Source organism: Mirounga leonina, unplaced genomic scaffold (assembly GCF_011800145.1).
Source record: "Mirounga leonina isolate KUSES-001 unplaced genomic scaffold, KU_Mleo_1.0 Mir_200, whole genome shotgun sequence".
Taxonomy (NCBI): Eukaryota; Metazoa; Chordata; class Mammalia; order Carnivora; family Phocidae; genus Mirounga; species Mirounga leonina.
The window spans coordinates 22829320-22897386 of record NW_023270503.1 but is presented as its reverse complement, the minus strand read 5'-3'; the positions used below and the strand labels follow the sequence as shown (position 1 = coordinate 22897386).

The following is a 68067-nucleotide window of genomic DNA, read 5'->3' as shown; positions in this document are numbered from 1 at the left end:
TCCCAGGATCCTGGGGTCATGACCTGAGCTGAAGGCAGACACTTAACCGACTGAGCCACCCAGATGCCCCAGTGTTTCCACTTTTTTATAAAAGAAAAGGAGAATGGGGTGCCTGGCTGGCTCAGTTGGTGAAGCGTGAGACTCTATCTCGGGGTTGTGAGTTCAATCCCCACGTTGGGCATAAAGCTTACTTTAAAAAAAAGAAGGAAAAAAAAGGAGTATGCATATTCATGTATATTTATGTAAGAATAAAATATCTCTAGAAGGAGAGCATCAGAAGTTGCCTCTGAGAGCAGAAAATTATAGTCAAGAAGTTTTATTTGTCTGTGCATTTCCTTTTATACCTTGTGAATTTTGTATTGTGCTCATGTATTACCCTTGTAAATATTTTAAACGTTTTAAGGAAAGAAGAAACAAGGTTTTTAAGTCACATGTCATTATTATGTTAAGCACAAAAGCAGAACATACAATTATACAGTGAAGACTATGTAAAAATGCAGTTTAAAACAGGAAGTGGAAAAAATCAAATGTCAAAGATGCTTGTTGGGGAGCACTTGTCTGGCTCAGTCAGAAGAGCATGGGACTCTTGATCTCAGGGTCGTGGGTTTGAGCCCCATGTTGGGTGGAGAGATTACTAAAGAAAATAAACTTTTTAGGGTGCCTGGGTGGCTCAGTTGGTTAAGCGACTGCCTTCGGCTCAGGTCGAGATCCTGGAGTCCCGGGATCGAGTCCGCATTGGGCTCCCTGCTCGGCGGGGAGTCTGCTTCTCCCCTCTGACCCTCCCCCCTCTCATGCTCTATCTCATTCTCTCTCTCAAATAAATAAAATCTTAAAAAGAAAATAAACTTTTTTAAAAAGTGCGTGTTGGAATTGTAGTTATTTAAAAATCTTTCTACTTCACTGCATTTTCTACATTTTCCATAATAAATGCTTCACCTTTAAAACCTGAAAAGATAACAATTATTTTAAAAGGAGAAAGTGAAAAACCTTCAAGAAAAGGATAAAATGTGGATGCTGCTTTGTTTAAAGAAAGTAAGCAGCCAGATTTCCCCATCAGAGCCTCTGGAATGCCAGGTCCAGAGCAGGGGGCTGGGCAGCAGGCTCAGAGACTCAGGGCCTCACATGTCACCTGGCACAAGGTGGGGCTTATGGCTTGTCTGGCATAGCTGGGGCTCCCAAGGCAAAGTAGGGGATTTGTGGCACATGTCACCTGTCCTGGGTGGCAAGGACACAGAGCAAGGCTGATTCTATCGCAGCTAGTTGTGAGCAGCGTTGGCATGGATAAAGGAAACTGACTTGGACTTGACAGTGAACATGAATTCTTTCCACTTCACTCAAAACATTACTGTACCCATTGTTCCATTCGCTAGCCATTTGTAGGCTCACAAGAAACTTGGGAGAATACCTTAACAGTCCCTAATCCGGACTTTGGCTGTCTTTTCTTAACCTCTGACCTCATTAAACTTTCTGGGGTACCCTCTGCCTCAGTTCAGCCCTCAATCCCAGGTGCCACCGCTGAAGCCAGGCTAACCCCGCCTCCCACAGAGCCCAGACTTCCCTGCGCTTGAGGAGCCACCTTGTGGAGGTTGAGAGTCTGTGCTCAAAGCCGATGCCATCCCCGGGGTGTCATGCATTACGGATTTAATGTTAAAAGAAACTAGTGATGCGGGGCAGGGGGATTACATATTGTCTCTCTTTTCTCTGTTGTCTCAAAATTAACGAATGTGATGTTAAAGAGAATGTTCTTTCTCCCTCCTGAGTTCTCCTGCGCCCTCTGAGGGGGTTCAATGAGTGTGTTTGATATGGCACTAGCCATATTTAAAAATCAGCCAGTCCTGAGCCTTGTCCCCAGAAGAATTCACAGTCCAACCAAGGGGACATGGGGGAGGGACGATGGGAGAGACTGAGCCACAGAACACAATTACCTATAATTCCAGCAAGTAATGACAAAAGCTGTCAGGGAGATGCTCCTTTTATGTCACTTGAGGAATTCACGAGTGGGGATTTCAGTGAGGGTCTCATTTGGGCTGGTAAGATGTTTCCAGCTGAGAAGTGGAGGGTATTGGAAAGGAAGAACTAGGGAGTGGGAGGAGGGTGAAGTCCTCCTACTGGACAGAAGGAACTATCTCTTGTACACTTTCAAAGGGCATAATCGCAACTCTTTAGGATTTCTACGTAGCTTCTGAAAATTTAATTTCAATACACTTTCACGGGTACAGAGCACTTGTAAGAAGGAAACAGATGGGAAACCAGAGAGACTAAAGCCATTTGATATCAAGTCAATTCGATATTGTTACTCCAGCCTAATAAAGAGACACCCTTATCTCACCATAGGAACTCAGTGTGAGTTTGGTTCACTCCTCAAAACGGAAAAACTGTAATGTTTCTTCTGACAATATACAAGAGTTATAAAAATCTTTTTTAAGCAATACAGTAAATCATAAACTGTGAGAATGTATTCCCCAGGGATATCTGTCCACAGCAGACCTTTTTGGATTGGAGCTAAGCAGGTTTTTGACCAAAGGCAAGAGAAACAGATTCTAGGTTAATTTAAACAGGAACAGGACTCCTTGGAAGGAAGTCGGATAGCTCATGGCATCAGAGGGAAAGCAACTCAAGAAAATGAACAAGAACGAGGGGGAACTAGACAAGCAGGAACCCAGCCAAGGTCAGGATCTGGGGCATTCTGGTTAGGATCCGACCTCGGCTGCCAGTGGACATGGCATGGCTGCTGTCAGTGTCCCTGAGACACTGGGTGTCACAGCTACCACCACCAGCAGAACAAGTTCTAAAACGTCCCTGTTTCTGGGCATCAGTCGCTTTGGATTCTAAGTCCAGTTGGCCAGGCTAAGGGACACACGGTCACTCTGGAGAGAGAGTGTATCTGTCTTGGAGCATAGCCCTGCTGTCACCCAGACCTACACCATGCTGGATGCCTCAAGAAAGGCAGCCGGTCCCAAGTCACAGGGCAAATAAATGGCAAATGTCTGTTACACATCCTTACAGTTTTTCTGTTTGTAGATAAGTGGGATTTTATTATACATACTAACTGGTAAGTAGATTTTTGGTGTTGGTTTGGTTTGGTTAGGCCTGTCGCTCTTTTCATGTTAATACAATAAATCAGCGTAATACATAATACCTCAAAAGTATGTCAATACAATAAAAACTCGTCCCCTGCACAGTATTAATCGTTCAGATATTGTCAATATTTACTAAATCGATTTTCGCCTTTATGTTCTATTCTTCACCGTTGTGAACATCGCAGCCGAGAACATCCTTGAACACTTGGCACTGGCCCTCGTAGTCCTTTAGGATAAAGTTACAAAAGTGAAACTGCTGAGTCAAATGTTACAAAAGGTTATTAAAAAGCTGACCTGGAAAAGCCCAAGAGGGAGTCTGTCTCCCGCTGATCAAAAACCCGGAGGTTGAAACGCAACCCCCCCCCCCGCCCCAGTCCCATTAAGTCTCCCGTAAAGCGGGACGCGGAAGCGGAACGTTCTGGGTCTCGGTAGAGAGGCGGCTGTCAAGTCCACGCCCCGACCGCTCGCGCTTGGGGCGCCCGGGCCTTGAACCGCCGTCCCCCCACGTGCCAGCGCGCTTCCCTCCCCGCTTGGCCACAGTGGCCGCGCAGGGAGCGGCTCGTGGAAATAAATAAATAAACAAGCCCGGAGCCCGGGATGCGCGCGCCGCGCCTTCCGCTCGCGGCAGCGGCCGCAGCCCGCCGTCCTCCCGGCTTCCCCGGCGCAGGGCAGGACCCCGGGAGGAGAGCAGGAAGAGCGGCGACAGGAGATGACACCCGGCACTGGCAACGTCGGGGCCGCCGAAGCGCTTTGCGGCTCCCCGCTTCCGCCCGCCCGGGCGGCCCCGGGCCCGGAGCGCAGAGCCCGGGCGGGAGAACCGGGCCTCCGCCGCCGCTCTGGGAAGGCGGCTCCGCGCGCCATGTGGCTTGAGAAGCCTCCCGGCCGCCTGAAGCAGCCAGCGGGTCCCATGGTGTAATGGTTAGCACTCTGGACTTTGAATCCAGCGATCCGAGTTCAAATCTCGGTGGGACCTCTCCAGACCTTTTGGTTCTACAATTCCTGTTTTGAGGACTGCTGGCGGCGGCGGCCACTTTGGGCTGTGCCGTTACCCCCGTGACCCAGGGGATCGCGGTTTAGGGTCCCTCCCCCTCTCTCCTTTCAGGGCCGGCCTGAGAGTCGCAGTGCGCATGCGTGAGAGGCCGGGCGGAAAAGTGTTGGTGGAGACCGAGAGTGACTTTACCTTGGGAAGGAGGGCGAAGGAGCCCGAGGGACCCCAGGGAGCCTGCTTCCGACCGCAGCCTTCGGGACTAGGACACCCCCACCCCACCCCCTGCCGCTGGGAATCCTTCTCCCTATTGGCGGGTGTGCGGAGTGCGATCGATTGCTGCTTCGTCAACCGGGAATGAAATGCTGGGCGGAGCCAAGGAGCGCGGGAAACAGTAACGGGCTGGGGAGAAGGGAGTGTGTTTGGATCCGTTCCGTCTGTGAGTCGGTCAGATAGCGAAGTGGGTCTGATTGGTTGTCCGGCACTCAGGCAGTAGGCGGTGAGGTTGTCCGTGTCTGTTCTTCGGGCGGGGCCCGCCGGTCAGGGGAGCTCCACTCGCCGTTTCTCACCCTCTGGGTGGGATGTTTCTCCCTTAGGGGGTATAGGAATCTCTATGGGGTTCACCAACAGGGTTGATTGAGCACGTCTATTGGCGAATCTGTCCAGGACTGGTGGTGTTTTGGGTGGCGGCCAGGCGCGCGTGATTTGCAGGAAAGGGTGTGTCTCTGGGATAGAGGGGAAGAGGTGCGCCTGGAGTGTTGTCCTCTTTGAATTGTATCTGGGTTTTGAGAGGTGTCTGGCCCCCGGGGGTGAGTGACGAGGGAGCGCATTGACGCATTTGTGATCTCCCTACAGGGTGATTGGCACTGTGGCTCTATGTGCCTGCCCCTTGGGAGGATGCCATGGAAACAGGATCCTTGCTCTTATTTCCCCTGAGCACCCCTCCTCCCCACCGCCCCACCCCCACACACTGCAAATACGTTTGAATGAATTTGTGTGTATGAAAGATCCCACCCTCAAAAATACGTAGGCATGAGAGGTGGGAGGGCTTGCTCTACCAGACACTAAAGCTTATTATCAACTATAAACTATAGGAATTAAGATAGTGTGGTCCTGGTGCAAGAGAGACAAACATGCCAATGGAACATAAGGGGGGCGGGGGGCCCAGATACAGCCCCACACATATGTGGAGAAGTGATTCATGACAAAGGTAGCACAACAGAGCAGGAGGGAAAATAATCTACTTTTTAATAAATTATTCTGGAGGATTGGATGTCCAAATGGAAAAACATGAAATCATATTCCTCCCAACTTACACTAAACACAGCAATACATTCCATGTGAATCATAGACCTTAACGGGAAGGGAAAAGCAATAAAGCTTTTGGAAGAAAACATAAGAGAATATCTTCATGACCTCAGGGTAGGGAAAGTCCTCTTAAACAAGACACAAAAAGTTCTAAAAGCTTAGTCTTTGTCACCATATTAGTATGATACTCTTATGTTCTTCTTATCAAAAAACCCCAAAAAGAAAGTGAAAAAGTAAGCCTCAGAATTAGAAAAGATATTTGTAATGTATAACTGGTAAAGAAATGGTCTCTAGATTATTTAAAGAACTTGTAATAATCAGTAAGAATTTAAAATAAAAAAGTCAGTAAGAATAAAGACAACCTAATAGAAAAATAGCAAACTATTTGAACTAGCACTGCACAAAAAAAGGAAATCCAAAATAACTGATATAGGCACACCTGGCTGGCTCAGTGGGTAGAGCATGCAGCTCTTGACCTCGAGGTTGTGGGTTCAAGCCCCAAGTTGGGTGTAGAGATTACTTAAAAATAAAATCTTAAGGGGCACCCTGGTGGCTCAGTGGGTAAAGGCTCAGACTCTTGATTTTGGCTCAGTTGGTGATCTCAGGGTTTTGAGATCGAGTCTCCTGTAGGGCTCTGCACTCAGCAGAGGTGGGTCTGCTTAAGTTTCTCTCTGCCCACCCTGTGCTTGCTCTCTCTCAAATAAATAAATAAATAAATCTTTAAAAAAAAAACTGATATACATATGAAAATATGCAAAGCATCATTAATCATAGCAAAATGCAAATTAAAGGCTCAATGAGATAACACTATACACCCACCAGAATGATGTGCTGACTCTTTAAAAACAGAGAATAATGTGAACTCTCACAGGAATGTAAACTAGTAGAAACTAATTTGACATTACTGAAGCTGAAGATACTCACACCCTATGATCTAGCAATTTCGCTCTGGTACATATATCCACAGAAATGTGGGCATTTGAGCACTTAGAGACATGTACAAGAGTGTTTTTGGCAACATGATAGTCAAAAATTGGAAAGAACTCAAATGTCCAACAGTAGAATGGATAAATAATTTACAGTAAGGCCATACAATAGGATATTATACACCAACAAAATGGATGAGTCTTTTTTTAAAAAAGTATTAGCAAAAGAAGGCAGATACAAAAGAGCAAATAATATATGACTCCATTTATATAAAGTTGCTAAACAGGCAAAAATAACTACTGTATATTGTTTAGAGCTGTAAACTTAGATGGTAAAACTATCAAGTAAAGCAAAAATTCCCATGTAAGTAAGGATATCCAGTACCCCTGGGAAAGAGAGAGGGCCATGTTTGGAAAAGCAACAGTCTTCTGGGGGTGGTGGTATTATTATTATTATTTTTAAAAGTAATCTCTATACCCAATGTAGAGCTTGAACTCACAATCCCAAGATTAAAAGTCACATGCTCTTTTGTCTGAGCCAGCCAGATACCCTGCTACTGGTATTATTCCGTTTCTTGTCCTGGGTGGACATTACATGGCTTGTTCACGACAAAAATTTGTTAAAATGCACATTATGTTGTATTCATTATTCTGAATGTGTATTTTTCAATGTAAGAAGTAAAAAAAAAAAGTACCTATCTAGAGACATGTTTCTGTCCTGGTCACGGATGAGAAATCTGAGATCAAGAGTTTGTCCTCAGATTGGGGAGTCAGGATAGAGATCCTCTACTCTGAGCCAGCCCAAGGGCATTGGAAGAATCAGGTTCAATCCTAGGCATTACAGGAGAACATTGATGAATATCACCCTGCCACTAACTGGGTGCATTTGGGTAAGCAATTCGAATGTTCTGAAATTGTAACTATGTGACATGATGGATGTGCTAACTAAACTTATTGTCGTCTTTAAAAAAACAAAACAGGGGTGCCTGGGTGGCTCAGATGGTTAAGCATCTGCCTTCAGCTCAGGTCATGATCCCAGGGTCCTGGGATCGAGCCCCACATCAGGCTCCTTGCTCAGCTGAGAGCCTGCTTCTCCCTCTCCCTGCTTCTCTGCCTACTTGTGCTCTTTCTCTCTCTGCCAAATAAATAAATAAAATCTTTAAAAAAAATAAAATAAAAAAACAAAACAAAACCAACTTATTGTGGTAATCATTTCACAATTCACATGTAAAACAAATCATGTTGTACGCCTTAAACTTACACAATCATACATGTCAATTACATCTCCATAAATCTGGGAAAAAATATTAGGAGCCTCATTTGTAAAGGAAAAGAGACAACAACAGTGCCTTTTGCATAGCGGTGTGGCAAGAACTAGTAAAATAGTAAGCAGAAGTCCTTTTCTCTGCACCGGAGCCAAGGTAGGCTCTATATGGTAACTGCTAGAAAGAATCAGAATAGTGAGGACTACGGAAGCTCAGACTCTTGAGAAAAGAACACATGCCTATGTGGGGAGGAAAACAAAGCTTGAAGGGTAGCAACAGGCAGAGAATGAGAACCTGTGGGTGGAAGTTAAAGGGGCAATAGGAAGAACTTTCTAACAATTCTCGCTGCCCATCCACAGAACAGGCTTGAGAAATTCTGGAGACCCCCTGGAAGTCTCCTGGGGGTGCTCGAAGGTCTTTGTCACTGGAGTTGTGGGAAGATTTCTAAAGGTTGGTCCCGATCTACTAATTGATTTCATAACTCACTAATGACTCAACCCACAGTTAGTAAAATATTTACAAGCTCGCCACCCCCACCCCACCCCACTCCGTCCTTCCCCTCCCAGCTCCCGATTTTCTGAGAGCCTCTCCACATTTCTATCTCTTTCTATCCCTCCTAGCTCAGGAAAAAAACCTCTCTCTCCTCCAAGAGTCTGAGGGGCCCCTGCCAAGGACTTTATTCCCAAGAAGGTCCCGCCAAAGGCAGCAGTTTTCAGAAGGTAGTGACTGTCATATGTTGTCCTTGACCAGAGTCACCAGGAGAGGGCAAAGTGCCAGAGGGCAGCATCTGCGCCTCCCCCAGCCTCTCTCTCCCTGTCGGTTTATTATCTTCTTTGTCTATTGTGCCTGGGATGTTGTGTATACAACACTTATCACAATGCTGGGCACATAGAAAGTCTATAAATTACGGTACACACACAGTCATTTAACACCCACTTGTTGGGCACCTACCATGTTCCAGGTGCTGGAAATACAAAAATCAAAGACTGGACTTCTGCCCTCAGGGTGCTTGAAATCTGGGCTGATAAACTGAGGACTAAAGTAGGGTGTACACCGGGGGGCGTGTCCAAGAAGAAATAAATCTGTAGGCCTTGTCTGTTAATAGTTTATACACCTAAAAATAATAATAATAAAATAAAGTAGGGTGTAAAATGAAAAGCAATAGGCGGGGGAGTATAGGTGGACACACTAGGGAATTCCGAAGCCAGAGGGGCCAGGGGGATGTTGAGAAACTACTTCAGAGTCGCTTCCCCCACCTCAGCTTCTAACCCTCAGAGATCACGGAGGAGGGCAGGGAGTAGGTGGTTAGGGTGTTATTTTATTTTATTTTTTTTTATTCATGAAAGTCAGAGAGAGAGAGAGAGAGAGAGGCAGAGGCAGAGGGAGAGAAGCAGGCTCCCCGCCTAGCAGGGAGCCCGATGCGGGACTCGATCCCAGGACCCTGGGATCATGACCTGAGCCGAAGGCAGACGCTTAACCATCTGAGCCACCCAGGCGCCCCTAGGGTGTTATTTTGAACCCCCCTTAAACTCTGCTCTTGGGTAAGCATCCTGCCTTCTCCACGGGCTGGAGCCTCTGCCTCCCTACACAGGACCAGATACAGAATATGTGGGGCCCCGTGCAAAATGAGAATGTGGGGCTCCTGTTCAAAAATTATTAAGAATTTCAAGCAGAGTGTTAAACCAAGCACAGGGCCCTTCTCAGTAGGATGCCCTATGTGGCATCACAGTCAAAAGCACCTATAAAGCTGGTCTTGTTCTGAGCCGTCCAGCTCAGGTAGGGAATTGGGGTAGGGGCAGGCCAGGGGGCTCTGACTGATTTTCCTAGAGGCCCTAAGATCATGGCTGGGTAATCATCCTCTGCCTAAGGCACCAAGATGCCAAGCAGACAAGAGCCTATTCCCCTCCTCACCCCCAACTCCTCCAGGTTGCAAGGGTAAAATCCAGGAGACCGGGGGTGGGGTAGGGGTGCTGGGCTGCCGGATCCACTAGGAAGGATTTCTAGCTGCAGCCAGCCCCCAGCCCCAGGTGTTGAGCCCCCAATTAACGAGTCACCTGTTCCCCTCTTCCCCTCCCCTCTTTCTAAGGCCCGGGGATCCCACCCTGGGACTCTGGTGAATGTGGAGTGTGGAAGGGAGGTGACAGAGAATTTAAGAATGTTTCGGCTTGGGCGCCTGGGTGGCCCAGTTGGTTAAGCGACTGCCTTCGGCTCAGGTCATGATCCTGGAGTCCTGGGACTGAGTCCCGCATCGGGCTCCCTGCTCTGCAGGGAGTCTGCTTCTCCCTCTGACCCTACCCCCTCTTGTGCTCTCTCTCTCTCAAATAAATAAATAAATAAAATCTTAAAAAAAAAAAAAAAAAAAGAATGATTCGGCTTGATGTTAGTTGACCAGGAGATCAGGAGCTCTTTTCCTGACTTGGCATCATTTTATTGTTAGGATCATCAGAATTTCAATGGTCCGCGCTCTGCTTGGCCTTCTCACTCTATGACCCTCCCCACTTGGTCCTTTCCATGGCTCTTTCTCCTCCACCTAATCCTGAGTCGCTGATGTTCTCCAAGCTCCATCGTTGGCCTCTTCCTGTCCTGCCCCACGAAGTCATCCTGCATGGACTCACCTCCTTCCATATTATCAGCTGTCACCTCCAGTGGTTTTCGGCAGGGCAAAAGGGGAGGGAGGAGAAGCCACGGGGAATCACGTAGAATCACCTGATGAGAAGAGCCTTCTGACTGGTGACACTACCATTCCTTCAGTCATCCCAGAAAGAAACTTGAAGTCATGTGTGATGTTTCCTTCCCATCCTGCCAACATTCAAGCAATCTCTAAGCCCTGAAAATATTACCTCTTAATTATCTCTCCAATTCATCACCTCCTCTCCGTTCTTACTCCACTTCCCCAATTCAGGCCCTGATCACGTCCGAACGTCTGCATCCCAGTGATTCCCCTTTCTCTGGGAACTGTGCTTCTTGGGGTGACCCAAAAGTCAGCAGGGAAGGGAATTCCTTCCTCTCTGATTCTAGGAAGCAATTCAGGTTCTGGTCAGATGATCAAGGTCTTAGAGCCCAACCGAAGGACTGGAAACGAGGATATCTGGGGCAAACTATGTGGCTGGTCCACTTAGGGTGAGTTCAGAGACTGAAAATATTCAAGTGTCATGAACAGGTTTACCAGAAGGCCGCCCCTGTAGAAGAGGCTCTTTATCACCCCCTAGACAGGGTGACCCCTGGGCTGACTGGCACTCACGAAACAAAGCAGCAGAGAGGCAGGAACAGAGGTTATGCATGAGCGGAACAGTCAGGGCTTTCTTTCATCAAGCCTGGCACAGGTCTGTTAATGAGCCAGTGACGGTGACTACCCTGAGCCCCTCATACAATACCAGACCTCAAGGACAACCAGCCAGTTCTCTGGTGGCAGGTCAATGGAGGGGACAGAGTCACGAGAATAGGCACTTACTTGGGAATCGGATTTGTATTCCCTGCCTGTCATGTCTCTGTCAATGCTACCACCTATGGACCCATGAAATGTCTTCTAGGTGTGCCATTGTGTCCTAGACCACAGTATCTCCACATAGAAGCCCTTCCCTGGGGACGCCTGGTGGGGGTGGGTTCAGTCAGTTGAGCGTCTGACTTTGGCTCAGGTCATGATCTCAGGGTCCTGGGATTGGGCCCCGTGTGGTGCTCCCCTCTGAGCATGGGACTCCCCACTCAGCTTGTGCCTCTGCTCCTCCCCCTTCTTGTTCTCTCTCTCTTAAATAAATAAAATCTTTTTTTTTTTTTAAGATTGTATTTATCTGAGAGAGAGACAGAGATAGCACAAGCAGAGCAGAGGGAGAAGGACAAGCCGACTCCCTGCTGAGCAGGGAGCCCTATGTAGGACTCCATCCCAGGACCCTGGGATCATGACCTGAGCCAAAGGCAGATGCTTAACTGACTGATCCACCCAGGCACCCAGATAAAATCTTTAAAAAAAAGAAGAAGAAGAAGCCCTTCCCTGAAAAATAAGTAAAACACTAAGTGGAATGTGGGTCCTGGAACAGAACAAAGACGCTAGTGAAAAAGTTAGGGAAATCCAAATCTGGAGTTTAGTCCATAGTATTGTCCCAATGTTAATTTCTTAGCTTTACTACAAGTACGTGGTTAATGAAATGTTAACATCCAGGGAAGCTGGGTGAGGGGGATAAGGGAACCCTCTGTACTAGCTTTGCAACTCCTCTCTGAATCTAAGGCAAGGGGTAAATGCTGACAGGATTTGCTGACCTCACCAAGAGTCCCTCATCTGGAAGCTGCTGGCTTTACAGAGCGAAGGACTGGCCCGGTCAAGCCCTAGTGGGGAGCTAGCTGGGAGACACTTTGCAAAGATGAGGTGCTGTCGTCAAAGGTGAGGCTGCTGCCCGTGCTCTGAACCCCTAACAACACATGGTGCTTTTGTTCATGGGTATGAACGCCCAGGATCTATGGGACAGGGCTGGGGCCGGGCGGCTTAGATTACACCCGTGACCTGCTCTCGGCATCATCATGCTCAGTCTCTGAACTGGCTAAGGCGCAGGTGTGGGCATGCAAGGAAGGAATGGGGCCACCAGGGCACACAATAATTCCTTTGGGGTGGCCCCTGAGATTGCCCTCTGCCATTTGAGGCTTTTTCAGGCACTAGGAAAACAGACAGAAGAGGGGTTCAGAGCATTGGGCTGATGACTGACTTTGAGGCTTAGGGGTCCTGTGATCGTTACCACACCTTGGAGTGGACAAGAAGGGTGTAGGAGGAGCCAACAGAAGCCCTGGAGCATCTGGGTGCTGTTTGCTGGGAAAAGGTGAGCAGCAGAGCCTGGTCCAGGGTCCAAACGCCTCAGGAATAAGGGTTAGAGTCCCCGCCGGGCCAGACAGCCCAAGCAGCATGATACCGCCTGGAGGGAGCAGAACGAGGACTGGGTGGGAGGAAGAAGGAAGCCGTAGCCCTGTGGCCTGTAGCTGTAGGGCTGTGGCCCACACCTGCTTTTCCTTTCTTTTTTTAAGATTTTATTTATTTGTCAGAAGATACAGAGAGAGCACAGGCAGGGGGAGGGGTAGGTAGAGGGAGAAGCAGGCTCCCTGCTGAGCAGGGAGCCTCACGCAGGGCTCGATCCCAGGCCCCTGGAATCATGACCCAAGCCAAAGGCAGACACTTAACCGACCGAGCCACCCAGGCGTCCCTACCCTTCCTTATTAAAAAAATATGAGAATTATTGTATTTAAATATTCTCTTTCTCATTCCTCTTCTTTTCCTTCTCAAGTATAATGAGATTGGCTGAACTTATTCAAGGTTGCAGAATGGTAAGTTGGGGGTCAGGATGGAATTCTCAGGAAGGAGTTGGGAAAGCAGTGGACACTTCCCCGGAGATCCTAGATTCTGACCAGGGGCCCATGACCTCCCCAGTAGGCCCAGGGCATGCCCTGGAGGTGGGGCCCACTGAGCGGGGCTGAGTTTGCAGCTCTAGCGGGATCACTGTATTATTTTAGGTTTATTTTCACCTACTTTGCCGTCTTTCTAGTCATCTCCCAAGCCAGAAGCCCATCATCCCTGACAACTCCCTCTCCATCACCCATCACTCCGCGAGATGTCAAGATCGGAAAACTTCATTTCCCAAAGAACTCCTCACCCCACCTCCCACTCTAGACTTAAGACGGCAACTCCCCCAATCTAAGGACCATCTCCTTAACTGTCTCTCCGCCTCCATTCTTTCTCCTTTCAATCTTGTCAAAAGCCAGTTTCCTTCTAAATGCAAACATTGCCAACTCACACCCCAGATGAAGGTGGGTGACGCGAAGACCCTTCTGCTCATCTCCAAGCCCACCTCTCTAGCAGTGAATTCCAAAGATCTAGGCCTCTCCTTGGACAGTCCCACTCCAACCCGGTTGGTGTTTGTATTCAAACCCTGGTTCCTACATTTTTCCCTTCTCATATCTATGCGTCTGTTTATACGGCCACTTCAGCCAGATTTGCCATGCATCTGCCCATTTACAACTTCAGTGTTTAGGATTCAGCTCCGGATATCACCTCCTTCTAGAGGCTTTTACGGATTTTCCCTCCCAGGACGCAACTCACCCATTTGGCTGGATTAGGCTGCCCTCCTATGGGTCCCCCTGACGCCCCCCACCACACACACAGACTTTGCACTGAACGCATTGTATCATGTGAGTCCTTCTGATGTAGTTTTTGAATGTAGGTGAGGTTTGGTGGGGTGAGGTCCGGAGTCGACAGCCAAGAAAGAATTCTTGAGACGTCTTTGGTGCAAAATGGTGGTTTTAATAAAGCACGGGGACAGGACCCGTGGCAGAAAGAACTGCTGCATCGGGGTTGTGAGGGGTGACTTGATTATATACTTGGGAGTTGGGGGTAAGGAAAAAGCGAGGTTTTCAAAAAGAATTTTTGTATGCTAAAGAGGACCTACAAGATACTGGAGGCCTTGCCATTGTCAAGTTAAGGTGGTTTTTCCCTCTTTACTAGATTACTGTCTTAACAGTAAGACAGTTGGGAGTTTCCTTCTGGAAGTTAGGTTATTGATAAGAATGTTTTTTTTTTTTTCTTGGTAAATCACTAAGACCTTTGTAAAATGAGGGAGACTCCTGTCTTGCAGGACTGGGATCTCTATGAGTTAACCATTTGTTTTTCCTTCCCTTAGCTTTAGGGCAGCGGGGAGTGCCTGAGGAATGTCACACGGATCCCACGGGGGGGGGGGGCAGGGCTGCAGGGTGTCCCCTTGTGCTCTGTCCTCCGCTTGCCTTCTGCGCCCTCATCACTTCTGTGGTTCCATAAGACTATAATCTCCTTGCTAACAAGGCCCAGGAATCCGCATCCTCCTTAGCAGGAACCAGCCTCCCTCCTGCTAATCAAATCCTGTCGCTCGGCTGGCTGCGTCCTGCCTGTTGCAGCCGGTGGGGAACACAGTTCTTTTTTTTTTTTTTTAAAGATTTCATTTAGTTATTTGACAGAGAGAGACACAGCGAGAGAGGGAACACAAGCAGGGGGAGTGGGAGAGGGAGAAGCAGGCTTCCCGCCGAGCAGGGAGCCCGATGCGGGGCTCGATCCCAGGACCCTGGGGTCATGACCAGAGCCGAAGGCAGCCGCTTAACCGACTGAGCCATCCAGGCGCCCTGGGAACACAGTTCTTAACTGGGCTCACAGGGAGGTCCTTCAAGGCTTCACGCATCTCCCTCTTGGGCCTCTGTCTGCCCCGTCCCCCCGCACGGCCCACTGGCCTGCAACAGTTCACGCGGACCTTGCCCGTGGCCCTGAGCGTCTGTCTGTCTGCTGAGTGCCCCACACCACTGTTGGTCCTTTCGCGGAGTAGCGCTTCCTGACTTCATTGCAAACTCAGTTCCCGCCACGTTCGCGCTGCTACTCTTCTCTCCCTAGGACCCAGCACGGAACAGACGTTCCGGAACATTACATAAATCATGACATCATGACTTTACAAACTCTTTTTGTCGTCAGGCCCTCTGGAGTGACTAGGAGGAGGCCCACAGGGTCAGACGTGAGATGGGGAAGAAGGGCCCCCCCAACTCTGGCCCTCAACCCAAACTACTCTGAGTAGGAATGCTGGCTCCTAGGAAGAGAGTGGAGGGAAAGACGGGACGGCTCCAGGGAGGGGTAGACGTCCCTAAGGGTGCTGTCCGGGGTCTCAGGGCGTGGCCAGCTCTTGGGACCCCACCACAGAAGGTGCCAGTTGCTGAGCCCAAGAAGCTGTCCTCGAGGGCCTCCAAGTGGCCCAGCAGGTGGAGGAGAGGAGAACTGAAGGTGGGAGTGGGGCATAGCTCCCCAGTGCACGGGCCAGGTGTCTACTCCTACTGTGGCCGAGAGAGGGTGGAGAGTCCCCTGGTCCCTGGGAGTCCCCGGACACTGGGTTCCCGGTGAAGAGCAGGGCTGAGGAGGGACAGATGGGCAGGGGGGCGGGGCCCCAGGGCCCTCAGTTTATCGCACACCCGCCCTTCTCCTTGAAGGGATTCTTGTCCTCAGGGATACCTTTGAGGAGAAGGTCGTTTCCTGCTTCAGCCTCCACATAATCCTTGATTTCCTTTCCTGTCGTGGAAATCTGTGAGAAAACAAAGGGTGGTTCCAGCCCTCTTTTGTCTGTGGGCATCCATGATTTGCTCGGTGCAGGAAAACAGGGCCTGGACAGGGGGCTGGGGAGGAGAAAGAGAAAGGGGCAGGCGGGGGTGGGGGGTGAGTGCTTAGCTCCGAGGGGCGCTGGGCCAGGCCCGCTGCGGCCTCCAGGCTGCGGGGTTCGCTCCTGGCCCCTCTGTGGGGCTAAACCCCAGCCTCCCTCTGCAGCCTCGCTTGGCCCAGAGGCACCTCCCACTCCTGCCCCTTCTGCTGTTCTGCGGAGGCCTCACCAGCCCGCCGCCTGTCGCTTCCCCTGGGGGCCAGGCTCTGTGAGGACCAGGACACCATGGCAAACAGAGTCAGGGAAGGGAAGAGGGGACTCACCAGGGTTCGTGGGGTCTTGACTTCCTTCTTCAACTGTTCCACCTCCATCTTCAATAGCTCCTTCTCGCTGAGCTCCTGGGCCATCCTGCTCCAGAGAGACCTGCTCCTGGCAAGGGTTCCGCGGCTGGGATTGCAAACCCCCTGGGCTCCCCACAGAAGCTCCCTCCTGCACTTTCCACACCTCAACTTCCACCCTCTTTCCTGTCCATCCCCTCACTTCACACGGCAGATTAATTCCCACCCCGCCCCATCACGAGTCCAGGCTCTGGAGGAGAGGGTGGTACCCCCAGTCTGATGGGGGAGGCACAGCCCCCAGTCTGATGGGGGAGGCACAGGCTCTGCCCTTGGAGTAGGATCTGTCTATGGACGGAACAGGAATCAGAGCATGGAGAAGGGAGAGAAAAGGAGTATCTTTCAGTGAATAGAATTTGGGAAGCCAGGTTATTGTTTCACATAATGGCACAGGTAGACGTTTTCGGGAAACAGCAGGTCCTGCCAGGGGAGACTGTACCCTAGTGGTTAAGTGAAAGGCTCTGGAGCCTGCCAGACTCCAGTTCTGATCCTGGTTCTGCCATTTCCAAGCTGTGAGGCTTAGGCAAGTCACTCAACCTCCTTGAGTCTTAGTGTCCCTGTCTGCAAAATGGGTATAATAACGGTACCTACCTTGTAGGATTTTTGTGAATCCTAAGAAAATAATGCATGTAAAATATTTTAATCCTCTGTATGGCACATCATGACTATTATTATTATTGTTATAGTTACTGATATCATCATCATCAGGACAGGGTTATCAGGAAGGCCTGGCGGGGGCCCAACTTTAATAATTCTAAGACTAGGGCGCCTGGGTGGCTCAGTTGGTTAAGCGACTGCCTTCGGCTCAGGTCATGATCCTGGAGTCCCTGGATCGAGTCCCGCATTGGGCTCCCTGCTCGGCAGGGAGTCTGCTTTGCCCTCTGACCCTATCCCCTCTCATGTGTTCTCTCTCTCTCATTCTCTCTCTCTCAAATAAATAAAATCTTTAATAAAAAAAAATAATAATTCTAAGACTAAATCCCAGCCCAGTGCAACCTCAGCCCCTCTCACCTGCCAAGAAAGAGCGTGCACTTCAAGTCACTGGTCTTCGACTCAGACAAGATGGTGTTTGAGCTTCCCGGCTCCTCAGCTTCTGAAAGTCTTCAGATAAAGCAGATGGTCTGAAAGCCAAAATCTCTAATGCCTAAGCTGATCATGGGCTCAAGGTCCTAAGCCCACCCGCTGGCTTGAGCCTCCAAGCCCTCACTGCCACTGGAGCGGACACCCTGCCCCCTACGTCCGCCTTGCTCCTTTCGAGACCCGTCTGGCTTATAGCCAGTTCTCACCCTCAGCCCGACACACTCCCCTCCCCGTGCCTTGTCTGCCAAGCCCTCCCATCCGCTACCTCTGAGCCTGCTCTGAGACTATTCTTCTCAGTGAAGCAAGTCCTAGACCAGCTCCTAACGTCCCTCACCCAAGAAGCCTTTGTGTCTCCCATTGGAGCCCCGTGATTATACCTTACAAGCTTCTCTTAGCTCAATCTTCCTTCACGCATTCAATAAAAATGGGCTCCTTACTTAGGATGCTGTTCTTGTCAACACTTGGGGCCATCGCCACCTCCAGTGCCTGTGTCCATGCTTCTTGGCCTCCATGCCTTCTCTGAGCCTTGAGCGTGGGTCTCCCTCACCAATCGCTGAACACAGGGCCCATATCCTGATATTTCTCTCGGTCTCCTTCCAGGACCACCCAAGGGCTATGCTGTTTAATAGACACTAAGCTCGGGCGCCTGGGTGGCTCAGTTGGTTAAGCGACTGCCTTCAGCTCAGGTCATGATCCTGGAGTCCTGGGATCGAGTCCCGCATCTAGTCCCGCATCGGGCTTCCTGCTCGGCGGGGAGTCTGCTTCTCCCTCTGACCCTCCTCCCTCTCTCAGTGTCTGTCTCTCATTCCCTCTCTCAAATAAATAAATAAAATCTTAAAAAAAAAAAAAAAGACACTGAGCTCCTGCTCAGGCTGACACCTGTCCCATGGCAAGGGGACCCTCCCAAGAAGCAGATGCTTAAGAGATCAATACGGTCAGTTAGGGATCCTCTTTTTGTCCTGTCTCTAGGTTGACAGGAGGGGCTCTGGAAGTGGCTGGGAGGAGGCCTGGAGCCCATCCTGACTCCCCCGCTCCAGGGTCTGAGTCCCACTCACAGCTGGGCGCGCGAAGAATTTAGGATCAGGACAGGAGCCTGGAGGTTTCTAGTCCAACTGTGCTGGAAATACAGGATGGAGAGCACAGGCCTCTAGAGGCCAGCTCGGTGCTCGGTCCACCGCTGCTTCCTAAGACCGACCAGTTAACCTGCAACTTGCACCTGGTGCTTCTCGAAGCCAGTTCCTTGCTGTTGTCTAATCCGAATCCCTGGCGCTATAGCTGGGCTTACCTCCATCAGGCACAGAGCATGTGCACCAGGGCTTCTTCACACACAGCCCTTCCGAGGTTTGCTCACGCTTCTCAGGGGACCTCTGGATGTGTCTTTCTGCTGTCTGAGCTGATTCCTCTGGCTGCTGCCTTGGCTGGTTTCCATGGTTGCTGGGCCACCCTACAGCGCCCGGCACGACTGGTCTCCATATCCTACCCACCCTCCACTCCCCGGGCCCTTGGTGACTCATCCCTGAGCTTCCCAAGGAAGCCCCCACCCTCTGCCCTTTCCTCCCCTTCCATGAGTGGAAAATCCGCCTCCACCGCCCACCCAGAGCAGGCCAACCCCCTTCCTCCTCAGTCCCCCACTCCGTTCCCCACCCCCCCAAACAGTTTCCTCTCCAGGCCCAGGGAGCAATCACAGCCCCCCGACCTTGGCTTCCTCTGCTGGGAGGGATTGGGGGACTGGGCCCCCACAGGGGCCCCTGGCTTCCCCCTTCCTCTGGGCAGGGGGCAGAGAGGCGCGGGCCCAGGGAGCGGAGACTGACTTCCTCTTGTCCCGGAATGAGCCTGCCTGCCCTTTGCAAGCAGGTTTGGGTCTCTCACTGAGAGGAAACCAAAAGCGGCGAGAGGGGGAAGACAGAGCGACCAATCAAGAGCAGGGTGAGGCACAAAACCAGCGGGCTCCCTGGGGAGCCGGCCAGAGGCGGGGGGCCATGTCGGAGCTTCAGCAGCTGCAGGAGTTCGAGATCCCCACGGGCCGGGAGGCTCTGCGGGGCAACCACAGCTCCCTGTTGCGGGTCGCGGACTACTGCGTGGACAACTACGTGCAGGTAGGCAGCATGGGCACCCGCCCCGACACCCTGGCCCCCCCGCCCCCGGAACCCACCTTCAAGGCAGGACCGTGAGAGGCATCCTGACAGGTGCTCGTCCTGGGCCCACCTGGGAAAGCCTCCACCCCAGGCCTCAGCTCCATTCCAGTCCCCCCCAGACTTCAGCCCTGACCCCATGTTACCCAGCCCCACCGTGCCCCTTCCCTCTCCCGGAGCCCCAGAGACCCCCCGGGCAGGCCACACTGTTCCGCCTGTCAGCAAGCCTCACCCGACATTCGTCTCCTTCCTGGGTCCCGTGCAGATGCAGGGGCCCAGACTTGTCCTCACACAAATGCCAGCATTATCACGTGCACGCTGACTCTGGGTGAGACCTGAGAACCTCCCGAAGAGTGTCGTGAACCTGAGAGGCACCAGGGGGAGAATCCTTTCCCTGATATTTGAGCGAGAGTGGAGAGACATCAGGCTAGGCTGGGTCTGGCGCAGAGACAGAGGCATGGACAGCATGATGGCTGGGAGCAGTCCACCAGCACAAGATTTTAGAGCAGTCTCCTAAACTGTGTAGTTGTTCCAGGACCATGAACGTGGATTCTCGGATCACGGGAAGAGGATCGAGGGAAACTTAGCAATGATTGAGCACCTCTGTTTTTTCCATTAATCCTCATAACCTCATGAGACAAGTATTATTATTCCTCTTTCATAGATGAAGAACCAGCAGTGCAGGGAGGCAAGGTGACTTGTCCAAGGTCATACAGCTTGGACTTGGCAGAGTTGAGCATCAGCCTCCTGACTTCTGAAGCCGGGCTCTCTCCTCTCCACATTTCCCCTCCCCTGCCAGGCCCTAGGACTTAAAGACAGTTTCTTTGCACTGGCAGGCCTGGGAAGCTCCTGGCTCAGTAGGAGCGTTGAAAAAAATAATGGAAGTAGCAAGTGCTTATGGGAAAATGGCAGATTCAAGAGAGTCAGTGGTGATACCAGGGAGAACGCTCTGCACCCTTCCTTTGGGCAGGCATGTTATCCTCACTTGGCCTCTTTTAGTCCTCCTCCCAGTCCTGAGAGGAGAAAACCACTCCTACTCCACAGCCAGGAGGCCAAGGTTCAGAAAGATCGGGTCACTTAACGACTGGGTGGCTCAGTCGTTAAGCGTCTGCCTTTGGCTCAGGTCATGATCCCAGGGTCCTGGGATCGAGCCCCGCATCAGGCTCCCTGCTCCGTGGGAAGCCTGCTTCTCCCTCTCCCACTCCCCCTGCTTGTGTTCCTGCTCTCGCTATGTCTCTCTCTGTCAAAAAAATAAATAAAATCTTAAAAAAAAAAAAAAAAGGAAAGATCAGGTCACTTTCCCAGGTCTCTAAGCTGGTGGCAGAACCTGGATTCGAACCCAGAACTCTGACTCCCAGCCCACCCCCAAACCTCTAGTTGAATAACTGCCGTTCATGTAGATGTTAAGTGACCCACTTGTAGATGAGATGGACTGTGGTTTGTAAACCAGCCCGGTCTCAGGATGCTGGAAGGCAGGCTCCTCTTATGGACAAGGAGAGAAGCGGTTCTGCGCATTCCTTCAGTAACCTCTGCACACCTTCAGATTCTTCCAGATGGTTCTCGTTTGTCGGATGCACAGTGTGCACATAGGATTTGGGGTCCCAAAGACCTGAGTCCAGTTTCCAACTCTGCCACCTAGCAACTACAGGACCCATGGCAAGGTGACCCTCTGATTCTTACACCTTTCCTCACGGGGGTCCCATGGGTTAAATGTGAGAATGTGTTAAAGCACTTAGCCCAGTGCCTGTCCCTTAGGAGGGGCAGGATGCATGGAAACTATTACCATGACTGTCATCATCATCATCATCATCATCATCATCATCTTCCGCCGGAAGGATGAAAGGCACATAGAGATAATGAAAGTCAATTCTAGCAAGGCGAGGCAGCCCTTGCAAAAACACCCAGGTCAGAGTCCCTGGGTTCCTGCTTCCTTCATGCAGAACACTAACTAATTGACCTTAGTTACCTTTCCTGGCCTCTCTGAGGATCTCGGTCTGGGGAGCAAATGCCTGCAAAGGATTTGGATGACTTCTCAGAACTGCCCTTAAACAAGGCCTGGTTCCCATGCCCTCTGTCCCTCCCCCAACCCCTCCCAGCACCCCAACCAGGTGTCAGGAAACCCATGGGGAATTGGGGGAGAGCAGGCTGGGGTCAGACTGCAGAGTTCTCCGTCAGAGTCCATTGAGTTTACAGACAAGGTAATTTGCATGATGAATAAGCAGTCAGCCATGACAATGGATCTCATACCTTTATACCTCTGGACATAACTTTGGGCCAAGCCCCAAACCAAAGGTCAGCAGCCTCCTGGAGCTGGACCCAAGCAGACATTTTCCTGTCTGGGCTGACAGTTCCAGGTGGCAGGCCAAACAGGGGACAGTGCCGGCGAGGTGAGCTAGGAAATCTGGGTGCAGACCAAAGGAGGAGTAGTAACCGCTTTGTTCTGGGCCTTCGTTTCCTAGTCTATTAAAGAAAGATCTTGAGCTAGAACAAGACTTGCTCTCCTTTCTGGTTTCAACATCCTCAGTTGATTTCTTTGCCTTTTCAAGGCTCTTGGTTACATAGGCTGATGAGATGTAAACTGCACGCAAATGAGCATCTAGCTGTTGGAACAAAGACAAGGAGGGGCTGCCCAGAAGGTTCTGGGCCTGCCCTTTGACTCTAGCCTGGCTCAGGCTCCACTGGAGGCACCCTGTTCTGAGAGGTTCCAGGTGTGCTCTCCATTGACAGACCTCGGGGAGCACCCAGGGGCCTTTAGCAAGGAGACTGCGTGCTGCAGCCTTGTCTGTCCATGCACGGGGCCTGGCCCAGATTTGTCCCGGACTCACCCCTACCCTCTAGAGAAAGCTACAGGCTAAATGGCAGTGGCTCCATGATCGGAACCGGCAGCAGCTCCTCATCCAAGATGAGGAAGCTGCCTGGGGAACCAAATGACCGGAGTTTTGCTTTAGCCCCATGGTCTCATCTGGAACTGGAAAAAAAAAAAAAAAAAAAAAACAAACCCAAAAAACCCTCTTCTGTCTTCAGCCATTCCCTGCCCACCCTTCCATCCCTGACTGCCGGTGTGACTCTGGCTAGCACCTGGCACAGTGCCTGGCATGCAGTAAGGAAATACCCAGCAAGTGTTTGGGTTCACATTAAATTCATTAATTAACTCACAAATGCATATGTATTAAATATTGTCTGTATGTTGGGCACTATTCCAGGGTAGGATACAGAGTAAAACAGAGAAGCTCTCTGCCCTCACAGCGCTTACATTTTAGTATGTGGGGGGAAATAGATAATGAAGTAAATAGATAAATAATTTCTGATAGATAGTGCTAAGTGCTATGAGGAAAAGAGAACAGGGTAAATATGGTAGAGAGTCAATATAGAAGTAAGCTAGGAGAATCTTAAGGTGGTGATGAAATGTGTCTCTGAGGAGCTGAGACTTAATAAGAAGGATTCTAGAAAGAAGTATGGCAAGTGCAAAGGTCCTGAGGTAGAAACAATCTTAGCTTGATCTGGGAAAAGGAACCTTATGGCCAATGTGCTTGAGGGGAGTGAGAGGGAGTGGTAGAGGAGAGCCGGGAGAGAAAAGCAGAGCCAGCCTTGTGGGGCCCTATATAGGCCACGGTTGGAAGTCTGGATTTTATTCTCAGTGTATTGGGAAGCTACTGGAGGGAATGAATGAAGTCACTCTTCTCTGGGCTTCAATTTCCTGATCTATAAAATGGACTAGATCATTGGTTCCTAAACACTACTCTGCAGACTGGAGAAAAACAGGAGAACAAGGGTCCCCTGGGGAGCTTTTAAAGGCACAGGTTCATCGACCTTACTCCTTACTCCCACGTCCTTCCTCTCCCATCCTACCAGAGTTCTGATTAGAAGGTCTGGGATAGGGGGTCTGGCGTCGATTTGTTCTTTTTTTTAAGTTTGAAAGTATTGCCTTCCTCTTCCCTTTCTGCTATTCACCCTTTATTCCCAAAGGTCCTCTGGAGGTGGTCAGGTCAATCCTCAGCTTGAGTCTTTGAGGAGGAAGATCTTTCCCTCCCCTTGCACCCCCATTCCTCAGGGTAACAGATTTGCTCTCCTAATGTTCCCAAGTCCCTCTTACTACAACTTCATTCTCACAGAAACCACGTCAAACATCTAGAGTTACTGCTTTCTCCCAGTTCAGCCCCCATCCTCCCTCTCCCATCTTACCCACCCAGCCAAGGATCCAGCGGAAGGGGCTGGCCTCCGACCAGAGCTGTGTGTATTTCAGGCCACAGACAAGAGGAAGGCGCTGGAGGAGACCATGGCCTTTACCACCCAGGCACTGGCCAGTGTGGCCTACCAAGTTGGCAGTCTGGCCGGACACACTCTGCGTCTGCTAGACCTGCAGGCCGCCTCCCTGCGGCAGGTGGAAGCCCGTGTGAACACGCTGGGCCAGGTAAGGGCTGTGGGAGGGCTTCTTGCATTGGCTCCCTGTTCTTTGGCCCCACTCGGACATGTTCTCCAGCAATAAGTTCTTTCCCGCCTTCCTCCAAACGCCTGACTCCGCCACAGGAGCTTGGCATTTCCCGAGGGTATTGAGCCTCCTTATCTCTGTGGTTATGTCTCCATACTGGGCCTTTCTGCCCTACCAGACTAGGAACTCCTTGAAGGCAGTCCTTTTCCTTTCTGACTTCTTTCTGAATTCTATCCTGCATGGTAGGAAGCAGGATTTACCAGTAGCGGTGGGTGCCTAGTACAGGAAAGAGGCAAGTGGATCTTGTTTCCAGCTAAACACAGGCAGTGACCTAATAAGTGTCCTCATCCCGGAGTGTTTGCCTGGCAAGGTCATCTTCAGCCCCGAAAGCACGGCCACCACCACGCCGTGCCCCCGCCCAGCTAGGACACATGCCCTCCTCCTCCCTTTCTGGATCCTTGGCTGAGGAATTGCCCCATCAGCCACGTGCACACAGCCACTGACCCATCAGCCCGCCCATCACCCGCATGTTCACTGCGCACTGTGCCTTTTCCTCTCACCCCAGTAGACCGGGCTTCCCACCCTCCCAGTGTTGTGAGTTTCCCCACAGAACATTCCAAGAGGGAGTGAACTCACTTCTTTGTCCCCCCAAGAGAGACAGTCACTCCAGCCACGATGCTCCACCACCTCTGCGTTCTCCACCTCTGCTGCCCAGCCAGCCCAGCGCTCCCCTCTCTTCCCAGCAGCCCCAGGGGTGCTGTGTTTTCTCTTTTCCTCTGGTTCCTGCTCAGCTAATAATAACCCTCATTCTCTTCCACCAGGAAGTTGCTCCAAAGTGGTTCCATCCTCCCCTGGCAACTCTTCCCAAATGCCGTGTGACCCTGGGGACAGCATTTACTCTGTCTCTGGACCTCACGGCTTCCCCTGGCCCCTACGCCCACCCCAAAGTCTCTATCCTCTTCCTCCCGTAAGAGGAAGGACAGAGACTGCCCCACTGTCACCTCAAACCCTGTCATGGCAGATGGTGAACATGCACATGGAGAAGGTTGCCCGAAGGGAGATCGGCACCTTGGCCACGGTCCAGAGGCTGCCCCCTGGTCAGAAAGTCATCGCCCCCGACAGCCTCCCTCCCCTCACGCCCTACTACAGGAGACCGCTTAACTTTGGCTGCCTGGATGACATTGGCCATGGGATCAAGGTAGAGAGAGGGACCCTCCTCTTTCCCATAACCCACCCTCTCCTCGTCAGGGCTCCCTTCTCCTCGGGCCCCCAGTTCTCTTCCACATCCACATCCCTCCGTGTCCCAACCTGCCGCCCTGGTCTTTCCTCACTCCCTGAAGCCATCACCCTAAGCGGACCCCTTCTCTCCAAGCCTTCCTCCTTAAAAGTCCTTCCTGACGGGTCCCTCCACCACTGGCCTTTACCCTGTCCTCAGATGATCTGCTGAGGGTGCATCTGAGCACCCCCCCTCCGTGGGGGCTGGGTGTGTGTGAAGGGGAAGCGGGGAAGGGAGGTGTCAGGTCGTGCATGAGAATGGCTCCCCAGCCACATGAGAAGGCAACTTCCTCTGTCTGGAGGCTTGAGGTCACCGCAGCACTCACCCCAGAGCCGCTTGCTGGTGGGTGGGAACTGGTGGGGATGCAGCCACTCAAAGGGGGCCTGGTGAAGACCGGGGAGCCTGACACTGCCATTGCCTTCTCGGCTGTCTCCCGGAGAGGTGGGAGAGGACACGTCCCCAACCCCACTTCCTCAGTTCCCACAGGCCAACATTCCAGGTTAGACTAAAGCTCCCCTGGGTCTCAATGACCCCTGGAAACCCTTCCCATCCCATAATATGCAGACCACACTCCCTCCTTCGGGCACCAGGCCTCCCCACCCTTAAGTTCTTCTCATTGCCCAGCTTCTACTCTTTATGACTCAGCTCAGGACCCTCTTGTCTTGTGCCTAGTGGACAATAGCAGAGGACAGCATTCCCCATGTCCCCCATGCTTGGGGACACCCCACCAGTAACGCAGGTGCTCCCTTGCCTGTGGGCTTGGCCTGGCCATTTGTGCATTTTAAATGCCCTGCCCCTCTCTGTCCCGAGCTTCCTAAAGCCGGTTCTGCAGACCCGTCCGAACGGCAGGTGGGATGCTTCTAAGTGTGTTGGTCCTCTCCTCCCTCCCCGCTGCCCCCACCTCCTCAGCCTCGCGTGGGGGTCGGGCTCTATCAGAATTAGAGACCACCAAGCTGGCCACTGAGATGTTTTGGGCGCGAGGGGCGGATGCTAGGCGGTGCGGAGGAAGTGGCCTTCAGACCGTGTCTGCTCCGGGTTTCCGTCGGGCCTGCAGCCGGCCCGACCAGAGAGGCCCGGGGCCCAGGCGGCAGCAAGAGGGGGTGGCTGTGGGGTGGGGTGGGAGAGGGGGCTGGGAAGTGGAAGTGGGAACTTGCTGTGCCCGCACTCTCCCTCCCAGTTCGCGGCCGCCTCTCCCTCGTTTCCTTTCTGGGACCAGGGCGCTGAGGGGGGCCCATAGACGTCAGCCCCGCCCCCTGCCCCCCCGCAGGATCTGACCACACAGCTGTCGCGGACCGGGACCCTCTCGCGCAAGAGCATCAAGGCGCCTGCCGCACCTGCCTCCGCCACCCTGGGGTGAGGCCTCGCGCTCCTGCAACTCTCCTCCCCCCCCTCCACGCAGAGAAGCCAAACTTCCTCCTGCCCGCACCTGACCCCTGCTCGCCGAAGCCTTCCTTCCCCCCCACTGACGACACCCTCCCCCCCAGGAGGCCACCCCGGATCCCCGAGCCCGTGCAGCTCCCCGTGGTGCCCGAGGGCAAACTCTCCGCCGCCTCATCGGTTTCTTCCCTGGCCTCGGCAGGGTGAGCCCCACGAGTCCAAGTGGGGGGTTGAGGGGAACTCCTGCCAGTTGTCAGGGTGACTACTAGGGTCGGGAGGACGCTCATCACAGGCCCGGGGCGCACGACTGAAGGGGAGGGGCGGGGGGGGATGCTGAGTCAGGGAAGGTGTCCCCCAACCTAGCCGAGCCCCGCTTTCTCTGGTCTTCAGCAGCGCCGAAGGTGTCGGTGGGGTCTCCACGACCAAGGGGCAGGCAGCACCCCCACCCCCACCTCTCCCCAGCCCCACGGCCCCACCCCCTCCACCGGCCTCCGAGGTCTTCCTGCCGCCCCCTCTGCCGGAGGAAGTGTCCCTGCCCCTGCCGGGTAAGGAGCTCCGCCCTCTCCTCGCTCAACCGCGGGGTCTCTTCTCACCTCCCCACCCTCGCCCTCCAATCGGCCCGCCTCAGGGAACGCCTCGTCCGGGTAGGGGTAGCGGAGAGGAAGGGGCCCGAGAAAGTGAGCTAACAACTCAGCTTAGCGCCTGCCTTATACCAGGCTCTGTGTTCTAGCTTCTCATCCATTTTCGCAACTAAACTTTTAACAACCGTGAGAGGATCTTCACACTCTGGTTTAACAGATGGAAGTTGAGGTTGACAGGTTCAATTAAGTGACCTGCCCGAGAGTCACCCAGCTAAGTGGCAGAGCCTCACTGCCCTACACTGCTCAACATTTGTTTGCTGGGAACCTACTGCGTTCTAGAAGCCTCGTCCTGGAGGCCATGATGGGCTGGGGCTGGAGAAAGATTACAGAAAATGGGTAGATGCCGGAGCTCCGACTTTGAACAGCGAAGTTTCCTGGAGGCCATTGGAGGGGGTCCGCTGGGCCACATCTGCAGGCTTTCTCTTTCCCTCCCAGCACCGGAGTTGCCTCCACCCCTGGACCTGCCCCCTCCTCCGCCCCTGGATCTAGATGAACTGGGGCTGCCGCCTCTGCCCCCACCAGACTTTGGGCCTGAAGAGCCTAGCTGGGTCCCTGCTGCGTACCTGGAGAAAGGTACCTGACTCCTGGGACTAGGGATCCCTCCCCACTCCCCCCCCCCCCGGGTTCTACTCTAGAATCTGCAAAGGTATAAGCCTGTACACCACCCCCACACACACCCCTCCCTATTTCCTGATGAACTGACCAAACGTTCATCCAGGAGTGGGGATCCAAGCTGGAAAGACAGCAGCTGGCCTGGCACTGAGTATTATTAAACCCAGCTGGGGAGGGGGTACCAAGAGCTTCGGAGCCCCACTCCCTGCAGCCGTCCCCCTAGATGTTCCCTGACATCCCCATAGTAGGGCGGGAGGCACGTCTCATGGCAACCTCTCCTCCCGCCCTGCAGTGGTGACATTGTACCCATACACCCGCCAGAAGGACAACGAGCTCTCCTTCTCCGAGGGCACCATCATCTGCATCACACGCCGCTACTCAGATGGCTGGTGCGAGGGCGTCAGCTCGGAGGGCACTGGATTCTTCCCGGGGAACTATGTGGAGCCCAGCTGTTGACAGCCTGGGGCTCTCTGAGCTCCTGACCCACGCACGGCCCCGAGTGAGGTCCTTGAGTTCCAGCACAAAGCCAGCTCCACGGTCAAGGCTGGACTAGGCCTGCCCACCTCTTGGTCTGTGAGCTGGGCCTGTCCCTTCCCCTCATTTTGGTGGGAAGGGGTCCTGGGGAGAGAGAGGATGTACCCAAAGGCCTGCTGTGGACAGGAAAGAACTGGAAGTCAAAGAGTTTGGTGATCTTGTCCACAGAGGACCCCCTACTCCACGAAGGATGGGGTCTCCAGCTGCAAGTGCCAACTTCGAATAAAACTCTGATGACTTCCTGGCGATTGCCCTGCAGGGCTAGGGGGCCCGAGAAAGAGAGAGAGAGAGAGAGAGAGAGAAGGGAGTGAAAGGCTCCTGCTAATTACTGAGCCCCCTCTGCCTGCCCGGGCAGCCGCCTCTCCCCATCATTTCCGTCCTAAGTGCCCTCTACACTAGACCCCTGAGGCTGGGCACCGACTGACTGCATCCTGTTCTTTTGCCTGTTGCTTTGCTGTGTTCTGCTCGGTTTTGGTTCCTCAAGCTGGGCACTCTTCCCCGACAGGGGGGCGGGGGGGTAACACCAACTCCCCCATTTATGTGGGGCTCTCTGAGGGCAGGGATCGCCTCGCCCTCACCCTTCAGACATCGGCGCGAGAGATCTCAGTCAGCGCTTCCCCCCTTCACCTCCTTTATAGCTCTGAAACACCAAAGAGGGAGGGGCTTGGCTTTCGCTGGCTCTGCTTTAAAACATCATGGCTTTCTGTTCCATACGGGAGGAGGGGGCGCAGAGTGCCCAGCCCGCGGGGCGACTTTGGTAAAGTCCCTGGTCTCTTGCTGCATAGACGAGGCTGGGGTGAGAGGAGACACCGTCGCGCGCTGCGAGGTCCCGGGCTGGATGGACCCCAGCCGGACCGTGTGCTACCTCGTTCCACCACCAGGAGGCGACTGTTCCCTCCGGCTCTTTTCCCCCCCACTTTGGGGATGCTGGCGGGGGGTGGGCGGTGGGGTGGAGTGCGGGAAGGGAGGCAAGAAGAAAAAGGGTGTAGTGTGGAGACGCGGTAGGTAAAGCAAGACCTAGGCCTGAGGCCGTCGGTGGAGAGCCTCATCTCTCTCGGCTGGGATTCCGGCGCGACCTGGAGGCTTTCGGGACGGAGTTCCCTTAACAGAAGAAAGGGGGTTGGGAAGGTTCCGCAGCTCAAGGGAGCAGTTAAAGCAGCGGGAGATGTTCCTTTCTCCCCTGCCAGGGAACCCCTTCCTCCCAGTTCGGAGGACAAGGATTTTGGAAACACCGCTGCCTTCCCGGGTATGCGCACCCCCTCGGTGGGGCCAGACTCCAGAATGAAACGTTGCAGTGCAAAGGGGGCAGGCAGCCGCGCTGGGTTAACTGCATAGATAGGGACGGCTCCGAACTCCCTCGCCCAGCCCCCGGGGGGACGAGCCCGGAATCCCCGAAATTCCCGGAGGGACATACCGAAGCCAAAGGGAAAAGGGAGTAATAAAACTAGGTTTGTCTTTCCCGCTCTCCCCCCACCCCGCCCCTCCTCCGCCCGGGCGCCCCCTGCAGGCCGCCGTCCTCAGCACGTCTTCAGCACCTGTTGCAGATGGAGGCGCACGTCGGTGGCCGTTTCCCAGGGCACCACGCTGGCGCGGAACGAGCTGGGCTCGGCCTTCTGCGCCTCCTGGATAAGGCGGTGCATGGGGTAGCCGCGGCGCGGGAAGGCCACGTCGCCGCCCGCCAGCAGCCCCATGGGGCAGAAGTCGTTGGCGCCGTCGCCCACGTAGAAGAGGCGCTCGAAGTGCACGCCGTCGTGGGCCCGCTCGCGCAGGTAGTCGCTGAGCACCTTGTGCTTGCACATGTTGGCGGGGCAGCGCGCGCAGCTGTGCGTGTGGAAGGGCCGCAGCGCCAGCAGCCCCCGCGCGTCGGGCCCCGACGGGTTGCTGAGGATGCGGCGGAACAGGCCTTGGTGGCCCGCGGCGCGCAGCGCGCTCTCCACGCCGAAGGTGTTGGCGTCCGAGATGAGGATCACCTCGAAGCAGGAGCCCTGCTTGGCCACGAACTGCAGCAGGTCGCTCATGCCGGGCGACAGGGGGATGGCCTCGTAGATGGCGCGCAGGTCCCGCGGCCGCACGCCCTGCTCGCCCAGGTACTGGAAGACGCGCTGCATGTACTCGTTGTAGAAGCCCTCGCGGTAGGTGGCCCGCAGGCTCTCGGGCAGCCGCTGGCCCGGCGCGGCGCGCACGATCGAGTCGTCGCTGTTTTCGTCCACTATCGTCTCGTCGAAATCAAAGGTCAGGAGGAAGCGCGGCGCGCCCTGCGCGGCCATCCCACCGTCCTGGGAGCAGGGGAGGGAGGAGGAGGAGGAGGAGGAGGAGGAGGAGGGAGCAAGCGAGAGGGGGCGCGGCGCGGGCCGGCCCGGGAGAGGCTGGTTAGCGGCCCACGGCCAGAGGCGCTGGCACATCCAAGACCTGAGGAGGACCCAAGGCAGGTTAAGCTGGGCGGAGGACCCAACGCCGCCGCCCCCACCCCAGCCTCCCCTGCCCAACCCCGTTGGCGCCTCTCAGTGAACTGTGATGGGGTTTATCCACAGAAGACATCCTCCTCCTGAACCCAGAAGGGCTTCCTTAGCACCTGTTTCTGCTACTCTCCTCTGGGGCCACGGGGCTTAACAGGGTCAGCTAAACGGAGGGGAAGCGCAGCTTCCAAGGGGACACCCCTTTGGGGGAGGTTTCTGGACTAGGTCGTTCTGGAGACTTCCAGTGACCCTTGTTGTTGGTGTGGAGTGCTCTCCACCTTCTTCCCTAACAAACGTAGGTCAGGGAAACCAGGCATTCACCCAACTGAAGCAGCCTCCTCATTCCCTTTTTGGGCCAAGCCCAGCTGATGGGACTGTGGCCAATAGGCCAGGCTCCAGGGAACACTCGTTGGTATCATCCAAGGCATGTGGACTGTGAATGCCAGGTCCTCGGGCCTGGATCGTTACTAAGGGCTGGGCCTGGAGAGCTAAGTGCCTGGGCCTCCGCACTGGCCAGAGAACTAGATTTTAGCTCTTGGAATAACCAGGTCGCTGGGTTGACCCAGGAAGGCTCTCTGGGAGCTGCTTCCAGCCAGATGGGGTCCCAGGTTGGAACACTGCTTCTCCAGGGAGTTTTCGGGCCCTGTGCTGAGAGCTCATAACTAATCACTTGCCAGTTCCCTGGGAGGAACACGTCAGCGGGTGGGGTTTCTGCCAGAGTCCGAAGGCAGCGGGCAGCAGAAGCAGTGGGGCTTGGGGAGGTAGGAGCTTCCCGAGCCAGGCCACGACATACCTGGGAGACAGGTGAGGGAGAGGAAAGAGAGCAGCAGTGGCTGAAAAGGCAGAGGGGAGGGAGCAGGGAGTGGGCACAGGATGGGGAAGGGGAAGGCTAGGAGGAGATCATGCCAGGGGCGCCTGGAGACAGACTGCACAGGGGGACAGGCTGGGGACGGGGGGCTCCAGGAAGTGGAGACCTCGGACCAGAGTCCCACCTACAGAGGACGTGGGACAAGAGCGCAAGTGTGGGGCGCCTGGGTGGCTCAGTTGTTAAGCATCTGCCTTCGGCTCAGGTCATGATCCCAGGGTCCTGGGATCGAGCCCCGCATCGGGCTCCTTGCTCTGCAGGAAGCCTGCTTCTCCCTCTCCCACTCCCCCTGCTTGTGTTCCCTCTCTCGCTATGTCTCTCGCTGTCAAATAAATAAATAAAATCTTAAAAAAAAAAAAAAGAGTGCAAGTGTGAGGCACAAAGAAAGGCAAGCGAATGGAGGCCACAGAAGCCCTCAGCAGCCTGTCCCGCCACCTTTGCCAGCCGGCGGACGGGCAGAGAGCAAATCACGTACCACTTCAGAATACCCACCACACTGCCTTTCTCCCTCCTGGCCTCCCACCTCAGTCAGTCCAGACAGAACCACTCCTCCTTCTGGCTTCTTCCTAACTCGATCTCTGATATTCCTGTGATGTTTGTGGCCTGGCCTACCTTGTGAAACGGAAGTCCAAGCTCCGAATTTCAGAGCTGGGATGTGGACCTAGCTCTCTGCCTCCCTAATAGCACTGTCCCTTTGAGCTCATCCCTAGAGTCACCCTCTGGTCTCATCGACATCCATCTGGGAGTCTCAGTGGCCCAGGATCCCTGGAGTACGTAAAGCAGCAGGACCCCACACCTGGGATGGAAGCTTCCAGGGATTAGTGGAGGCCCAGTAGAGAGGAGGGTAGGCCTAAAGGGGGCTGGATAGGGCTCCTTCCACCCCATAATGGGAAGGGGGTTGAGACCTCATCCTAAGAGACCCCTGGAGGGACCCACTTACCCTAGACAGGCATCGGAGGCCAGCAACTGGAAAACACCCGCTCATTGTCACTGCATCACCCTGGGCACCACCTGTAGGGACTCTGTCGGCCTCCAGCCGTCGTCCAGAGCTCCTGAGAACCACACAAGTTCTGTCTGAGAGCGCCAGCAGCTAGCTTTGTTTCCACTACTAATGCGCACCTGATTCTATCTCCTTTGCTGAGCCCCGGGAACCACTCCCAGGGGCTCAGTGAAAACCCCTCAAATAGGCACAGCGCTCACAGATGGCAAAGCCCTTGCTACGTATCCTCCTACCCACCCCCTGGGACATTCGAGAGGTTATAGGTGATATTAATTGGAGATCCAGAACGGTTAGCCAATTTATTCAAAGGTAAGTGGCAAAGACAGATCTCAAAACCAGAACTTAGGGTCTGAGACCAGCGCTTTTCTCTCCAGTATAATCCTGGCCCCCTTTCTTGTGTCATGGTTTACACATCACCCGCACCAGTGTTCTCCCACTGCTCATCGCAGTCCCATGAATTCAGCAGATAAGGGCCCAGAGAGGTTAACTTGCCAGAGGCTGTGCTGTGTCCCCAGGGAGCCTGGTTCATGAACACCTGGCCACAGCCTTGTATGCTCTCTGCCCTTAAAAGGGAAGGGGCAGATGCCCGGGTCACTGTACCACAGCTGGGGGCCGGGACCCCTGAGCATCACAGATGATCTGGGACTGGCCTCCCTGGTGCTTTCAGAGGCTGGCAATCGGCTGGAAGTCAGTTTGAAATTCCTGCGGGGCTTTGCTGGGTGGCTTTGGGGACAGGGGCTGGCTTCGCGGGGGCTTCAGCAGCTCAGCTACAGAGGACACCACCTACAGCCCCCCACACTTCTCCATGCCCCCTCCCCCCCCCCCCCCACCTTGGGGTTGAATGAGAGACTAGAAGCAGCTGGGACAGATCTGGAAAGATACTGAGAACCAGGGGACTAGACCGGGAAAGGAGCAAAGTCCTGGCTGGTTGCTGCCCTCTGGTGGTGACAGCGGATGACACTGGAAACGCCTGACTTTGTCAAGGTGACATGCTCCCCAGACCATCCCAGACCCTCAGGGAGAAGCTGAGGGCCCCCGAGACAGAGATTGGGACCTCCCAGGAACAGGGCATAGGTCAGAGGGAGGGCCCCTATCCCCTGGAGCTACCCCACCCCTTGCCACGCCCTAACCAGATGTGCATTAAGCCCTTTTGATATGGATGGAGGTGGGTCTCAGCCTTTCCACTGAAGATCTTTCAATCTAGGAATCCGGAAAGGCAGCCAAAGCTGAATGGGGCAGGGGGCAGAAAAAGGTGGGGGTTAGGGGAGGGGTCAAGGAGAAGATGGGAGAGAAGGCATGGGGACACTGGAATAGCATGTTTGGGAGGATGGAAGGGCTCTTCCCAGGCCCTATCTGGACGAGTTCCAAACTTCCAGGATCCTGCCTGATATCCCATGTGTGCCCCCAGGCCTAGTGAGTTTGAGGAGAAAGGTCAGGGGATGCCACTTCTGCGGTAAAAGCAAACAGCCCCACGGCACACACAGACACGAACAACACATGCGGGGCTCGGGGAGAAGAGAGCGGGCCATAGAAAGATACACAGGCTCTTCAAGCAGCCACCCAGAGACCAACTTTCATCCCATAGAAAAGGGTCTCCTGGTTTTGCCCTTGTTTCTTTTTCTTTTCCTTTTAAAAATTTGGAGGAATGGTCCACTGATTTTCAATCATGTACAGAACTTCTCGTTTATTAGAGCAAAAGACATGGTATATTTTTTCATCTAATAATACTATTTAGGGAAATCGGTTCAACATTTGTTGTTTAGTGAGTTGCCCTTGTTTTTTTAGTCCCCAGAGCAGAAAGCCACGCATCCTGAGTTTATTCCCCCAGAAAGAAAAGGCTGTGCTGCCATGCCACCCATACCCCCACGGTAATCAGTGGCACCCCAGGCCCCTCTGGCATCTGCTTCTCATGACGTTCAGAAAGGTTACTCACCTCTGGCAGCTTTGTCCTAAGTGACCAAATCCTTTTGTGGTCACCAAAAAGAGTCCCTCAGAGAAAAGGGGGACAGGATCTAGGAGCTTCTCCAGATGGCTAGAGCAGAGAGAGGAGAGAGGGGTTTCTTTGGGGTGGCAGGGAGTCCATATTCTAGTCCCACCTAAAAGTGGTGCTCGCCTCCCTGATTCCACATCAGATCACCGGATTCCTCCTTGTTTCCTCCTGCCTTTGACAAAAATGCTTTCAGATGATATTTGTGGGAATGGGGATGGGGGAGGGAGAAACAGTTTGAAATTCCCCCCCTCCCCCCTTAATGAGGGGACTGGGAGCCCACAGGACAGTTCGGGGACAGTCTTCCCCAGGAAATGTGGAGGATAGGGATGGAAGTGGGGATGGAGGACCCTGCAGATACCACAGTTACAAGCCTCCTGCCCAAGCCCAGGTGGTCTTCTATCAATCACTAGGAACTGGATCCCACAACTAAGCTGAAGTTTTCTCCCTCCCCAAGACTGTATTCCAGCTTTATCATGGTCTCTTCCTTCTTACCACCATCAGCAGCAAATAGGAAAAACGGAGGCCCAGAGAGGTCAAGCTAGCATCCCGGGGGAGGGGGGGTGGTGGTCACACAACATCAGATGCAGGATCAGAACTCAGGAGTTCCTGGTGCCTCTTGGCAAAGTTGCAGCCAGAGCTCCCCCTATTGCCCTGGAGACCCCCTTGGGCTGTGAGTAAGCTGGCCCTGAGGACCTGGAGCCCTGGTGTCAGTGCATTAGCTGGGACCAGGAGTCCCCTCTGGGCTCGCCCTGCCTGGGTGGACAAGCTGGAAGGGGATCCTCGGTGGACAGGGAGGTGGCAGCTGCCGGTGGAGTGGGGGGAGAGATATTTTTAGAGGTGGCTGGAAAGCAGGCATTCTGGCACACCCCCAGCTGGCGGGTGCTTCGCTCCAATGCGGGGCAGGGGGGTGCGCAGCTCGGGGAGCCCAGGGGACTGGTGGGTGGCGGGGAGCAAGGGGGCACAGATTCCTTCGCTTTGCCCGAGTCGGGGACAGAGGGCTATCCCGGCACCACGTTCGTGGGGTAGGAGAAAGAAGGAGGACTCATTTCTCCGCTCCAGGGACTCCCCCACTGACACACGTGAAGGAGCGCCCTCAAACTCCACGCAGCCCCCACCCCACACTGGGACCCCAGCCCTCCCCTACCTCGGGGAGCCCAGGACTCACGTGGGGAGCGGCAGCGGTAGAGGTCTGTCCCGGCTTAGTTTGGAGTGTAAAGAATGGGGGAGAGGGGCTAGCTGAGGTATTTGGGCGCAGGATGGGGCAAAGGGTGCTTACGGGAATTGGAGGGGACGCGGTGTCTTATCCACCCCCGGATTTCTGGGCTCCGGCTCACGAGTCCCTCCAGTCCCGAGGGCCCGTGGATGATGTGCGTCTGGGCCGCCCCCTCCACCTGCCCCCCATCCCTCCGGGCAGCCGCCGCGTCCCCTTTAAATGCCCGGGAGCCGGAGCCCGAGCCGCGGCTGGCGCTGCGGCTGCCGCAGCACCCGGGCCCACCGCAGTCCCCGCACGTCACAAGCGACTGTCCAATCACAGCGGCGCCGGCGCACATCAAAGGGGCGGGCCGCTTGCGGGCCACGCCTCCCGGCTGTCCCGCAGGCTCCCCGAGCGCGAGCGAAGGTGGGGTTGCGCGCAGGGAGAAAGCAGAGAGGGAGCGCATCCCTGCGGAGGAGCGTGGGTGGGGGGCACCCTCGCTGAAGCGGCTGCGGGGCTCTGCGTGAGTCCCCGCCCGCACACCCAGAAGTGGCAGGGCTGTGCCTCCAGGGCGCTGAGCCCTGAGATTTGCAGAAATGCACCCCTACCGCCAGCCCCCAGGCCCTTCTTGGCTCCTAAGCCCAGCGGTCGGCCCCGTTGCCCCAGCCCAGGAAAAGCAGTTCCTCCCCCACGTGCGCCTAGCTCTGCCCTCCGCGCGGAGTCGCGGCACCTCGCCTCTTGGGACCCTTCCTCGGTTACAGGTTACAGGGGATTGCCGGGGAAGGGGCTCTCCCACTCCCCTACCCCGTGAACACTGATTTAAGGACCCAACTGTTTGCCCTTTGCAAGTGGTGTTGTAAATAAAAAACCCACTTTCTCTTCTGTTTCGTAAGCGTTGGTGCCTAGCCACACTCCCCTGCCTCCCCCTTCCCCCCCGCCCCCGACCCAAGCCCTCCCCCCAGCTCCCTCTGCCCTCCAGCCCGATGGTTGAGGAGAAGCTTATGTTTCAACAGCAGAGAGCCAAAACTTACATATACCGAGAACGTACTATGAACAGGGCACTGTAGTAGGTTGCTGCACTTAACAGTTGCATATTCACAACAGGAGAAATTACTTGCCTGGGTTCAAACCTAGGCACACCTGGCCCACGGGGTCACAAAGGAGCTGTGTGGATGCAGAGCCTAGGCGCCCCCAGGCCGGGGTCTAAGTCTCCCCCTGCTCCACTCCTCCAAGAAAGCCGGCAGGTGGAAAGGCCCTGTGGGATCTGGCAGCCCGTGGCTCTGGAAACCTGCGGGGGAAGGAGGGTCAGCAAGGAATTACCCTGTGCATGTACAAAGGAGAACGAACGCTTTACAGCTGCTTAAAACCCTTGACTGTAACTTCCAGCTCCCCAGCTCCCCAGCTCCTTCACTGCCTTGCCGCTCACGCCCCTGTCCTCGCTGCCCACCCTCTCTTCCCGCTCTGCAGCACCCCTCATGTTTCCTGGGGACTTCCCTCCTCAGGAACACACCTGCCCCATTTGCTGGGTGAGCTCGGTCTCTGTCACACATCCTGAAGCTCCTTCTATCACACCGATCACCTGTGTGCCTCCAGAACATGGGGGGAATGCCGTCAGTACACTTCCGTGGGTCAGCTCACATAATCCTCACCACTCTCTGAAATGCCGCATGGCTCCTTCTGCTGTTGGGAAATCGGGGCACAAAGAGTTGAGCTTGCCCAGGGTCATCCAGCAGGTGAATGGTACAGCTGGGCTTCCAGCCTGGTTGCCTTTTTGTTGTTAAGGTTTTTTGTGTTTGTTTGTTTTTTAATTTGTCAGAGAGAGAGAGCACAAGCAGGGGGAGCGGCAGGCAGAGGGAGATGGAGAAGCAGGCTCTCTGCTGAGCAGGGAGCCTGATGCGGGGCTCGATCCCAGGACCCCGGGATCATGGCCTGAGCTTAACCGACTGAGCCACCCAGGTGTCCCCCAGCCTGGTCGCCTTAACCTTTACCCCACACTGTGCCCCTCCTTCAGCGTCTGCCACCCCTGTCAGCAACAGGAGGGCAGAGACCACGTTTGCCTTATGTGGTAATGTTCCACCCACCCCAGCACGGAGACTGTTGGCGCATAGTAGGCCTTAGATGTTTGTTGTTAAATGAAACACATCGTCTGCTGTGTTCAGCTCGACCTAGCACTCCGTTTGTGTCTCCTCATTTTATCTTCTAACTGGTCACTGCAGGATTATCCCCATTTTCCAACAGGGAAATTGAGGCTCAGAGAGATCAGATGAGTTGCCCAGAATCACACGCCCCCAAGGAGGCACTAGATGCAGATCCAGATGCTGACGCTGACGACGAACACCCTTTCTGCCGTTTTCCACCGATGGGGCTGAGGGTGGGGCGGGCCGTAACTTTCTGTGGGTGGCGGCCTGAGCCAGTTCTTACTGCCCACCTCTGCCTTCCAGGCTTGCGGATAACAGAGCCACAGGGGCTCTGTGCAAAGCACCTCTGTGGAATAAATCTAGAAACTCCCAGTTCCCCCTACGCTGAACTTTTCAGGGCACAATCCTACCTCTCTTAAACTTTCCCCCCTCATTGTGCCAATGAACACAGCTGCGCAGTTGGACAAGTTGGATGATCAGCCATGTGTCTAAAGAGGGGGACGGAAAGGGGAGGGGAGTCCTACCTCCCACCTCACCCCATCCCGGGCCCCAGCAGGGTGAGGCCTCTGCCCAGCACTCAGCTGCAGAACTTCCTCTTTTCCTGTGGGGTTCACCTTAGAACTCCCGGCAGTCAGTCTAGCAGAGAGCTTGCGGGGCTGGGGTCATCTGAGGCGACAGACACAGGAGTTTCCGGGGAAGCCTGACTCAGGTGGCCAGGGATGGGGCTCTCCGGTTGGCCTTGACGAAGAGGGTGTGACTCTCGCCTAAGGTTTTGGCGTTAGAGCCCGGGAGGCCAGGAATCAGGACCCGGGACTCTGGCTCTGCGACAGGCCTGGTGGGGGAGGGGCAGTGGCGGAAGGGGAGGGGCAGATCGCCTGGTTCCTCCGAACACTCCAGCTCCAGCTCCGGGAAGGACCATTTTGTGCCAGGCACGTAATCCGCACGACAACCCCGACCGATGGGTTTTAGTATTCTCCTTTTTACAAATGAAAAAGCAGAAGCTTGGGGACATTAAGAAAGTGCGTTGCCCAAGGACACTGCAGCAAGTGGCAGTCAGCTCCGATGTTGAGGTCTGCACTTCTCTGTCTGGAGGAGGCTGAGGGCCTTCAGTGACCTGGCGACTTGTGCAGGTGGGCTTAGCGCCGGAGGCCACCGGGAGGGCCCCGTTCGCAGTTCTGCGGGTTCTGCCGGCGGTGCTCTGGGCCTAAGGCGTCATGCTGGGGCGTAGGGACTTTTCAGGTCTCTCGTCCCCTTCCTAGACGACAGTCACTGGCATTGATGGAGCGCTTACTGTGGGTGCCAAGCAGTGTTCTAAAGGCTCAGCTCTCTTCATTCTCACATCAACCCTAGGATCTATTTGTTCCTCCACCTTACAGATGAGAAAAATGAGGCACCGAGTGGTATGTAGTCTGTCCAAGGCCCCAGAACTGGGAAGTGGCAGAAGCAGGATTCGCACGAGTTTTGACTTGCCCTTCTGTGGATGGGCATGGGCTGCCTCACCCCCGCGCTGGTGCTCGGGAGAACCTGGCAATAACGTAGATCGAGGTTCAGATCTTCCGAGCTCTGTTCCGTGGGTGGCTGCCGACCGTCTCCCGCTCTCCGGGTCCTCCCTACGATACAGTACTCATTTGTGCTGTCCTTCATTGGACAACTGCTAACTGTGTCAGGCCCTGGGAGATAAGACATTGAGGAAGACACAGACCCTGCCTCAGGGAACTTACAGTCTAGAGAGGAGACAGAGATAAGCGAACAGCTTTTCCCAAAAGTGTCAGACAACTGGCAGATCTGTTCTGCCCGGGACCATTCTGTCTTGGACTTCAGCAGGTAAAGCAGCTGGGACCTGAGGTGCCTCTGGGCTAAGGAGGAGACTCATAATCTGGGGGTCAGGTCCACCCCCCAGGGATGCCCCCATCCTGACCACTCTCCTTCCCCGTCCCACCTCAGCTCCTACTCTTGCCTGCTGCTGGCTTTCCCTCCCTTCTTTCTCCACATCCCCTGAACAGCCTGGACACCCTTGCATCTTTCCCTCCCTGCCTTCCCCAAGCCAGCCCCTCTCCCACAACAGACTCACCCAGACAGAGCTGTCCACTATCCCCCCTCAGTAAGCAGCAAGGATGGGGAGTCATGTGGCAGAGGGAGCTGGGTAAAGAGGTGAACGTGCAGACATCCTTTCTGCTACCTGGCAGACACCCTCGGCAGGTGGTTGAGAAAGTCACCCCTCCCCACCCAGGGTCCCAGTTGGGCCAGGAAGTCCTTACAGTCTGACTCAAATCCCTCTTGCTGGGATATTTCCTCTCACTTGGCTTCTAAGGCACCCTCCTTCTGTGTAATGGCTTTCAGAGTCTTGAAATCTGCCACTCCATTTCCTCCGTTTTTCGCAAATGTCACATTAAAGAGAACAAGGTGATTTCGTCTCGGCCTGCCTCGTGTCCCTGGTTACTTCTTGCATCCCTCCCCTGCTCGCTCTGTGTAACAGCCTTGTTTCAGCCTTTCAAATGTGCTACCACAGGCCCTTTGCACTTGCCATGTCCTCTTTCCAGCGTAATTCCCACCGCATCCATCCCACTGAGTGCAGGGCTCAGCTCATCTGTCACTTCTTTTTTTTTTTTTTTAAGATTTTATTTATTTATTTGAGAGAGAGAATGAGAGAGAGAGAGCACATGAGAGGGGGGAGGGTCAGAGGGAGAAGCAGACTCAGGGAGCCCGATGCAGGACTCGATCCTGAGACTCCAGGATCATGACCTGAGCCGAAGGCAGTCGCTTAACCAACTGAGCCACCCAGGCGCCCTCATCTGTCACTTCTAAAAGGAAACTAGCCCTGCCCAGACACCCTCCCTCTCATGACACACCTCCACAGCACCCTGGGCTCCTCCTGGCTGATCAATTAATATCTATTTCCCTCAGACTGTCAGCTCCGCGACAATAAGGACCAGAGTGGGTTTGCTCCCATGGTGTCCCCAGCACCTAGTGCAGCCCTTGATCTGAAGTAGTTGCTCAAAAAATATTTGTTACCTGAATGATCCCAAGACTCTCAATCTCGGCTACTTGTGTGGGTGTGGCCTTAGGCAGGGAATGACACCGTGGCAAGCTTCCTGGCTTAACCTGGGCGGTCTCACCGGGGATATGCTAACGAAGGAAGGGCCTGCAGCTCAGCCGGTTTTTACAGCTTCCCCCTGAGCACCCCGCCCCACGGAGGAACCTTCCCATCCCCAAGGCAGGTCTGTGCAGTTGGGAGCTGGAGAAGCACCCTCACAATAAGAGTCGGACCAAAGTGAGAGCCCCTTGTGTGTTCCGTAGGCTTTGTAGCTTACAAAACAGTGTCTGCAATTCATATTATTTTCCTGATGAGGAAAACGAAGCAGAGGGAGGTCAGGGGACAAGTCCAAGGTGGCTAAGGCAGAACTTGAACGCGGCTCTTTTGAAACCTGCCAGTTTTTCTGAGGCCATTGTACAGGGGGAGAGGATGTGCTGCCAACCAGCAAAGATGCCAAGATTCTGGGGCTTTCGTTCTTTTATTTCTTCGTCCAGGTATGCACGCATTCATTCATTTGTTCAGGAGGCACAGGCCCCGCCTGGTCTCTCCGGAGGCCGCAGTGGAACACGAACGTTCTGGAGCCCTGGTCCACCTGTGAGCGGCCTGAGCTTGCTGTAGATACCTTTTTGTGTTTACCTGTAAATGTGCATTTTTCATGTAAACTTTCAAAAGATTCCCTGACACCACCTGTCCTTCCCTCCCCTCTCTATAAAAAGTTTAAGAACCACTGGGGTCATACATGCTAACTCAGTGTAAATGGGCAGTGGCCCATGGGCTCATCAGTCCTGCCCGTTTGGGTGACTAAGGCCCCAGCACGTGACCATCTCTGGCCCAAGTGATAAACCTGGTGTCTGGACCACATGAGTCATCCGCCGGCACCGCCGACCTGGGACAGAACCCTATAGAAACACACACACACGCGCGCACACACACACACACACCATCGCCCGCTCTAAAACGGCTCCTGACTCCAGGGAGCTACTTTGGTTTTTTTCCCTCCAATATGAGTAACACGCAGTACTGCCCACCATGGTGACATTTATTGAGGACTCGTGTGTGTCGGACTCTACGATGCCTACCTCCTCAACTTTTTTTTTTAATTTTATTTTTTAAATTTGTATTTAAATTCTAGCTAGTTAATATCCTCCTTGTCTTTTTATTTTTTTATTTATTTTATTTTTTTTTTTAAGATTTTATTTATTTATTTGACAGAGACAGAGATAGCGAGAGCAGGAACACAAGCAGGGGGAGTGGGAGAGGGAGAAGCAGGCTTCCCGGGAGCCCGATGTGGGACTCGATCCCAGGACCCTGGGATCATGACCTGAGCCGAAGGCAGTCGCTCAACCAACTGAGCCACCCAGGTGCCCTATTTTTTTATTTTTTTTTAAGATTTTATTTATTTGAGAGAGAGAGAGCGAGCATGAGAGGGGGAGGGTCAGAGGGAGAAGCAGACTCCCCGCTGAGCAGGGAGCCCGATGCGGGACTCGATCCCGGGACTCCAGGATCATGACCTGAGCCAAAGGCAGTCACCCAACCAACTGAGCCCCCACCCAGGTGCCCCCCTCCTTGTCTTTTCAAATCCTCACAGCAGGCCCCTGAGTTGAGGAACTTGCCCAAGGTCACCCGGCTGGGGAGAGGTGGTGGTGGATGTGGGGTGAGGGGTGAGGAAAGCTCAATGTGTTTAAGATCCTTCAGGGATGGGGCAGTGGTCAGGGCTCTTAGCTCCCTGTGGGTACGAAGCCTAGACGCATTCTGCTGGAGTCATTCCTACCTTCATTCTTTCTTTCTCCGATTTCTTGAGCATCTTCTATATGCCAGGGCTGTGTGGGGGCTTGGTAGCCGGCCTCCAAGATGGCTTCGATGCTGCCCACATCCTGGCACCCACATCCTCCCGCGGGCCCCTCCCATACTGTGCCAGGGTGGTTGTGAGTGACCCGTGGCGGGGGGCAGAAGCGAAGGCACAGCCCTTCCAGTGTGGGTTATGACAGACTGCGCTTCGTCTTGGGCGCTCTCCCCCTCTCTTGCTCTCCTCCTTTTGGGGGTCACTCCCTCAGTTGCCGGGCTGTGGACAGCCCCATGGGGAAGCTCACAGGCAAGGAACTGAAGCCTCAGGCCAGCAGCCGGTGCAGACCTGAGGCCTGTCAACGACAACCACATGAGTGAGTTTGGGCGCAGCCCTCCAGCCCCAGTCAGGCTCTGAGATGACTATAATCTTGTTAGGACTCTTGGCTCAGAGACACTGTGGAGATAATAAGAAGCTGCTGAGTTTTTAGGGTGATCTGTTACACAGCAAGAGAGAACCAGAGATACATCTGTAAACACAATTGCCATGGTTCTCATATTCTATTAAAGGAGGCAGCCAGTGGAAGGAAGGAAGGAAGGGAGTGGGGGGAGAGGGAAAGAATTCAGTATATCAGATAGCAGGAAGTTCTATGGAGACAAATAAAGCAGGGAAATGGGAGGGGGAGGGAGCTTCGATTTAAAAAGGGTGGCCAGGGAAAGTCTGACTGAGCAGGGGCCGGTTAAGCAAAGACGTGAGGGAGCGAGCCATATAGAAATATGAGAGGAGAGAACATCAGGCAGCACGAACAGCACATGCAAAGGCCCTGAGGTGGAAGCTTGTCTCGATCATGTCACCCACCCAGAGCAGTTTTTGTCTATTTGGCCATTAGATTGATTGTCTTCACCAGGCCTGTCTTTGACCATCTCATCCTACGGCCTCCAGGAGTGGGGAGGTGGCACGCTGAGCCCCCACTGCTCTCTTGTTCTCTCCCTAAAAGGCTTGGGCCCTCGACCTGGGCTCCGTGGCTGTATTCCGGGGAGAAACCACAGTGATAGATCTTCCCAGCCTTCAATCGGGGCAGGTGATCTGGGACAAATCCAAGTGAGACTGCAGGATGAGAGAAACGATGGAGGAAATGCAATTTGGACACAGAAACTCCAATTTCAAAGGCCCTCCAATAATGTACCTGGCTTACTGGTAGAATCATCTAACTCCATGCTGTTGCTGTAATCGCGGGTTATTTTTTGCCATTTACCGTTTTGGAGCAGGCAAAATACAAAGTGTGTCCCTGTGTCATAGCAGAGGTGACCAAAGCTGCCCATTTGATATGCCCAGCCGCCTTGCTTCTTGGTTTATTACTTAATAAAGCCTGAGGACTGCCTCTTTCTGTGCCCTCCTCCCTCTCAACCCAGGGATGCCTGCCTTGTCCCATAGTGCGTCCTCAGAGCCTCTCAGGGCTCCCCACGAGCAGGCCCATGGCCATAGCAACCGTATTTTTCAGATCAGTGCAGTGAGCCTGAAGTTATATGTAGAAGACAAAGACCCAGGAGCTGAAGATGGGGCTTTCTGGGCACGGAGTAGCAAATACCTCCCCAAGAGACCCACTCATCCCCCGCGGGGGGGGGGTGGGGGGAGCAGAGGAATTGTTCATTTATTCACTCATGCATTCTTTCAACAAATTTTTCTTAAGCCTACTGTATGCCAGGATTGGGCTTGGTGCTGGAGAAACCGTATAAGCAAGACAGAGTTCCTGCCCTGGGAGTGCTTCTAGTCTGCTGGGGAGACAGACAGGTGTATCAGCAGGGGCCGGGTGATTCTGGTAAACATGGGAGGGACATCCATCCCAGTTCAAGGGGAGGACCAGAGAGGAGTGTGTATGTGTGTCGATGTCAGGGGAAGGTTCCATGAAAAGTGACTTCTTCTTCTTTTTTTTATTTTTTTATTTTTATTTTTATTTATTTATTTATGTAAAGATTTTATTTATTTATTTGAGAGAGAGAGAATGAGAGAGAGCACATGAGAGAGGGGAGGGTCAGAGGGAGAAGCAGACTCCCTGCCGAGCAGGAAGCCCGATGCGGGACTCGATCCCGGGACTCCAGGATCATGACCTGAGCCGAAGGCAGTCGCTTAACCAACTGAGCCACCCAGGCGCCCCACTTCTTCTTTTTTTTAAAGATTTTATTTATTATTAGAGAGAGAGAGAGAGAGAAAGAGCACAGGTGGGAGAAGGGGCAGAGACAGCGGGAGAGGGAGAAGCAGACTCCCCGCTGAGTAGGGAGCCCAACCCAGGGCTCCATCCCAGGACCCTGGGATTATGACCTGAGCTGAAGGCAGACGCTTAACCAATGGAGCCACCCAGGCACCCCAAGAAGTGACTTCTAACCCAAGACCTGCAGGATGAGTAGGAGTTAGAAGAAGAGGAGAACTGTGTCCAGGCAGGGAGAGAGCTTGTGCAAAGGTCCTGAGGCGAGAGAGGTGGTAGAAAGAGCAGAAGGCAGAGGGTCTTGTGAGCCTCATCCCTAAGGGCCACAGGGAACCACTGCAGGTTTGGAGCTCAGATTGACACAATCACATCTGTGTTTTAGAAAGATCACTTTTGTTGCTGTTACTGACTGCCCCTCCTTCTTTTCATGGCCCTGTGGCCGAGAAGGGCCTGTGGGGAGACCACAGCCCAGGCCAACCCAGTCCTCAGAGTGTAGGGGGGATAATGGCAGGCTCTTCTCTCCTCGGCATCCCATCCCACCTCAGCAGACTTCAGGGTCAGGTTCTGAGCGCTGCTATATTGGGCTCTCGTGGGTGAGGGTTCCATCCCGCCTCTGTCCACAGTGGGCTGGCTGCCCCCCGGATTGAGGGGTTATTTGTATCTTCAGGGTGGCAGGGCCTCCTCCCCAGAGCCACGGAACCCAAGATAACAGGGCAGCCTGGGAGCTGTTTATGAAAAGGGTGGGCAGGGCCGGGGGGACGGTGACTGCTGCCACAGATATAGCAATTGGGGCGGGAAGGCTGTCTAAATTACAGCTCCCAGAATAGAAGGGCCCAGAAGGAGGGGCGGGGCATCCTACCAAGGAAGTCCTGGCGGCCGGCCAGGCCTGTCGGGCCTCCGGGCCTTGCTGCAGGCAGCACCGGGGTGGCCCGGGGCCGTGGCTGTGAAGTGGAGCCAGGCGGTGGCAGGGAGGCTCCTGGGGGTTGGGAGTGACCTTCTGGAAGGGGTGAGGGCAGGGCTGGGCTGAGGACGGGGGTGCCGTCTTGCCTGCCCCTGGAAGAGACTGCCCGTCACACACCTCTGAATATTTCACAGAAGTGTGAGAGATCCTGTACAAAGAACAAGAATGGGGGTGCCTGGGGGGCTCAGTTGGTTAAGCATCTGCCTTGCGCTCAGGTCATGGTGCCCGGGTCCCTGCTCAGCGGGGAGTCTGCTGCTCCCTCTCTCTTTCTCTGACAAATAAATAAATAAAATCTTAAAAAACACAACAAAACACCAAAAATGGCGGGCATCAGCACAGCAACTCAGAGTGAGGCCCTGCTCTGAGCGATAACATGTTAACACTTCAGCTCACCCTCAGGGCTGCCCGTGACGTAGCTATTATGAGACCCACTTTACAGAGGAGGACACCGAGGCCCATTGAGGTCAAGTATGTGCCAAGTAGAGCTAGGGAGTGATAAACTAAGATGCGAGCCCGGGTTTGTCTGACCTCAAAGCCCAGGCTCACTGTGAGGGAGGCTGTTGGAAACCTTAGTCTCCCGGGCTCGGTTTTCTCCTCTCTCATGGATCACAGCCCTGCTCCGAACCAGCGTCCCAGAGCTGTAGGGGTCACATGGGGACGGGGTGTGTGCTGGGACGAGCTGCAAGTCGAAAGGCCTGGCTGAACTGTGTGATCTGCCTGCCGCAGGCCTCTGTTTCCTCATCTGTAAAATAGGGATCATTGTAGGTAACTCAGAGGGTCCTCGGAGAATCTAATGAGAATATGTTATGTGTGAAAGTATTCATATCTTTGAAGGCAGATTGTAGACTGGAAAGTGACACATTTCAAGTGATTAATATGTGAAAGGAGAATATTGACAAAGGCAATGATTTCTGGTTCACTAGGGGGGCTCACAACATCTCCAAGGAACATCCTCCTTTACTTTTTTTTTTTTTAAGATTTATTTATTGAGAGAGAGAGAAAGAGTGAGTGGGTAAAGGGGCAGAGGGAGAGAGAGAATCTCAAGCAGATGCCACGCTGAGCGGAGCCCAATGCGGGGCTCGATCTCATGACCCTGAGATCATGACCTGAGCTGAAATCAATAGTCAGATGCTTAAGCCACTGAGCCACCCAGGTGCCCCTGGAACACCCTCCTTTAAAATGAGGAATCAGGGATGCTTACCTGGTTGGCTCGGTTGGAGGAACATGTGACTCCTGATCTCAGGGGCGTTAGTTCGAGCCCCACGTTCGGTGTAGAGATTACATAAATAAATAAAAACCTAAAAAAATTAAAATAAAATGAAGAGTCACCCTTTGCTTATCCTTGGTAGGTATTCAGTTTTCCTATAGGTTGTGGCTTAAAGCAAGGCACACCTGCATTTAAAAAAATTTTTATTACTTATTTATGTATTTATTGGTGAAGATTTGGTGCCTTGAAACCGTATTTCAAGTGGTGTACCCGAGGTGCTGATTTTCAGCTGAGGCTGAGGACCGTCCCCTCCTCCCCAATCCCCAAGTTCCCAGCGCCAGCTGTTTCCTGGGCTGGGGGGTCTCCATACAGAGACATAGGTTTGGGCTGGATGACCCTTGTCCCCAGCCTACTGCTGGCTTTCGGAGCCTGCTGCCTTCCCACGTGTGTTACTTAATGTTGTGCAAGATCCTCTTGTCTGCCCCAGGGGAGGTGCCGCAAGGAACCTCAGAGACTAGAACTTGCTGATTCATCTGCAGAGCCAAGGGCAGGTTAAGGGGACTGAGTCCCGGAAAAAGAAGTGACACCTGTCTGGCAGCCTCACCAACACTCCCCTCATGCCTGACTGCCTCCTCTTTCTCCCCAGCTCAATGTCTGTGGAGACCGAGCACCATGCAGGGAGCGGGGAACCACACCTCCTGCCTGCTCATCCCCAGCCCTGCAGCGGTCCCTTTCCAAGGTCAGGTCTTCGGCTCCCCCGCTCTGGGAGCGTCAGCATCTACTTGGCCGCTGTACCTCCTGGTGAGGTTTATGATGGAGCTGTTAGGACTGCTCTTGGCCTGGTGAAATTGCCCCGGATGTAGCCAGATCCTACCACTATCCACAAAATCACAGCTCCTGGCCAACTCCTAGGTCCGTCCTAGGGAGCATTCCATGGAGAATCACCAAGACAGAGTCCCTCCCGCACTTATTCGTTCGTGTATGAATGTTTATCGCATACCTGCCACGTATCTGGAACTATTCTAAGCACCAGGGGCACAGACAATTTTGCCCTTGTGGAACTCGCATCTAATGGGGGAGGCGACCAACAAGTAAATATATCAAGTCCCGGAAGGCGATATGTGTTACAGGGAATAGAGAGAGCAGGGAAGGGTACTGTGAGGGAGGGAGGGAGGGGTGATCCTAAATCAAGGGCAGTTGGAAGCCTCGCTGATGAGGTGCAGGGCACAGTGGTGCAGACAGCTGGGGAAGAGCCTTCCAGCAGAGGAAAACAAACAGCAGGAGGCCAGCGTGTGCATGGAGTTGAGTGAGCTGGGGGTGGGGGGAGGGCTGGAAGGATAGAGGTATTATCCAGGGAGGAACAGGTTTGAAGGATGAGGTTCAGTGCTGTGAAGATTTTCCTAAAGTCTAACTCAAGTCCCTCAAGCCAGTTAGTTTAATTAAGCTGGGTTAAGGGTTCAGGTGCTGATTTGTTCTTTCTTTGACTCTAACCTCATCTCACATCTCTGGGGAGAGTGGCTGAGTTTCCCCTGGAAGGCAGTGTTTCTGGAGTTCCTGCCCAGGCCCGGCCTTCCTTCTGCCTCTCCACACCGCCCCCCACCCTGCCCTTTCCCACTCCCCCGGCATCCAAGGTTGACCCACCTGCCTGCCCACCTGCCTTAACCCCTCCCAGCACACACACACCTAATGTCCTTATCACTTCTTCTGCATCTTCTCTCTCCAGCTAGACTGAGAGCCCTGGCGGGCGGGACTAGTTTTTTCAACTGCTTGGAGTTTATTGCACTGGGCTCCACAGAGGTCGCCATAAATACGCTTGAATTGATTCGGATGTGGATGCTCAACGTGGGCCAGCTCTCTTCTTGGGGACGCATGGGCTCCAAGCAGCCCCCCACCCCATGGGCTTGAGGGATGTGAGGAGGGCTGGAGGTTACTAAGCATGGTGGGGGCGGGATCCCGGGCTCACACTGGGAGAGTTGAGCTGGAATTTCTGATTCCCTTCCCCCACCTTGGACTTGACCGTCTGCATACTAAATTCCTGTCTCCTCTAGGATGTTCCACAACATGAGACTGTGGTCTTTCAACCCCTGGGTTCCAAGATGTCCCAGGGACTGCTGTAGGGCAGGGGAGGCTCAGTGAGATCCCTCTGCCCCACTCCCACTCTGACAGGGGGAGGAACTCTGCTTTTATTTACTTTACATGTGTGTTTCCAGGGATGGTTTCATTTCAAAAGAGGATTTCCTTCCAAGGACACACATACACACACACACACACACAGAGCAAAACACCGATGTAGCTGAAAGTGATAGAAACCCTGGCTCTAGGGGTGCCTGGGTGGCTCAGTCGGTTAAGCATCTGCCTTCGGCTCCAGACATGATCCCAGGGTCCTGGGATCAAGCCCCGCATCGGGCTCCCTGCTCGACCAGAAGCCTGCTTCTCCCTCTGCCTGCCGCTCCCCCTGCTTGTGTTCCCTCTCTCCCAAATAAATAAATATAATCTTTAAAAAAAGGAAGGAAAGGAGAAAGGAAAGAAAGAAAGAAAAAGAAAGAAAGAAAGAGAAAGAAAGAAAAGAAAAGAAGAGACCCTGCTCTAAGAGCTGGCGTTATCTGACCAGGGCTGGCCTCCTCCTCATCTAGAAACAGGAGGAACGTATGGGAATATTTCTCCAACCCTAGGATGGTAGCTGTCATGTTCCTCAAAGCAGCATTTTCTGACTTTAATGTTCGCGACCTGGGGAGCAGACACTCTGGTGATTCTGACCCAGGTAACCTGTACACCACGTCTTGGCCCTGAACGTGCCCGATCTCGTCTGATCTCAGAAGCTAAGCAGGGTCGGACCTGGTTAGTACTTGGATGGGAGACAAACATTGCTTTTTAAAAAAATTCCTAAAAGAGAATGATTTCTGGAAGGATCTGTAAGGAACAAGTAAGGGCGGTTACCTCTGGGGAGGAGAGCTGGGAGGCTTGAAGGCGGGGGAGGCAGGTATTCTCGAATTCTGTACCACATGCATGTGTAGTTGAACCACATACATGTATAAATAAATGTAAGTTTCTTTGAAAAATAAAATTAAAACATTCAAGTACAAGGTAAAAAAACCAACACCCTGAATATAGCCCTCGCCTTGTTCCCACTGCAGATTGGAGCTGAACCACAGGGAAAGCCAGCAAACTTGCTCCCGAGGACTCTGGGAGGACAGAGTGACCCGGGGATCTTGAGAGGAGGGGCGGGGGAGTCACCCAGCCAACCTCTCCCTCGGGCGCAGCAGAAGGTGGGCGAGAGGGGTGGTCCGTGTCTCCCCCGAGGGGGCTGCCAATGATAGCAGACGTGCTGAAGGGACAGACCAGGCAAGCCAGCAACCCCCCTGGGCTCCGAACAACTGCCTCGAGGCGTGGTGCTAAGCTGCACGCTGGGCTCTTCCCTCGCTCCAGTGTCAGTCCCTCCAAGGCATAGCCCGTGTCTTGCTCGTCCTGCGCCCGGATGCACAGGCCTGAGGAGGCCCCCTGTGCCCCCCGCCCGGCGGAGGGGTGCTGCTGCGGTCACAGTCCCTTGTCACCGGAAGCTTTTCCATCCCAGCTGGGCCCCGATCACCCTGACAGGCCGACGTTACCAACATCTTCATCCAAAATTGAGGGAACAGTCTTGCGTCTACCATCTTGTATTTTGTGGTTCTCCTGGCTGAGCCACTTCACTTCTTTGGATTTGTCATCTGTCAAAGGGGAGCCCTGGTTTCTGATTTAGCCACAGGCCAGGGAACACCTAAGAATCCAGGGGTTCAAATAGGCAGTAAGGGAGGAGTAGAGACCCGGTTCAGACCAGCTTCTGAACTGAAATATTTCTGCTGCCCCCATCAGCCTGGGGAGGTGGCCGGCTGCCCCTTATCACTGATGCGGAGATACTCAGAAAGGGTTGATAAACCCAATTATTTTCTCCTGTCGCTTTGGTTATTATTAGGAATTTGTTAGGAGAGAGGGACAGGCAAAGGTATACCTTTATGCTTATTTAATAACCTTTTTTTTTTTTTGCATATTCCTGTGGCCACAGGCGCTGGGCAGGCAAGTATAATTACAATACAGAGAAAAGGAAGAACATTTAACTCCTTATGGCCGGCCCTTGCTTGCAGAGAAAGTATCCAGGAATATGAAGGCGGGAAGGCTTCTCTCACAGAGATGGGAAAACTAAGGCCAGAATTTGGAAGGGGCTTGCCCAAGTTCCACCAGTCGGAAGGCTCCGGCGATCTTTAATGGGATTTATTAAGGAGAAAATAGGAGTGTTGGTTCTTAGCCCAGTCCTAATGCAGTGAAGCAGGGACAGGTGGAGCCTAGGGGACAGACAGGAGGGGGAGGGTGGTGTCGTCCTACAAAAGGAGGGCGGGGAGTCCAGAACAGGATCCAGGACCTCGGTCCTCCCTCACCCTTACAGATCCTTAAAGACTGCCATTTCCTCACCGGAGGACGGAAGACGCAGGCGGCCAAAGAGGGAGATTGTCTGTCCACTCCTGAGCCCAGAGCCTCACCCCGAGGAACGACAGGGGCCGATAGGCGTTCTCCCATTTCTGCTAGTTCTGTTAAGTTCTCCTGATGTGCTTCTGGCCAAGTGCCTTCGCCCCTCAGTCTTGCCACCTGCAAAATGGGGTCACCGCCCCTGCCCCACCGCGCGGGCCAGGAGGGCCTAGGAGGAGGGGTTCGGGGCCTGGCTGCGGGCCAACAGGTTCCTCCCCGCTCCCCCAGGGCCCGGCCCAGAGAGGCGTCTGGAAATTGCACCGAGCCAGCCCGTCTGGGAGGCAAACAATCAGCAGCCCCGACGCGGGGATCAGAGCAGCTCCGCGGACGGCGGGGCCGGGGGCCGGGCGGGCGGCGCAGGGCGGAGAAAGGCGCGTGTCGCACGCAGCCCCCCCCCCCCCGCCCCGGCCCGTCCCCGCCGGTGGCCGCGGCCGCCCTTCCTCCCGGCGCTCGGCTCGGCGCGCGGCCCGCACGGTCCCGGCCCCGCTCGGCTCGGGCTCCCGCCGGGCGTTCCCCCCGCCCGCCCCCCGCCGCCTGGCGTGTGGCCCGGGGCGCCGAGCCGGTCACGTCCGGGAAGGAGGGGACCCGGCGGGCAGCGGCCCCCGCCCCGCCCCGGGCACGCCCCTGCGGGCGCCACGTCCCGGCGCGGCTGCGGTCCCCGGGCGCGACGCCCTCTCGGGGGCCCCGGGGCGGGGTGGGGGGAGCCCCGCGCCCGCCGCACGCCCCTGTCCCCAAGAGGTGGCGCTTCCCGGAGCCCCCTTCGCTGCCCCGACCCTCGGTCAGCCGAGAGCTGGCAACTTGGGGGCCAGAAGCAAAGCCAACCGGGAGGAAGGGGCGCCAACGGCCGGAGCTGGGGTCCCCTCCTCCGCTGCCGGGGCGGCTGGCGAGCGTTTCCTCCGCTCGGTACCGCCGCCCCTGCCCGCGAACGAGCCAGAACTCGCCCTTGAACTGTAGGACGACCTCCTAGGCGGAGGAAGGTGGAGAGAGCCTCCGGGTCAACCGTGTGGTTTGACGGATGAGGAAACCCAGGCCCGGAGAAGGGCCCAGACTTGCTCACGGTCCCCACTGCAAGGTAGCGCCTAGGCCGCGTCTTTGTCGCCCAGCCCAGGGCCCTTTCTCCGACACCCCGTACCCTACTTCAAATTAAGGCAAATCCACCCTTGGGCTAAGGACAGCCAGACTTTTTGCCAAGAGTGGTTTGGCTAAATTAGTGAAATGCCAGGGGGCGGAAAAAAAAGGAAGGTTTCTAATAAAAGCTGTCTCCACCCTCCGGGGTGTTCTCGGCGCTTACCCACCGGCTCCACAAATCACCTGCACAGCCTCGCTGGACAACGGCGGCCTGGCAGCAACAGGCACCCCCCTCCTTTCTTGCCCCACCCCCCTCCCCACACACAGTGGCATTTTCTTCTCTGGTACCTGGAAGGGGCACAAATGCCCAGCGACCTGATTTGATCCCTTGCTGCCTGTGTTGTTTTTTCTGCCTTTAGAAAGTGGCCAGGGCTGGGAAAGTGGGGCTAGGAGACGGATTTGATTCTTCTACTGTCTTTTACCTCTAGCTAGGGTTCTTGCATTCTACCCAGGGCAGATCTCAAACTGTGTCCCATGATTATATTTAGACATCCCTTCATTCCCGGTCTTTAGGGAGGGCTAATTTAGCTATTGTCCAAACACACCAAGGCAGGGTTTCAAACCACACCAAGGATGACCCTTTGCTTAAAAGTCCCACATCAAAAGTAGCTCCTCCTAGATCCCCACCCTGCCCCCTGACAATTCAGTGAGGCAATGGCCAGCTGCCGGATGGTGGTAGATTACAAAACTTAGCTTGGCCAAGACTTTCTGGGTCAGGGTAACCCAGAGGGGGAACTGAGAACCCCAGCTCAAAATCTAGATCACCCTCAACATGTGTGTGGTTGAGCAGATCATTCAACCCCTGGAGGGCTTTGCCTCCATCCCCACTCTCTTGGAGAACCATTCCATCTTCTCAACTGTTAGAGAAACAACATCTCATCTCAAGCGTGATGACTGACCTCAAAATACTTTCGGGTGACTGATCTACACTCACAGAAGGAAGAGAGGCACATCTGACCCCCCAATCCTTGTCATACCGGTGTGTATAATGTATATATGGAATTCTGTGTCCCAGAGAGCCACTTGAGGGTTTAGGAATCCTGGGTCTTTCACCTTTCTGTGCTTCTCACCTCAGTCACTGAGACTGAGGTCCTCACAGACCTTTAAATAGGGAAGCCACCTTCAAGATCATGCATCCTGGTCCTTTCTTTCTTTCTTTCTTTTTTTTTTTTTTTTATAAGATTTCATTTATTTGAGAGGGAATGAGTGAGAGAGAGAGAGAGAGAGCACAAGCCAGGGGAGAGGCAGAAGGAGAGGCAGACTCCTCTGCGCTGAGCAGGAGCTCCATGTGAGGCTCGATCCCAGAACCCTGAGATCATGACCTGAGCCGAAGGCAGACGCTTAACTGACGGAGCCACCCAGGCGCCCCCACTGACCCTTTTCATTTTGAAATGATTCCATAATTATTAATTTGTATATTGAGTACCTGCCATGTGTTACAGCTGAAGACTGTTCTCTTCACTCAGGCCCACAGGAGACAAACAAGTCAGACGTTAGTTATAAACAATGTGAGAAGACGTGTGACAGTCATGTGCAGAGCGTGTGACAGTCATGTGCAGAGCGTAGGAGGGACCAAGGAGGGACCAGCTCTGCTTGGGGAAGAATCCGATATACAAAGGAGGTGATACCTGAGCTGGATTTTGAAGGATAAATGGTTGGCCCAGAAAGGTGGGTTGGGATAGAGGCTGAGTTAGGACTACAACCCTGTTTCCTAGGCTGGCTGGTGCTCTTTCCTCACATGGCCACTATTTCTATCACCTTGAGATGACTCTCTAGGGAATCTGAAGAGCTGAATTCCCAGCTGCCTGACATGGGGCAGCCATGCTGTAGTCTGGGAAAGGCCATGATGCTGTTCAGCCTTGACCCTGCATCCAGCAGCAAGACCAAATCAGCCTGGGCAATAGAGGGAGGAAATGAGACAACCGATCAAGCAGACAGACCATGCGAGGCAGCAGTGAAGATTTGAATCTTTGAAACTCTTGACATAGCCTAGTTTTGTTTTGCCTGGGCAAGGAGAGCAAAGGTAGATTCTATTTCTTTCTCCACTCGTAGGCACCAGAAGTGTAGCCTGGTGAATCCAAACAGTGGATTCTTGGTTGTCTGTGTGTGGCTTTTCCACTAGTGGAGGAACTCTTTCCCAGACTTCCTGGTCCCTGCCATCTGGCATGGGGTGCTCAGAGGAGGCAGATGTCTTAGTTCAAGACAAACCCAACTCAGAATGGCAACCAGCTGGGCTAAACATGCAATTATAGAATGAAAATCCAACAAAAAATGAAGTTGGAATCTATTGCTCTTTTTCGATCAGTCTCTATATTGCTTCTCGTCCTTTAAAATATGAACGAATTAGAATTCTTACATTATTTTAAAAGACTGGAATATGAGCACTAGGTGTTGTACGCAACCGATGAATCACTAAACTCTACCTTTGAAACTAAGAATACACTCTATGTTAATTAATTGATTTTAAATTAAAAAAAAAGACTGGCATAAGAGAAATACGTAAGCGAAAGGGTGAGGTCCTGGGACTGACTTCCTGAGAGGCAGAGCGGCAGCAAGGCCGTGAACTTGTAGGCTGGCTTAATGGCCACTTCACTCTGGGGGAGTCAGTTTCCTTACCTAGAACACGAGAGCTGAGACCCCAGGACCCCGAGATCATGACCTGAAATGAAGGCAGATGCTTAACCGATGGAGCCACCCAGGCGTCCCTATAGAGTTCTGACTCTTGAATCTACCGCTCACCTGCCTGATTCTGTCCTCTGCCGTGTGGAAAACCGTGTGTCCTGGTGACCGTCTCGCACATCAGTCTAGAGCGCCAGAGTGAAGGAACATGGCGAGGGTGGAGAAGGAGAAGCATGTGCCCAGGGCCCAGACCTGAGAGAGCGTGTGCAGAGGGAGGACGGGGAGGATGGTCTCAGGGACAGGCAGAGGGGCTGCAGGTGGTGGTGGGGGTGGCCAGAGGGAAGCAGGGGAGGCAGAAGAAGGGCCGTAGACAGGTCTGCCCGTTGCTGGTCAGGTGGCCTTGATGGAACCTGCTCTCCTGTCCTTCCCACAAACTGTGGTTCAACTCATGGGGCAGCTCTTGGGATTCACCAGAGTGGGTCCCCCACTTCGGTGGAGGTTTCAGAGTCTCCATCATTGGTGTCCTGAGCCGAAGTCCCCAGCTCTCTCCCTGACCTGTCCCCAGGGTCTAAACACTTGGATCATGAAGAAGTGGAAAAACCCAAAACTCTTGAAAAGCATTCTGTTCTTTCACTCAAGACAGTGGGTGTGAGTCTTAATAGACCCAACCCAAACATGTCACATCATCCCCAAACACATAATTCCACTCCTTCTCCTTGTGGTAGGGATCTGGGCAGAAAGATGGGGCTCCCCCACGACGAGGACGGTAAATAAAGGAGTCTTAATTTGTAACCAGCTCCTGTTTGAAGTTCTAATTTTGTAGCTTTCCAGGGTGAGCATTATTCTGTGGTCTAAGATTGGCTGGCATCTTATTTGCTAACCCAAGCCACCATCATTCACCTCAGCCGGCCTACATTCCTGTTCTTTAAACGTTCTGCTGCTCCAGGCCTGCATTGGGCTGGCATTTCCCTGATGAGTTCGCTGGATTTTCATCCACCACCAAGCTGGCTGCCAGCAGTGGATGTCCTCCCACCTGGGCCCCGCGGGAGACCTCGCAAAACCCAGCTGTGAAGCTGGTGCGTCCTAAACTGATTGTCATAAAGTCACAACCGGAAAGCAAGGAAAGTCACTTCCACACACCGAATACCCACTGTTCTCATTTTTCAGGTCAATATTCCTGACTCCAGGCGAGCGTCCCTCATTCCTCCAACGGATCGGTCTCTCATTCCTCTGCTCCTGGCCCCCTTGATGTGGTAACTTCACACCTGAGGGGCTGCTGGGGGCTGTGCTCCTGCATTCATCCTGTGGGGACCCCTGACCCCCCACCCCAAACATCAACGCCTGTCCATTTCCCCAAGGCGGTGTGTGGGGCGGGGGGGATACTTCCCAGGAAAAGTCTTCTTTGGCTTGATCTGTGCCCACCCATTCAGGCTGGCCATACTCTGTGGTTTCCATTCCTGTCATCCACTGACAACATCACAGAATGGGACTTACCACCATTAACACTGAGCACCAGCGGACAGCACAGAATCCTGGTCTGCACGGTTGTGGTCCTGAATGGTTTTCTTCTTGCCTGGTCTCCTCTTTCCCATCAAGTCCATATGAGTGGATACCACACAACAGGTGCTTGGGACAGGTTAGCTGGGGCCTTGCGTTGGGTTCCCTGGAAACTGGTGATTTAGGAGCAGGAGGCTTACTGCTCACTCCGTTACGCCTCTTTTTTTTAAAATAAGTCCTCAGAGGGGCGCCTGGGTGGCTCAGTCGTTGAGCGTCTGCCTTCGGCTCAGGTCATGATCCTGGAGTCCCGGGATCGAGTCCCGCATCGGGCTCCCTGCTCGGCAGGGAGTCTGCTTCTCCCTCTGACCCTCCCCCCTCTCATGCTCTCTGTCTCTCATTCTCTCTCTCTCAAATAAATAAATAAAATCTTTAAAAAAAATAAAATAAAATAAAATAAGTCCTCAGAGAGTGATGCTGGCACAGTCAGGGCTCTACCGGGGAAACAGACCAGGAGGAGGTATCTCTTTCTCTAGTTGTATCTTCATCTCCGTATCTAGCTGTATCATCTATCTGGAGATTTACTGCACCGGACTAGCATGCACAACTGTGGGGCCAGCCAGACAAATCCAGAATTCAGCAGGCAGGCCCACAGGCTGAAACTCTAAGGCAGGAGCAAACGCGAATTTCTTCTTCAGGGAAACCTTGGTGTTGATCTTAAGGTCTTTCAACTGATGAGACGGGGCCCACCAAATTATCAAGGATGATCTCCTTTACTTAAAGTTGTTAGATAAAGATGTTATTAAATAGCATCACAGCAACACCTAGATTAGCTTTTGGCTGAATAAGGGTACTCTAGCCTAGCCAAGTTGGCACACAGAACTCAACCATCACAAGCCCTGTGACTGGAAAGGCAAACCCATTCTCGGAATATGTGTTGCTTCCAGTCATGATTAATTGTTGCTTCATTAATTGGGAGGGATCCAATTTAATCAACTTATCATCAAGTGGCTAGTTGATCTTTTTGAGGGATGGTGATGCCATCTTAGAGGCGTGGCACTAGTCTCTTATTGAGAGATTGGTTGATAGTAGCTAGATGAATCTTGGTGAGTGGCAGCTCATGCTAGTTGGCCCACTTATAACTTTCATTATTTACTCCCTGGATCTCCATTCATGTACCCAATGAGTGAGCACCAGGCTGACCAATGAGAGGGGCTCGTTAATGTCCACTGGCCCGGCCATTCGGTCTACTTAGTTACGTAAGTGCATCTACCATGGTGGATGCCCAACGATGGGCATTAATGTGTAATGTGAAGATCTTCACATCTCATGCCCCTTCCCACAGGCCTGTACCCCTATCTCATTACCATGCCTCTTTGTCCCTGATCTTCCAAACTTTCTCTCTCAAGCCCCTGGCCAACTAGTCAAGTCATTTGCTGCCATCCATGTCTCTGGTGTATTCTTACCTTGGGCTATTTTTCTTTCCACACATAGTGAATGCCCGGGTATACTGCCAAAGCTCTGCCCACTGGGAGTTCCCCTCACTGCTGTTTTTCAGGATCACCCAGAGTAGGACTGTAGTGCACACAATGTCTAGTCCCAGCTTGCATCCAGCAAGCCAACCCATCTGTGAACCAAGCCCTGCGTTTTCCCCCTCTACCTTCAGATGATCATAAAGGACCCTCCACCCTCTGCCTCCACCCCTGCTCTCAAGTAGCCAGCACACATGTAAGCAGAAGGAGAGTTGCCAGTGTCATGGTGGTGGATTGCACAGGGGGCTGGGCCACATGCTTGTGTAGCTTGCTTCCACGTCTTACTCGTGTCCCCTGTTTTTGCCAAGTTCACTCCTGGATATATTATTTTTTTTTAAAGATTTTATTTATTTATTTGAGAGAGAGAATGAGAGAGAGATAGAGCAAAAGAGAGGGGGGAGGGTCAGAGGGAGAAGCAGACTCCCCGCCGAGCAGGGAGCCCGATGCGGGACTCAATCCCAGGACTCCAGGATCATGACCTGAGCTGAAGGCAGACGCTTAACGACTGAGCCACCCAGGTGCCCCTGGATATATTCTTTGTATCTTAGAGTGCTGCTAGGCCCATGCGACTTTATGAATTGGTGGGTCTGACAGCATTGAGCTCACGAGGGAAAGTTCTGGCTGCATGAACACTGATGGCCGTGGTCACGTGTTCTGTTTCTACCAGGATCCAGCAGTATTCCAGAAGCTGTTTTGCCAGAGGTTTCTAATGATCTTACACAGATGGCATGGCCCCGTGTCTACACAATTCTCCTAATGGGGCTTGCCATAACCTCTGCATAATTTCTTTCTTTTTTTTTTTTAAAGATTTTATTTATTTATTTGACAGAGAGAGGCACAGCGAGAGAGGGAACACAAGCAGGGGGAGCGGGAAAGGGAGAAGCAGGCTTCCCGCCGAGCAGGGAGCCCGATGCGGGGCTCGATCCCAGGACCCTGGGATCATGACCTGAGCTGAAGGCAGACGCTTAACGACTGAGCCACCCAGGCGCCCCATCCGCATAATTTCTTCATAGATGCCTCCAATATCACAGCCGTGAGGCCCTTCCCTGGCAGGTGGTAGGCCTGCTCGCACATGGCCTGGACCCACCAAAGAACCCTTTCGTATTCTGGACCCCACTTGAAGTGGGCGTCCCTCTATGCCGTCAGTGTTACGAGTTGATGCAGCATGACTAAAGTATGGAAAGATCCAGAAAGGCCTACCAGGCATTGCACTTGGTTCTTTGGGGTGGGAAGTGCAGGATGAAGTAATGTGTCCTTTATTTCAGACGCCCTGGGTCACTGGACATGTCACTGGCATTGCAGGACCGTAAATCTCAAGGCTTGTTTTCCACCCTCTAGAGTGTATGTGTCTTAGCAAAGCCTCAACATACTTGCCACTGCTAACCCACCCAGTCTGATTAACATGATGTCACCAAGAGTGGGTCACTGTGATGCTCTGCAGGATGTTAGGTAGGTCCCTTTGGACCATATTATATCAGAGTGGGGGGCGGGTAACACAGGTAGAGGGTAGGGAGAATTAGACAATAACATATACTTTTATCTGTCTAAATGAATGTAAATTTTTCCTAATTCTCCTTGGCAGGGATAGGGAAGAAAGCATTCACTAGATCAGTGGCCATAAAGCAGGTGCCAGAGGCCGCCTTAGCCAAGATACCACATCTGTGTCAGTGGGCCTACTACTTGTTGAGTTTGCCGTGGTCCGTTTGAGCCCCGTAGGCTCTGTCCGGTCTTTGCAGAGGCCAGACGGGTGAATTTATGAGGCTATCATGGAGATGACCGCTCCTGACATGTTCTGTTAATCCCCTCCGCAGCCCTCTGCAGATCAGCACCCCCACCCCCCTGATCTGACACGGCCCCTCATTATGATCACTGAACTCACCTGCTTCTGATGTTTGCTGCCATCTGGCCTCTATCATGTAAGGATCCCATCATTCCCGTTGCTGCTGGGGAGTCTAGTCCAACCGTATAGCACCCTACAGCGCTTGATCCCAGCCCAGAACCTTGTCCCGGCTCCATACGTGGCAGCTGGGTCCTGCAACTTCACGATACAGAGCCTGTGTCAGTCAGAGTCCAGTCGGGAGACAGAAACCATGGAGTCGTCTGAACGGGGAAAGTTTAATATGTAAGTAATGAAGTCTAACGGGGACCTGGAGTAATGAAGGATTGGCTAGTAAACAAACAAACAAACAAACAAAGAGAACTCAAAAGTATCTCACAATAGCAGATGAAAGGACCAGCCACTGCCCCTAATGTGGAGATAGAGCCCTTTAGTGGCCTCCCCAGGGCTGAGACCTCGATCTCATCAAGAGGACACAGTCATGGCTCATCGGATGGCAGGGAAGTCGTCATGCTGAGCAGGTGGGTCTTGCGGGAAATTTGCCCCGCAGAACTCACCAAAATCTGCCCTCTGGGATGCCTGGAAATCCAGGGAGGTCGGTCATTGGAGGCAGTCCCCACTGAAGTGCCTGACGAGGGTGCTGGGGAGGCTGCTGGCCTCTGAGTGCTGCCGACTGCCAGGTCTTTACCAGACCATCGGTAAGCTGTCCAGGCCACGGAAGCCAGGGGCTGGAGAAGCTGCAGGAGGCTGCCAAAAGCTTCACCCTAGAACTAGGAAGAGAATCCCTTTCTCCTGCAATGAGGCAAAAATTGACAACTGGCCCAGTCCTTTTCTTCCTTTAACAAGGCCAGCATTTCCCTAGCTGGGTTGTGACTTGGTTACTGGTCTGGTGGCCAGGAGAAGAGGTGGGGTAGATCCAGAGAGGTGGCTCTGCATCTGCTTTCAGCAAGAGGGGAATGTTATCCTTTTGCGGGAGGGGTGAACCACTTCTAAGTCCCAGAGGGTTAAAGGAGATCTGGAACTTACTGGACCCAGATGTCCCCAAAACAAATGTCAGAGTCCCCCCCTTCCCAACCCCTGACCTTGTCATAGTAGGTTCTCAATGGATAAGAATTCAGCTTTATTTGGAGCTCTGCTACTTTTATAATTAAGTCTTGGGCCCGATCTTCAGCTTTTCTGCTTGCTGGCCGCAAGAGATGAGAGTTGCTCCTTATGTTCCCGAGGCAGTTAGTTTTCTATTGCTGCATAAAAATGACCACAAGCAGGGGCACCTGGGTGGTGCAGTCGGTGAAGCATCGGACTCTTGGTTTTGGCTCAGGTCATGATCTCAGGGTCATGGGATCAAGCCCCGTGTGGGGCTCTGTGCTCAGTGCAGAGTCTGCTAGAGATTCTCTCTCTCCCTCTCCCTCTGCTCTTCCCCTGCTCTCTCTCTCAAATAAATAAATAAATAAACAAACAAATAAAATCTTTTTTAAAAATGACCACAATCAGCTGCTTAAAACACCATCCACTGATTATCACGCAATTCTGTAGGAATCTGGGGAGGCTGGACTGGGTTCTGCTCGGAGTATCAGGTCAGCTGTGCCATGAAACAGAGCATGATCGTGGGAGTAGAATTTCATCACAGTGACAGGTTTGGGGATTAGGACGTGGAATCTTGGGGGGCCACTTGTAGACTTCTGCTGACCATGCTCCTGCAGATTCACGTCCCTCCTAAATGCAGAATACACTCACCCCCCTCCAGGTTTCCACGGGTCTCATCCTATTATGGCATCAATTCAAAGTCCAAAATCTCATCAAAGTATCATCAGCTCCGAAGTCCAAACTTACATCATCTAAATCAGATACAGATGAGGCCCCTGAGTACAGCCCCTTCAGGGCAGCTCCTGGACGCAGCTCCTCTCCATTTATGGGCTCACGAAACTAAAGCATTAAGTTATGTAGCCCCAACATTCCCAACATATGGGGTGAGACAGGCATAAAAGAACAGTTAGAGTCTGGTTCAAAAAGGGGGAAATGTCACCAGTCCAAAGGAGTTTTCAAATCGAGTCAAGCACACTCTGTTAGGTTTCAGGCCTGGGAATAATCCTTCATGGCTCACGACTCTGCTCCCTGGGCTCGTGGATCTTTGATCCTGGAGTCACTCTTCCTTTCTCATGAAAGACAGCACATGTTTGCTGCATGTCTTCCCAAACTGCTTTCTGTCAGTAAAATGTGGGGAAGCCGAAAGCTTCTTTCATTTTCTACTGTCCCCCTCAGTCCATCCTCATGCTGTTTCTCCAGGTATACTTTTCAAGAACCTGTGGGCTTTGCATGGAATACACAGGGATCTGCTCCATTAGACCAAAGGCTCTCCCCACAGATCTTTCCAGGATAATCCCTTCTATTTGACTTCTGCTGAGAAGGCTAAGGGGCAACACCCCTCAGCTTCCTAGAGCCCCCCCCCGTTTGATTGAGACTATGAAGAATACCCTTGATATAGATTGAATTGTGTCCCCCTGAAATTCATATCCTTGAAATCCTAACCCCCAGCACCTCAGAAGGTGACTTTATTCGGAAATAGGGTCGTTGCAGAGATGATTCGCTAAGATGAGGTCAACCTGGAATAGGATGGACTCTTAATCCAATAAGCCTGGTGTCCTTATAAAAGTGGGAAAGTTGGACATACACACACTGGGGAGCGCCATGTAGAGATGGAGACAGACATGGGTGACGCTTCTACAAGCCGAGGAAGGCCAAAGATCGCCAGCAGCCCAGCAGAAGCTGGAAGAGAGGCAATGGATGGATGCTCAGCTTCAGAAGGAACCAGCCCCGCTGACACTTCCATCTTGGTTTTGTGGCGGAGACAATACATTTTCATTACATAAGCCGCCCAGCTTATAGTCCTTCGTCACGGCAGCCCTAGCACACTGATGCAACCCTTGCTCTCCTGTGACTGGCCTCTGGGTCCTTCTCAAGTTTCAGCAAAAGGTTGTAGAGTCACATACCCGAACTTCGCTCCTCGCCTGTGCTGGGTGGCCACTTCGGAATGTTAGTATCGTCTGCGTTCTGGGTAGGCTGAGCCTTTTCCCGATCATCACGTTCTGGCTCCTTTTTAAAAGTTTTCCCCTTAATTTCTTTCTCTCCTCTTGTATTTTATTTATTTATTTTTAAGATTTTATTTATTTATTTGACAGAGAGAGACACAGCAAGAGCAGGAACACAAGCAGAGGGAGTGGGAGAGGGAGAAGTGGGCTGCCCGCTGAGCAGGCAGCCCAGTGTGGGACTCGATCCCAGGACCCTGGGACCATGACCTGAGCCAAAGGCAGATGCTTAACGACTGAGCCACCCAGGTGCCCCAATGCAGTGGATTTAAACAAGCCAAGGCCCCATGACTTTCCCATTTGCCTTTCATGGGTGACTAAATACCTCAGCCATTCATTATCTTTCCCTGCTACATCAGCAGCACTCACCAATAGCCTTCTGATTCTACTGTCCTTAGATTGGGTGCTCCCCCCAGCCTCCCAAAAGCCTGTGGTATTGCCCTCTCCCCACACCAAGTGCATCCCTTCTCCCAGTTCACCACGAGTGAAAATTCGACCAATGGCACCACTCCAGCAGGAAAGCATGTCCGTTCCACTTACCACTAGTGACGGAGTCTTCAGCACCCGCTGCCCAGCGAGGGTCCCAAATCCCAGCTTAGACTCTGCTTCCCCAAATCAATCCTGGCACCAACTCTGTCAGATCAGGCTCCTTGGGAAGGGACTTGAGTGCTGAGAATCAAAACCTGGAGAGTCTTCAGTGAAGTAGGCTTGGACAGGGGTCAAGTTGGACCCAGAGTTGAACTGTTTCTGAAAGGGGGAGAATCTGGGTGGTGCCCCACAGCATCCACTATAATTACTGTCTTCTGTATCTCCTAAGAGCTAATATTTGTACTTTGTATTGTCTATTGCTGCTTAATAAATTACTCCCAAACTTAGTAGCAAAGAGCAGCAACTCATCATAGTTTCTGTTGGTCATGAATCTGAACTCAGATGAGCATCTCTAGCTCAGGTCTCTCATTAGGTCATCAAGCTACAGTCACCTCAAGACGGCTGTGGCTGGTGAGCCCACTTCCAAGCTCACTCATGTGGCTGTTGGCAGGCCTCAGAAGACCACTTCCAAGTTCACTCACGTGGTTGCTAGCAAGCTTCTGTTCCTGGCCATGTCCTCCATAGGCGGCCTGTGTTTTCATGACAGAGCAGCTGGTGATTGGAAAGAGAGAGGCCACACCCAATCTTTCTGTAACTAATCTTGGAAGTGACATCTATCCCTTTGGTCATATTCTATTCCATAGAAGCAAGTCACTGAATCCAGCCCAACCAAAGGGGAGAGGACCACACAAGGGCATGAACACCAGGAGGTGGGGATCACTGGGGCCATCTTGGAGCTGCCTGTCCCAGGCACGACCTGCCAAACACTGAGCTGAGCATTTTACCTGCATTGCTTTATTTAATCCTCACCATGACCTTAAGGGAGCTGCTATTAATATCCTGTTGGCAGATGTGGAAATAGGCTCAGAGTGGTTAAACAGCTTGCTTATAGGTACACAGATTACTGTGTGGGAGAGAAAAGATTGAGCCCAGATTTGCCTGTGAACAAGCCCGTGTTCCTCTTTTACTACAGGGTCTCCCTCAGTAACATCTCCGGAAGGATCAAAGTCGTTGCAGGACGTTGAAGCTAAATAGGGTGTCGCTATGCTTTCAGTGCCGGGACCGAGGCTGAGATGTACCAGTCAGGGCTCTAAAGCCAGGCATTCCCTAACTGAGGAAGTTCAGGAATAAGGCTGGGAACACAGAAGAGCAGGCCAGAGGCCTGGCTGGAGAGGGAACTCTGGAAATCAGCTGCGGATGTGAGGAAATCCTCCTTCCTTTCCAGTTTGCAGACCATTAGTAGACATATGTATGGACTGGAAATGGAGCAGGAACCTCAAAACAAATGAGCTATAGCCATTATTCAGATATGGCCAGAAAAGGTTAAGCTTCTTGCATAAGGACCTGTGCAAACTTACAAGCTCTTAGTAATGGCTTGACCGAAATCCAAGGGCTGTTCCAAGTTATCCACTGCTGTGTAACAAGCCACCTCAAATCTTAGTGGCTTACTGCAATAATAATTTACTTCTGGTGATTCTTCGGGTTGGCTGGGCAGTTATTCTGCTGGTCTCACCTGGGCTCCTAAGCATGCATTCAGTTGGAGGGTCAGCTAAGCTGAAGGGTCTGCGATGTCCTCACCCACGTGTCTGGAGCCTTGGCAGGGACGGCTGGGACCTCTCTCTCCACACACGCATCATTCAGTGGTCTAGCCTGGGCTTCTGGTCTCACTGGGCAGTCATGTTCCAAGAAAATAAAGGCAGAAGCTACAAGACAGCTTGAAGCATAGGCTCCAGAACTGGTACCCCATTTTTGCTATTCTACTGGTCAAAGCAGCCACAAGACAAGCCCAGATTCGGGAGAGTGGAGAATGGCCACACCACCAAATGGGAGCTTACTGGAAGGAAGGTCAGGGACACACTATAACAGGGTGGGAACACTAGGACATGAGACTCAACCAGGGTCATTGTTAATTCCATTTACAATGGAGGCCTTGAAAGGGAGTTCATCTTTGAATCGTGATGAAGTACAGTTGACCCTAGACCCACATGGGTTTGAATTGCGCAGGTCCACTCATCATGTGGATTTGGGGGAAACAGCACAGTACTGTAAATGTATTTTCTCTTCCTTATGATTTTCTTAACATTTCTCTAGCTTACTTTATTGTAAGAATCCAGTAAAAATGCGTATCTAAAATATGTGTGAATTGACTGTTATTGGTAAGACTTCCAGTCCACAGAAGGCTAGTAATAGTTAAGTTTGGTGGGTTGGGGGTGGCGGAGAGTCCAAAGTTACACACGGATCTGTGACTGCACAGGGGGTCAGCACCCATAGCCCCCATGCTGTTCAAGGGTCAACTGTGGTCCTGGTTACCCTGGTACTGGCAGTGAGTCACAGGCCCCACGAGACAGGACTGCAATGTGCCTGCGATTTGAACGGTCTCCACTGCAGGGTGCTGGAATGAGCAATGGGCTAATCTGTAGGGAGCTTCAGAGTTGGGACCTAGTCAGAAATAGAAACCCGTAAGACTTAAGATGTTGGATGTTCCAGACACAACAGATTCTATATGAAAGTGAATTCAGGCTGCTGTTGGAATAAAATAATACACATATACACTGCTTTAGAACAGGATTCTTCAAACTACAGGTAGGACTTAGGAAAAATATTTGCCTTGAATTTTTAATTCACTTATATAAATAAGCTTATAGATCTGCATCTTGGATTAGCTGAGTAATGAGAAGATACATTTCCTACCAAGGGTCACAAAGTTTGAAAGCCACTGATTTAGTTAGTATATATTGAGGCGGGGGCGGGGGGAGAGTATCTACTCTATACCCGTGGAAAAAAAGTGTGTTAACCTCACTTGTCCAAGTTACAAGATGACAAAGAGCAAGAGTGGTAGTTCTATGATTTGGACAGTTTTGTTCCATTCTAAGAGGACTTAAACGAAGGGCACTTGAGTAGTAAGATTTCTTTCCCACATCCTTCACTCCCTCGCTGGAATCCTGAGCTGGAACAAAACAGGGTGGATCCCGAGCTGGGAAGGCTTGTGACAGAAAACAGTTGATCTTGCACTTGGCTATGGTCATAGCTCTGAGGGCAAGCCTCACCCAGCATCTCACCACCTCACAACGTATCAGATCATTATTTATTGTTGAGTCTCCACCACTCAGGACAGAAGCTCCATGGTCTTGTTCACCGCATGAATTCCCAGTGGCTAGATTAGTGCCCAGCACATACGAGGCATTCAAAGAACATTCGTGGGCTACACAAACGAGTGAGGGGGTGAACGGAGGTGGGTGTAGCAAGAGGAGCCTCGGCCTGAGCGCCATATTTTATGATCCTTGCTTTTTGCTGAAGATACTCCAGTAAGCTGCTTCCATCCGGGCTTCCTGTTCTTCAGACTGCTTCAGATCTCAATCGGGATCCTTTTCTCAAATACTGTTTTCAAGGATATGTTCAGATCGTCGCTCAGCTGTGGCCAGAAGGGCATTCCTGAAACCCATCATCCTGAGGCAGGCGGCCCCGGCAGACGAGAACTCATCACGTTAACTCAGGCCAGCAGCCCTGAAAACGTGTCATCCTTCAGAAGGAGGCCATTGGGTTTGTGAGCTGGGCACGACTAAGGGCCACAGATGACAGCAGATCAGGACCGTTCATCTCACAGAAAACAAGGACAATTCACTGAGCAAGGACACCTCAACATGTTGCTGACAAGAGGGTGAGGAAGAAAGGAAGTTAAGAAAGACACACAACAAATATGGCTACTTTTTTTTTTTTTCTTTTTACTTTGAACATTAGCATTAAGTTTGTTACCGTACACATCCAAAGGCCCAGCATGTCGGAAATATCATGAAGTGGCACGCCTTGTACCAGAGTCTCACAAGAATAAAATAGACAATGCTACATCGAGTGGTTAAAAATACACAAAAAAAGTAGTTTTAAAAGTCTATAAATTTTTTATACTTAAAATCATGATTGAGTTGAAATAAAAAAGTGCATTTCAATTGCTAAAAAAATAATATTGGTATAGTTAACACAAGAGGGGAAATCAGTACGTTGAGGGATCTGACAGGATGTTGGAAAAGAGATGACTCAGGGAAGCTAGGCTAGCTGGGAGATGCAGGGGGGAGCTTGGTTCTGCCTCGCCACAGCTCCCTGGGGCCATGAGCTCTCCTCTCCCCAGTATCTTCCCCATTGGAAGAGATCCTGTCTTACCTGCCTGTCACCTCCCCAACTGAAAGACTCCTCTACACTTCTTTGCAGCAAGAGAGGTACCTGCCCTACCCGAGTCCAACTTGACCTTCAATTGCGTCTTCGCAGAGGTAGGAGAGGGACACTGCCCCCT

At 53.0% G+C, this 68067-nt stretch overlaps 3 protein-coding genes, 2 long non-coding RNA genes and 1 other non-coding gene across 13 annotated transcripts; 2 read left to right on the top strand and 4 right to left on the bottom strand.

Moving 5' to 3' along the window:
- The first annotated feature begins 3981 nt into the window (after positions 1–3981).
- Positions 3982–4053, top strand: TRNAQ-UUG. The gene has a single exon. It is a non-coding gene; the product is annotated as a tRNA-Gln (tRNA).
- A 9893-nt stretch (positions 4054–13946) lies between these two features.
- On the bottom strand, positions 13947–18723 carry GNGT2 (G protein subunit gamma transducin 2). Of its 3 annotated transcripts, XM_035026910.1 has the most exons (5): positions 18460–18722; positions 17106–17215; positions 16686–16706; positions 16023–16128; positions 13947–15627 (listed from the first exon to the last, which is right to left on the bottom strand). In XM_035026910.1, the coding sequence occupies exons 4-5, from the start codon at positions 16104–16106 to the stop codon at positions 15502–15504; spliced, it is 210 nt and encodes a 69-aa protein (XP_034882801.1). In that variant the 5' UTR covers positions 16107–16128; positions 16686–16706; positions 17106–17215; positions 18460–18722; the 3' UTR covers positions 13947–15501. The 3 variants fall into 3 exon arrangements, with proteins under 3 accessions (XP_034882801.1, XP_034882802.1, XP_034882800.1); XM_035026911.1 differs by lacking the exon at positions 16686–16706 and having other exon boundaries at positions 16023–16107; positions 18460–18723; XM_035026909.1 differs by lacking the exon at positions 16686–16706 and having other exon boundaries at positions 18460–18718.
- A 113-nt stretch (positions 18724–18836) lies between these two features.
- On the top strand, positions 18837–28418 carry ABI3 (ABI family member 3). 2 transcript variants are annotated; one of them, XM_035026901.1, is made up of 8 exons: positions 18837–19270; positions 23550–23717; positions 24757–24933; positions 26279–26364; positions 26496–26591; positions 26779–26933; positions 27465–27602; positions 27934–28418. In XM_035026901.1, the coding sequence occupies exons 1-8, from the start codon at positions 19154–19156 to the stop codon at positions 28095–28097; spliced, it is 1101 nt and encodes a 366-aa protein (XP_034882792.1). In that variant the 5' UTR covers positions 18837–19153; the 3' UTR covers positions 28098–28418. The 2 variants fall into 2 exon arrangements, with proteins under 2 accessions (XP_034882792.1, XP_034882793.1); XM_035026902.1 differs by having other exon boundaries at positions 19213–19270; positions 20850–23717.
- Positions 28419–29640: 1222 nt separating this feature from the next.
- Positions 29641–36001, bottom strand: PHOSPHO1 (phosphoethanolamine/phosphocholine phosphatase 1). 5 transcript variants are annotated; one of them, XM_035026904.1, is made up of 5 exons: positions 35652–36001; positions 34430–34528; positions 32437–32548; positions 31306–31424; positions 29641–30584 (listed from the first exon to the last, which is right to left on the bottom strand). In XM_035026904.1, exons 3-5 carry the CDS (start codon positions 32479–32481, stop codon positions 29693–29695), a joined length of 1056 nt encoding a protein of 351 aa, XP_034882795.1. In that variant the 5' UTR covers positions 32482–32548; positions 34430–34528; positions 35652–36001; the 3' UTR covers positions 29641–29692. The 5 variants fall into 5 exon arrangements, with proteins under 5 accessions (XP_034882795.1, XP_034882794.1, XP_034882796.1 ...); XM_035026903.1 differs by having other exon boundaries at positions 35763–35999; XM_035026905.1 differs by lacking the exon at positions 35652–36001 and adding an exon at positions 34979–35061.
- Positions 36002–36643: 642 nt separating this feature from the next.
- On the bottom strand, positions 36644–38638 carry LOC118025051. Its single transcript, XR_004683243.1, has 3 exons — positions 38431–38638; positions 37189–37358; positions 36644–36966 (listed from the first exon to the last, which is right to left on the bottom strand). It is a non-coding gene; the product is annotated as an uncharacterized LOC118025051 (long non-coding RNA).
- A 3741-nt stretch (positions 38639–42379) lies between these two features.
- LOC118024785 lies at positions 42380–47278 on the bottom strand. The gene is made up of 3 exons (XR_004683201.1): positions 46999–47278; positions 43492–43740; positions 42380–43089 (listed from the first exon to the last, which is right to left on the bottom strand). It is a non-coding gene; the product is annotated as an uncharacterized LOC118024785 (long non-coding RNA).
- Positions 47279–68067: the final 20789 nt, after the last annotated feature.

Excerpts from the sequence above, each read along its gene's own strand:
- GNGT2 (XM_035026911.1), bottom strand. The coding sequence starts at position 16,106 with ATGGCCCAGGAGCTCAGCGAGAAGGAGCTATTGAAGATGGAGGTGGAA. Across the intron at positions 15,628-16,022 it reads TCAAGACCCCACGAACCCTG|ATTTCCACGACAGGAAAGGA; the intron begins GTGAGTCCCCTC and ends GTTTTCTCACAG.
- ABI3 (XM_035026901.1), top strand. The coding sequence starts at position 19,154 with ATGTCGGAGCTTCAGCAGCTGCAGGAGTTCGAGATCCCCACGGGCCGG. Across the intron at positions 19,271-23,549 it reads GCGTGGACAACTACGTGCAG|GCCACAGACAAGAGGAAGGC; the intron begins GTAGGCAGCATG and ends TGTGTATTTCAG. Across the intron at positions 23,718-24,756 it reads GTGTGAACACGCTGGGCCAG|ATGGTGAACATGCACATGGA; the intron begins GTAAGGGCTGTG and ends CTGTCATGGCAG.
- PHOSPHO1 (XM_035026904.1), bottom strand. The coding sequence starts at position 32,481 with ATGAGCGGGTGTTTTCCAGTTGCTGGCCTCCGATGCCTGTCTAGG. Across the intron at positions 31,425-32,436 it reads GCCTCCGATGCCTGTCTAGG|GTATGTCGTGGCCTGGCTCG; the intron begins GTAAGTGGGTCC and ends CCTGTCTCCCAG. Across the intron at positions 30,585-31,305 it reads GTGTTCCTCCCAGGGAACTG|GTCTTGGATGTGCCAGCGCC; the intron begins GCAAGTGATTAG and ends GGTCCTCCTCAG.